General features: G+C 38.5%; 2 protein-coding genes and 1 non-coding gene across 3 annotated transcripts; 2 read left to right on the top strand and 1 right to left on the bottom strand.

Annotated features, from left to right (window-relative positions):
- The first annotated feature begins 27598 nt into the window (after nt 1-27598).
- On the top strand, nt 27599-27706 carry LOC130977342 (small nucleolar RNA R71). Its single transcript, XR_009085037.1, has one exon. It is a non-coding gene; the product is annotated as a small nucleolar RNA R71 (small nucleolar RNA).
- A 20290-nt stretch (nt 27707-47996) lies between these two features.
- LOC130975117 (uncharacterized) lies at nt 47997-50399 on the top strand. Its single transcript, XM_057899946.1, has 2 exons — nt 47997-48346; nt 50045-50399. The coding sequence occupies exons 1-2, from the start codon at nt 47997-47999 to the stop codon at nt 50397-50399; spliced, it is 705 nt and encodes a 234-aa protein (XP_057755929.1).
- Nucleotides 50400-66390: 15991 nt separating this feature from the next.
- On the bottom strand, nt 66391-67930 carry LOC130976741 (uncharacterized). The gene has a single exon (XM_057901668.1). The coding sequence runs from the start codon at nt 67794-67796 to the stop codon at nt 66522-66524; it is 1275 nt and encodes a 424-aa protein (XP_057757651.1). The 5' UTR covers nt 67797-67930; the 3' UTR covers nt 66391-66521.
- Between the last annotated feature and the right edge of the window lie 4159 nt (nt 67931-72089).

Raw genomic sequence — 72089 nt, 5'->3', positions numbered from 1 at the left:
AGGTGTAAGTGTATTTTCACCTAAAACTTGCCTTATTCACTAGGAAAATACATGAAACTACCCTAAAACAGTAAAGAAAAGGTCAGTGAAACTGGCCTAGATGCCCTGGCATGACAACACCAAACTTAAAGCTTGCTTGTCCCTAAGCAAGTACTGAAGCATAAGAAAAATGAAATGAAAGAACAAGAAGATAAAATGGAAGTAGCATTCCTGGTTCATGGAGTTTCATGCATAGCAACTTAGGTTCTTTCCTTTTAGGTTTCAAGCCTTTATCAAATCCCTAGTCACTCTCTTGATTGCATCCCTTGAGGCTTCTTTCTTATTGATCCTTCTCTTTTTTTTTTAAGTTTATTTTTCTTTTTGCTAGATGCTTTGTAATAGGGCGACTCTTTATGATAAGCTTTCAGCCAACACTCCCAAACCAGTTGGTTTTAGGGTGCTAGGTGTTAAGACACCCCTAAGGACTTACTCCCTCAACTCTCTTTCCCTCATACATACACACCACAGGCACATGGTTTGTTGTTCTTCTTTCTTGAGACCTTGGTGTCTAGCACCTCTTTGGGTTACTAAGTGCTCTGTAACAAGGTTACTCTTGATAGTGGACTTTCAGCTGATAATCCCGGATTAGTTAATCCAAGTTACCAAGTGATATGGCACCCCTAAGAGCTTATTCATCCAAGTATATCCCTTGTACATAAACACCATAGACACATGCCTCAATTTTGAAACCCTTGGTGCCTAGCATTGTTTCTTATTGTGTTCCCTTTCTTATTTTCACTTGTATTACTCTTTTTTCTTTTCTTGTTGGGATCTTATTGGTTAGCTAGCCTCAAAGAATGTGTCTCAAACATAGGACTTAGGATGGATAGTTGCTTTCTTTCCTTTCTTGGTGAACCAACTTAGCTTACTAATCATCCTACCACAAACATTCAGAATGCACTTCACAAAATGGCTCCACTCTTGTTCTTTCCATAACATTTTCTTTTAGATAAACTTAGAGAGATAAGCATACAAGTAAGGAAGATGAAAGTGAGCATTCAAGACATTAGGCTCAGTAACATAAACCTAAGCAATGAAACTTAAATGCATAATTGAAAATCCTATGCTACCATGGAAGCATGTTCTATTTCATACATGATTTTTCTTATTTAAAGCTTTAAAAAAGAAGGTAAACTAAGAAGGAACTTCACCACCTTTCACTTGTTGATGTGCTCATTTTTCTTCTGCTCCCTTGCCATTTTTAGATTCGCTTTGTCCACTTGTGCTTCCTGATATCAGGGCATCCTGGCTAGTTTTACTAGCCATTTTTTTGTATGCTTTAGGTTGGTTTCATGCATTTTCTTAGGCAATAAGCAAGTATTTGGATGAGAATTGTATGCATGCCTTGATTCAATCAAACATTGTTAAATATGTGCATTTTCATGAGATTTATGCAAGAATTGTTTGATGTTTTGAATGATGCAAAATCTTGTGATTTAGCAAGGCTTTGATGCATGTGTTTGGTTGATGATAGGTGAAGCAAAGAGCCCTTAGAGCAAGAAAGATTGGGGACATAGCAAGCTTGGCAAGGAGGAAGAGACTTGGGAGTTGCCAACGTGCATTATCACTTGAGTGTTTGGCAATAACGCCAAGTAGTCCTGGAAGGTGAATTTGAAGCCCCAAGCAAGTTACCAACTTGAATTTACAAAGGCTTGTTCCTTGGCAACGTAGCAAGTAACTTTGGCACCAAAGGGGAGCTCGAGCACGTTGTTGAGCTAGGAACCATTGGCGTGTTCTAAGGCAACGCCAGGAATGGTTGCTTGGCTAGGCACCAAGTCTTGGGTGCCAACCAAGTTGCCAACGCCAGGGAGGAGTGCCATTCACGTTGCCAACGCCAGGGAGGAGTGCCATTCACGTTGCCAACGCCAGGAAGGAGTGCCAACCAAGTTGCCAACGCCAGGAAGAGCTGCAACCACGTTGCCAACGCCAGCTTCTATAGGCGTGTTCAATGGCAACGTGGGAAGCAATATTTGGAGCCTTGAGGAAGGCTCGAGCACGTTGCCAACTTGGGATTCATTGGTGTGTGTAGTGGCAACGCCAGGAAGCTTTGGATGGTGAAGAATGGAGGTAGCACGTTGGCAACTTGGAAATACAAGGGAGTGTTTGTCAAAAACGCCGGCAACCTTGGCAGCCTGACCTTACCTCCTTCAATGGAGTATATCTTGAGCTACAAAACTCCAAATGAGGTGATTCCAACGGCATTTGAAAGTAGACATCCAGAGCTTTCCAACCATATATCATAGTAGGGGTTGTCATTCATTTTGAAGCTTCAAAAGCTGGCGTTACCAACGCTGGAAACAAGGGCGTTTTCACCAAAAACGTGTGCGATTTTGGCAGCCTGACCATGTCTCCTTCAAACAAGCATAACTTGATCTACAGAGATCCAAATTGAGTGCTTCCAGTTGCGTTGGAAAGCTAACATTCAGAGCTTTCCAACCATATATAATAGTCTAGGGTGGAGCACAAAATTGAAGCCAAATCAGAGTCATCTTTAGGCCCCAAAAAAACAAGAACATGAAGTTGAAATTCAAGAAGGCTAGAAGGCAGCCCATGAGGAAGCAACGAGCACGTTGCCAACGTGCCAACAAGGGGGCGTGTTCAGCAACAACGCCAGCCCCATGTCTCAGCCTTGGGAGGTTTGGCACGTTGCCAACTTGGAAGAGAGGGGCGTGTTCAGCAACAACTCCAACAAATCTGGCAGCCTGACCTTGCCCTCTTCCATGGAGTATATCTTGAGTTGTAGACCTTCAAATGATGCACTCTCAATGGCATTGGAAAGTAGACATCTGGAGCTTTCCAATGATATATAATAGTATGGGTTTGACATTCGTTTGAAGCTTCAAAAGCTGGCTTCATTTGGAACCTCTTAAACTAACCACGTTGGCAACTTGGAATCTAAGTTGGCAACGCCCTTGCTAAAATTTGGCTCCCTGGGAGGCATAACCCACGTTGCCAACTTGGAGAAGGTGAAGGCGTGTTTGTTAGCAACGCCTGCGAAGCTCAGAAGCAATAGAAGGTAACCCACGTTGCCAACTTGAGAATGTGAAGGCGTGTTTGTCAAAAACGCCCAACCAGGGCAGCCTGACCTTGCCCTCTTCAATGGAGCATAACTTGAGCTAGGAAAGTCCAAATGAGGTGATTTCAGTGGCATTGGAAAGTAGACATCAAGAGCTTTCCAATGATATATCATAGTTCATATTTAGGCAAAGGATTGATACTCAAATTCTGGGCAACATTAAGCATGAAAGTAAAGTCAAGAAGAAGAAAAGCAAGTTGTTAGCAACAACTTGGGCTAGTAACGCCCAAGCACCAAGCTACCAGCCCAGGAAGTGTATTGGCACGTTGCCAACGTCCTTTGAACTGGCGTGTTTGCCAGTAACGCCAGGCCATTGGGCCAGAAGCAATGTGAATGAGCTCTTCTTCCTCTGTTTGACAAGAATTCCTTCATGAAGCTAATCCAAATCAAGCAAGCAAAGCCCATAAATCTCAACCAATCAAGACCACAAGAATCATCTAGAATAGTTAATTTTCATTTTGTTTGTAATTTTCTTTTAATTTCATTTCAATTTGTAATTTAGAAAAGCCTATATAAAGGCCATAGTCTCATAGCATTGAGAGGTTGGATTGGGGGGGATACGGAGGAGACCAATTTGAAATTCTGTGAATTGGCACACTCCATTGAGAGTGGGTCTTCGGACCCCTCCCTTTCATACACTCTTCTTAACTTCCCCTTCTCTTCTTCCTTAGTAGTAGTGTAGTTTAATTTGTAGTTTTCATCTATGAATTTTTGAATTCTCAATTTCAGTTTTGAGTCTTTAAGCATTTCCTTTTTATTCTTCTTCCTTTACATTTAGTTTAATTTTGATTTATGGCGATTGTTGTTGAAATTGGAGCAATGACTCACTAAACCCCACTTTCATTAGGGGGAGGAGCTCTGTTTGTTGGAATGAATTGGTGAACCCATCTTCACCTCCTCAATTCTAGTGGTTGATCTAAAGAGGGAACTCTTGCTCTTCATAGATTCAACCACCATCGAGAGAGGGGTTAATCTACATGAATTATGAGGTGAATTTGAGGATTGAGCCACATAATTCAGTTTAGAGTTCATCCTTTCATGATTTCTTTAATCAATACCTTGGTTAGTATGTGAGATGTAACTCTCCTTGGTTGAGATTATAGGAATTGTGTGGCTGGATTAGATTTGAGCTTCATCTCTTCTCATGAACAATTAGATCACGAGAGTGGCAATTGGTTATGTTGAGAGAGATTGAATCACCAAGAGATTGGGATTCAATCACCCACTTGCCATGGATCTATACCCATGATTGAGGAAGATTTGACTAACATCAATTCATGAAAACTAGCATCTCTGATCCCTAATGATCCTCTCTATCATTAATTCTCATCTCTCTTGTTCTTAGTGTTTGAAAACCCATTGCCCAACTCCCTTCTACATTCTGTCAATTTACTATTCTTGTTATTACATTCTGTTCCTTTATTTCTTGCCATTTACTCTTATGTTCTTTAAATTTCTGCAACCTTTAATTCCTTGCAATTTACTTTTGATGTCATTTAAGTTTCTTGCACTTTAAGTTTCCGTCATTTACTTCCATTTTATTTCTCTATTCTAGTTCTTTACATTTTGTGTCATTTAAATTCTTGCAATTATGTTCAAAAATCAAAATGCTCATGAAATCAAAACTATGTTCGCTTGACTAAATCTACCATTTAACTAAAGTTGCTTAATCTACCAATCCTCGTGGGATCGACCTCACTCCTAGTGAGTCTTACTACTTGATACGACCCGGTATACTTGCCGGTTAGACGTGAAATCTCAAATTTTCACGTATCAAGTTTTTGGCGCCGTTGCCGGGGATTGGAAAAGATTGACAATGATTAAGTGAATGGTAGTTTAGATTAAGTTTTTACTTTGTTTTTGCTTTGTACAGTTCTTTTATTTTTTTTTTTTTTTGATTTTCTTTTTGACACTAAGGTGTTTGAGTTATTGCCTCACTAAGACATTCTTCTCTCTGACATGAATTTCAATTTTATTGGGTGTGGTGTTTTACAAAGTTCAAATGGAGTTCAACTCATCTTGTGATCAAACAAACTTTTTGGAATATCACCCATCACCACCAATCTCTAATGGTAGCTGGGAATATCACCAAGAAAATACAAATTCTGAGCACTCCAATCCATGGAGATATGCTTCAGAACCACAAGATGAGCAAGAGAATCATATGGTATATTTCTCACCACCATAAAATGATTCAAGTCATTATTCTAATGGTGGCTGGGAGTATCGCCAAGAAATTGCAAATTCTGAGCACTCCAATCCATGGAGATTTGCTCCAGAGCCACAAATTGATCAAGCTAATCACATGAGATATTGTTCAGAACCACAAAATGATTTATGTCATTACCCTCATGGTGCTTGGGCATATCAACAAGAGTGTAAACAATCAAGTGAAATGAATTTTCTCCCAGAGCCACAAAGTGAACCATGCTGTTATGACATTGACACAAACTATGGCTGGGAAGGAAATTTTAATTCTCCAAATGCTATTCATCAAGAGACATCATCTCTTGATTATGCTTGCAACAGATTCATGCAAGATTCCTCCCAAGGACTACAAGATTGTCCATACTATGATGATTTCAACAATTCTTCAAGTTGTGCCTGGGAGGAGCAAAACCAGAAAGCATTTGAGAGCCCATATTCTACTTATCAAGAGCCATCACCTCTTAATTATCCAACCTCACCTCCAAATTTTTCATATCAAAATTCTTCACCACTTGAGTTTGCCTCAACACAAAATTCCTTCCAAAATTCATACAATTCAATTCATCATCCACAAAATTCATTCCACCAACCACAAAACTTATTCCACAATTCACAGATTCATTTCATACCACTCAAAACAACCTCACCACAACACATCCATATCCACAAAACTTCTCTCAACCTTCACCTCTTAAGCTAGTAGCTGAGGACCTCCTTCAAACGTCCAGAGAACTCTTGGAAAGACAAGAACAATATTGGGAGGAACGAGAGAGCCTTTTTGAGAAAATAGATGGGCACTTAGAGCAAATAAAGAAACATTTAGGATTGCCAAGCATTGAGAATGAAGACCAATTTGTGAGTGAGGAAGTGGAAAAAGAAGAACAAAAGGTCCATTTGTCAAGTGAAATTGCAATGAAGGATGAGTTGGTGGAGGTATATGAGCACAGAATTCCAAGTCCACAGAGGGTAGTTGAAGTAACATGGAACATGAAAACTCACAACTCTCAAACTTCCTTGAAACAAAAGGCTCAACAATTGAATCCATGATTGAAAGATATGAAGAATGAAAAAATCTTGGGAAGAACAACAAACCTCTTCCATGATTGAGCTATTAAAGCAAATGTTGAGTGTAAAAGAGGAAGTGGAAGAGCAAGAACGTGAGGAAGACACTCAAGAGAAATCACACTCAACTGAAACAGAGAAGTACAAAAAGGAAGGGCTCATAAGACCACCAATTCAAGAGGCTTTTGATGAAAAGAAGACTCCAACAATCACACAACCACCAAGACTTGGATTCAAGGAAGTGAAGGCAATTAACAAAAGCACCAAGAAGAGGATTGTGACCAAGCTACCAAGGACAATATTCATGAAGAAAAAGGGGTCAACCACAAGCAATTCTCCCCCTGATCCAGCAAGCAAGCTCATCAAGCCATTAACAAAAGAAAGCTTGCTGAGGAGAGCCAAGACAGGGGACACTAGCTGAATTTTCTTCCCCCTTATGGTCATTCCTATTAACAAACTGGAAGAAGAGAAAAGTGAACAACATATCAACCATAGGTATAATTTCTCTTCTCTGCTTTGTTTTTGTTCTTTGTTTTATTTAAATTCAATAAATTGGCATATGGTTACATTTTAAGTTTGGTGTTGCCTTGCAACAAATTGTTTTCAATCTTCTTGGATGATTGCATCAAATCAAAAATGAAAGTGACACACCAAGATTCTAAGTTTGGTGTGCCATTTATTTTCTATGCAATTTATTCAAGCAACACTACTTGTCTGCATAATCATAATGCCTCTGCAGTTTTAGTTTTCTCTTTAATTTGACACTTTGCATTCTACTTGCTTTAGTTATTTTTCTATCTTTAAATGCTTTCATTTAGTTTGCTTATTAACTGTTTTTGTTAATACATTACCAAGATATCCTTATTCATGACAGATTCTTAGCTTGGTGATTGTATTTAACAATACAACAGTTTCATTTGCTTAGTTTTAATTCAAATAATTGACATATGATTGCATTCTAAGTTTGGTATTGCTATGCAACAAATTTGTTTCCAATCTTTACTGGATACTTGCATTAATTCCAAGTGAAAGTGTCACACTAAGTTTGGTGTGCCACTTATCTTTTATGCAATGTATTGTGCTCACCTTCTTAAGTTTGCAATCAAAATGTCTCTATATGATTGCATTCTAAGTTTGGTATTGCTAGCAACAAAATTTGTTTCCAATCTTTACTGGATACTTGCATTAATTCCAAGTGAAAGTGTCACACTAAGTTTGGTGTGCCACTTATCTTTTATGCAATGTATTGTGCTCACCTTCTTAAGTTTGCAATCAAAATGTCTCTGTCTCTTGTGCCTTAATTGTTATCTTTAATTTTGCTTACTTGAAACACATGTGCTACTAATGTTTCATTGTGTAAGACATTCATGATCTATCTTAGCCCCATAGCCATGGTTCTAATTGTTGCTTGAGGACAAGCAATCATTCTAAGTTTGGTGTGGGAAGGGAAAGAAAAGGAGGAAAAGGACAACAATAGAGAAGATAAATTACAAGGTTGTAAAGTTCTTTTTCCTCTCATTTGTTTCCAGCACTTTAAATTGCATGATTGTCTTATTACCTTCTTTATATGCATGTGTGGTATGAATAAGCATAGCTTGAATTTTGATTTGCAATATGTTGCTGTGGCATTATGACTACCAACTTGAGTTTTGTGAATTCAAAAGCAAAAAAAAGGCATCATGATCATAAACAAACAAGGAATTAAAGAAGAACTTGGCATGTGCATACAAGTATTGGAAAGCTAGTATGATTGATTGTTGCTCAAGTACATTAGATTTTATTTAATTGAAGTTTTCATCTAGGACATTTTATGAAATATTTTGAAAATCATGAAAACCTTGAAGAAGCAAATGCAATTAAGGCAAGAAAAGAAAAAGGGAAAGAATGAGAAAGCTGAAGGCTCTGAGTACCAATGACAATTTCATTGTTATGTACTTGTGGTGTTTATGTATCAAGTAAAATGCTTGAAAACAAAACACTTAGAAGTCAAGGCTAGGCTCAAGTGCAAAAGCACTCCCTCAAAGCTCAAGGCTCTGAGCATCAATGATTAGAGAGTCAAGAAAAGAAATAAATGTGCTTAATAAAGTCCTCTAATTAAATGCTTGTGGTGCTTATGTATCAAGTGGTAATACTTGAAAACAAAGCATTTAGAGTCGTAGTTTTGTTATCAACTCATGGGGCAAAGCACCCAAAAAGAGAAGCTAATAAGAAAAATCAAAAGCTTGTTTCAAGGAAGAAATATAAGAAAAAGATTTCATAAATTGAGCTAGATAAAAGCATCAATCATTTACATTTCTTTTGTGATTGTAGCATGCATAGAAAACTAGCTTGCCATGAACATTAACTTGCTATTCTTCTAACCTTGGATTGTTAATCTCTATTGCATGATAGGCAATAAGCAAGTATTTGGATGAGAATTGTATGCATGCCTTGATTCAATCAACATTGTTAAATATGTGCATTTTCATGAGTTTATGCAAGAATTGTTTGATGTTTTGAATGATGCAAATCTTGTGATTTAGCAAGGCTTGGATGCATTGTTTGGTTGATGATAGGTGAAGCAAGAGCCCTTAGAGCAAGAAAGATTGGGGACATAGCAAGCTTGGCAAGGAGGAAGAGACTTGGGAGTTGCCAACGTGCATTATCACTTGAGTGTTTGGCAATAACGCCAAGTAGTCCTGGAAGGTGAATTTGAAGCCCCAAGCAAGTTACCAACTTGAATTTACAAAGGCGTGTTCCTTGGCAACGTAGCAAGTAACTTTGGCACCAAAGGGGAGCTCGAGCACGTTGTTGAGCTAGGAACCATTGGCGTGTTCTAAGGCAACGCCAGGAATGTTGCTTGGCTAGGCACCAAGTCTTGGGTGCCAACCAAGTTGCCAACGCCAGGGAGGAGTGCCATTCACGTTGCCAACGCCAGGGAGGAGTGCCATTCACGTTGCCAACGCCAGGAAGGAGTGCCAACCAAGTTGCCAACGCCAGGAAGAGCTGCAACCACGTTGCCAACGCCAGCTTCTATAGGCGTGTTCAATGGCAACGTGGGAAGCAATATTTGGAGCCTTGAGGAAGGCTCGAGCACGTTGCCAACTTGGGATTCATTGGCGTGTGTAGTGGCAACGCCAGGAAGCTTTGGATGGTGAAGAATGGAGGTAGCACGTTGGCAACTTGGAAATACAAGGGAGTGTTTGTCAAAAACGCCGGCAACCTTGGCAGCCTGACCTTACCTCCTTCAATGGAGTATATCTTGAGCTACAAAACTCCAAATGAGGTGATTCCAACGGCATTTGAAAGTAGACATCCAGAGCCTTCCAACCATATATCATAGTATGGGGTTGTCATTCATTTTGAAGCTTCAAAAGCTGGCGTTACCAACGCTGGAAACAAGGGCGTTTTCACCAAAAACGTGTGCGATTTTGGCAGCCTGACCATGTCTCCTTCAAACAAGCATAACTTGATCTACAGAGATCCAAATTGAGTGCTTCCAGTTGCGTTGGAAAGCTAACATTCAGAGCTTTCCAACCATATATAATAGTCTAGGGTGGAGCACAAAATTGAAGCCAAATCAGAGTCATCTTTAGGCCCCAAAAAAACAAGAACATGAAGTTGAAATTCAAGAAGGCTAGAAGGCAGCCCATGAGGAAGCAACGAGCACGTTGCCAACGTGCCAACAAGGGGGCGTGTTCAGCAACAACGCCAGCCCCATGTCTCAGCCTTGGGAGGTTTGGCACGTTGCCAACTTGGAAGAGAGGGCGTTTCAGCAACAACTCCAACAAATCTGGCAGCCTGACCTTGCCCTCTTCCATGGAGTATATCTTGAGTTGTAGACCTTCAAATGATGCACTCTCAATGGCATTGGAAAGTAGACATCTGGAGCTTTCCAATGATATATAATAGTAGGGTTTGACATTCGTTTGAAGCTTCAAAAGCTGGCTTCATTTGGAACCTCTTAAACTAACCACGTTGGCAACTTGGAATCTAAGTTGGCAACGCCCTTGCTAAAATTTGGCTCCCTGGGAGGCATAACCCACGTTGCCAACTTGGAGAAGGTGAAGGCGTGTTTGTTAGCAACGCCTGCGAAGCTCAGAAGCAATAGAAGGTAACCCACGTTGCCAACTTGAGAATGTGAAGGCGTGTTTGTCAAAAACGCCCAACCAGGGCAGCCTGACCTTGCCCTCTTCAATGGAGCAACTTGAGCTAGGAAAGTCCAAATGAGGTGATTTCAGTGGCATTGGAAAGTAGACATCAAGAGCTTTCCAATGATATATCATAGTTCATATTTAGGCAAAGGATTGATACTCAAATTCTGGGCAACATTAAGCATGAAAGTAAGTCAAGAAGAAGAAAAGCAAGTTGTTAGCAACAACTTGGGCTAGTAACGCCCAAGCCCAAGCTACCAGCCCAGGAAGTGTATTGGCACGTTGCCAACGTCCTTTGAACTGGCGTGTTTGCCAGTAACGCCAGGCCATTGGGCCAGAAGCAATGTGAATGAGCTCTTCTTCCTCTGTTTGACAAGAATTCCTTCATGAAGCTAATCCAAATCAAGCAAGCAAAGCCCATAAATCTCAACCAATCAAGACCACAAGAATCATCTAGAATAGTTAATTTCATTTTGTTTGTAATTTTCTTTTAATTTCATTTCAATTTGTAATTTAGAAAAGCCTATATAAAGGCCATAGTCTCATAGCATTGAGAGGTTGGATTGGGGGGGATACGGAGGAGACCAATTTGAAATTCTGTGAATTGGCACACTCCATTGAGAGTGGGTCTTCGGACCCCTCCCTTTCATACACTCTTCTTAACTTCCCCTTCTCTTCTTCCTTAGTAGTAGTGTAGTTTAATTTGTAGTTTTCATCTATGAATTTTTGAATTCTCAATTTCAGTTTTGAGTCTTTAAGCATTTCCTTTTTATTCTTCTTCCTTTACATTTAGTTTAATTTTGATTTATGGCGATTGTTGTTGAAATTGGAGCAATGACTCACTAAACCCCACTTTCATTAGGGGGAGGAGCTCTGTTTGTTGGAATGAATTGGTGAACCCATCTTCACCTCCTCAATTCTAGTGGTTGATCTAAAGAGGGAACTCTTGCTCTTCATAGATTCAACCACCATCGAGAGAGGGGTTAATCTACATGAATTATGAGGTGAATTTGAGGATTGAGCCACATAATTCAGTTTAGAGTTCATCCTTTCATGATTTCTTTAATCAATATACCTTGGTTAGTATGTGAGATGTAACTCTCCTTGGTTGAGATTATAGGAATTGTGTGGCTGGATTAGATTTGAGCTTCATCTCTTCTCATGAACAATTAGATCACGAGAGTGGCAATTGGTTATGTTGAGAGAGATTGAATCACCAAGAGATTGGGATTCAATCACCCACTTGCCATGGATCTATACCCATGATTGAGGAAGATTTGACTAACATCAATTCATGAAAACTAGCATCTCTGATCCCTAATGATCCTCTCTATCATTAATTCTCATCTCTCTTGTTCTTAGTGTTTGAAAACCCATTGCCCAACTCCCTTCTACATTCTGTCAATTTACTATTCTTGTTATTACATTCTGTTCCTTTATTTCTTGCCATTTACTCTTATGTTCTTTAAATTTCTGCAACCTTTAATTCCTTGCAATTTACTTTTGATGTCATTTAAGTTTCTTGCACTTTAAGTTTCCGTCATTTACTTCCATTTTATTTCTCTATTCTAGTTCTTTACATTTTGTGTCATTTAAATTCTTGCAATTATGTTCAAAAATCAAAATGCTCATGAAATCAAAACTATGTTCGCTTGACTAAATCTACCATTTAACTAAAGTTGCTTAATCTACCAATCCTCGTGGGATCGACCTCACTCCTAGTGAGTCTTACTACTTGATACGACCCGGTATACTTGCCGGTTAGACGTGAAATCTCAAATTTTCACGTATCACTTCCTCTCATCCGATTTGCTCTAGCTAATTTCCAATCTTCTAGTGCCTTCCTTACTGATTCATGACTTTGTTCAGCCCTTTCGCGCTCCACTCGTGCTAATTCATCCTTTACATCCTCATATTTTATGATTCCTGGATGCAAAACAGGTAATTGTCTGACTAGATATCCAAGCCTGGCTTGGGTATTCACATGGTATCCAGTCTCACTCATGTAGACTCCTTCCGAGAATGTTCTATATTCATCGAAAAGATCTGCTTGTTCTCTTTCTTTCCTATGCATCTCATGAATGTGTACTCCTTGATGTGCTTGGATGTTGATTAGCCTTTGGATGGCTTCTTGTTGTTGATCATGTTTCTGATTCAGGTTGTGGAAGTATTCACTCCATTGTCTCCCTTGCTCCAATTGCTGATCCACCAGTTGTTTTTGCCACTCCGCTTGTTGATTCATCCATCTAGAAAGTGACTCTTCATGGCGATCCCTTGATTGTATTTGGAGCTCCTTTTGCGCCTCTTGATTTTCCATGCATTGCCTAGATAATGTGTCAATAGCCTCCTGCAGTTGGTGCATGCTTAGGGTGGCTGAAACTTGCTCTTGTGGATGTTGTTCTTCTTCAGCTTGATGAGCTGGCCTCTTCCGTACCCTTCGTAGAGGTAATGGAGTTGCAGCAGCGTGCATCCGGCAATAAGTAAGTGGAAGACCAACCTTTATCCACTCAGGGTTTTCATCTTCGAATATCACCCTGGCCAGTTTGCAAAGGAGGAAGATAGTGCTAGGATAACTCAACTTTCCTCCAGAGCCACTCTTCTCGGAAAGCTTCCTAATGCCTTGAGCTATGAGTTCATAAACCTTGATCTCTCCTCCCTTCATTATACATTGCACCATCATTGCTCTCTTGAGGTTCACTTCCGAGTTATTTCCAGCTGGGAGAATGGATCTCCTTACAATTTCGAACCATCCTTTAGCCTCAGGGAGGAGATCTCCTCTTTTTATAAATTTCGGCTTCCCCTTGGGACCTCTCTCCCAATCTGCTCCTTGCACACATATATCCTGTAGAATCTGGTCATAATTGGGGTTTTGGTCCATTCTCGAGTGATAGCTCTCCTCTTCAAAGGGTATGCTTCTCAATTTCAACACTCTCATGATAGTCATGGGGCTAAAGTCTACCACGACCCCTCTCACAAAACTTGTGTATGAGTCATCCTTCTTGTCTTGCCTAACTGCATTTGCATAGAACTCTCTTACTAGAGTGGCATTCACCCTTGTGACAGGGTCGGTGAGGAGCTCCCATCGGCGTTGTTCCACCTTCTCTATGATTTCTGGGCACTCGGCTTTTGTGACTTGAAAGCCTAGTTCATAAATGATTTCCTTCTCAGTCATCCACCCATACTAAAGTGCATGATAGAAGGTTCTAAATTGCACTTCATCAAAAGGAGGATGCTCTATGGGTCCCTTCCCTTTTTGCCTCTTGGAGCTTGATGATGCCATGAGTGAGGCTCAGTTTGCGAAGACGGTGAAGGCTATGAAGTTGAAGATGGAATTCGGTTGATGTGAGGCAGAATGTGTCTTAGAAAGAAGGGAGGAAAGGTGAGGATATAAAGTGTACGTGAAGGTTGTGTGAAGGGGTTTATATAGAGAGATGGCAATTGTTGAAGGGTGTGGATTGATGGTGTTGTTTGATAGTGGACAGTTGGGGTTTTGAGATTGAAGGAGCACAAGGATCACCTCTTTTATGAGGGTCTTGGTTCGGTTTCCAAAGCCATCCACTCCCAATGTTGCATGGAAACACTTCCAAGGACATTTCCCATGAGGACAAGTGTGAAATTCCCTTGGTGTAGTGGCCGAATCCTTCTTCCTCATTTGTCCTATCAAGTACCATCAATGTCCTTTTTGATTCCCTATACACAAAAAAGAGAGAATGTGAGAATTAATTGAAAAATTGATGGGAAAATTCAAGGGGTGAACTAACGAAACAAAAATCTCTTTTTTTTTTGGCTAATTTCTTCCCATGAATTCATGAATACACATCAATCAACCATTAAGCTGCCCATGCATGCAACGTTGGTACACCAAACTTGTTTGTAGTCATATGGTGCAACAAGTTTGGGGAATGAATTGCTTTTTTTTTCAAAAAGTGTGTTCAAACCCACTTGGTGTGCTTTGAACACCAAACTTATCATGTACTATACCTTGCATGTAAAGGAGTCTTATATTGGTTATAAAAATTGATCTGAAAATCCATGAACTTTGCATTATTACTATTATTAGAGATTTAAGAGAGAGAGCGTTATAGAACATAGGTTGCCTCCAATAAAGTGCTTCTTTAGTGTCACTAGCTTGACGTTTGGTTCTTGTCAAGGTGGCTGATAGTGCTTGAAGTCCTCCCCTCTTGCAGTGAACCTATGTCCATTAGCTTTGTTGATAAGCTCCATATGCTCTAAGGACATGATTTTATTGATGGTATATACTGGGGGAAGCTGAGATGGAATAGTGGAGAGGTGAGATGGTATAGATGGAAAGTATGTAGAAATCACTTCATCACCTGGTGAGAAATTTTTTGTAGGAATTTTCTTATTTCTCCATCCCCTTGGAACTTTTTTTTTTGTTTCCATTGATGTTGTCTTGTTTTCTATGGATTCTTTTTCTAGTGGATTCTTGTTATTGATCTTGCATGACTCTGGTGGTTTTAGTTCCCCTTGGGTCACCTTTGAACGTGGTTCTTCTTGACTATATGGCTTCCCAACCAATGGGGCTTCTGATGAGCGGATAATTTATACACTTTTTGGCATTGTTTTTAGGTAGTTTTTAGTAAGTTCAAGCTACTTTTAGGGATGTTTTCATTAGTTTTTATGTTAAATTCACATCTCTGGACTTTACTATGAATTTGTGTGTTTTTCTGTAATTTCAGGTAAATTCTGGCTGAAATTGAGGGACTTGAGCAAAACTCTGAAAAAGGCTGACAAAAGGATTGCTGATGCTGTTGGATTCTGACCTCCCTGCACTCGAAATAGATTTTCTGGAGCTACAGAACTCCAATTGGCGCGCTTTCAATGGCGTTGGAAAGTAGACATCCAGAGCTTTCCAGCAATATATAATAGTCCATACTTTATTCGGGAATTGATGATGTAAAGTGGCGCTCAACGCCAAGTACATGCTGCTGTCTGGAGTTAAACGCCAGAAACACGTCATAACTCGGAGTTGAACGCCAGAAACACGCTATAACTCGGCGTTCAACTCCAATAAAAGCCTCAGCTCGTGGATAGATCAAGCTCAGCCCAAGCATACACCAAGTGGGCCCCGGAAGTGGATTTATGCATCAATTACTTACTCATGTAAACCTTAGTAGCTAGTCTAGTATATATAGGACATTTCACTATTGTATTAGTCGTCTTTTGACCACGTTTCATCTTTGGTCTCAGTTTTGTTTTATTCTTCATCTTAAGAGGCTATTGATCACGTTTGAGGGGGCTGGCCATTCGGCCATGCCTGAACCTTTCACTTATGTATTTTCAACGGTGGAGTTTCTGCACACCATAGATTAAGGGTGTGGAGCTCTGCTGTACCTCAAGTTTCAATACAATTACCATTACTTTCTATTCAATTCTCTTTTATTCTTATTCCAAGACATACGTTGCACTTCAACTTGATGAATGTGATGATCCGTGACACTCATCATCATTCTCACCTATGAACGCGCGTGACTGACAACCACTTCCGTTCTACTCTAGGCTGGGCGCATATCTCTTAGATTCCCCAACAGAATCTTTGTGGTATAAGCTAGATAGATGGCGGCATTCATGGGGATCCAGAAAGTCTAACCTTGTCTATGGTATTCCGAGTAGGATCCCGGGAATCCAGAAAGTCTAACCTTGTCTGTGGTATTCCGAGTAGGATTCCGGTATTGAATGACTGTGACGAGCTTCAAACTCCTGAAGGCTCGGCGTTAGTGACAGACGCAAAAGAATCAAGGGATTCTATTCCAACCTGATTGAGAACCGACAGATGATTAGCCGTGCTGTGACAGAGCATTTGGACCGTTTTTACTGAGAGGATGGGATGTAGCCATCGGCAAGGGTGATGCCTTCAGACGATTAGCCATGCAATGACAGCGCATAGGACCATTTTTCCAAGAGGATGAAAAGTAGCCATTGACGACGGTGATGCCCTACATACAGCTTACCATGGAAAGGAGTAAGAAGGATTGGATGAATGTAATAAGAAAGTGGAAATACAAGAGGAGCACAGCATCTCCATACACCTATCTGAAATTTCCACTATTGATTTACATAAGTATTTCTATCCTATTTTATTTTCTGTTTATTATTAATTTTCGAACTCCTCATAAACCATTTAATCTGCCTAACTGAGATTTACAAGGTAACCATAGCTTGCTTCATACCAACAATCTCTGTGGGATCGACCCATACTCACGTAAGGTATTACTTGGATGACCCAGTACACTTGCTGGTTAAGTTGAACGGAGTTTTGATCACACCAGGGATTATTAAGATCCCAATTCATCATACCATGATCTCTTTGGGGTATTTTTGATTTCATACAAATACAAAGAGACCAACTTTGAGGATCACAATTTCGTCCACCAAGTTTTTGGCGCCGTTGCCGGGGATTGTTCGAGTATGGACAATTGACGGTTCATCTTGTTGCTCAGATTAGGTAATTTTCTTTTCAAAAATCTTTTTTCGAAATTTTTCTTTTCTTTTTCATTTTTTTTTTCAACCTTGTTTTCGAAAAAAATTTATAAAAATCCAAAAAAATTAATAAAATCATAAAAATCAAAAATATTTTGTGTTTCTTGTTTGAGTCTTGAGTCAATTTTTAAGTTTGGTGTCAATTGCATGTTTTTAAAATCTATGCATTATTTTTTCGAAAATTCCATGCATTCATAGTGTTCTTCATGATCTTCAAGTTGTTCTTGACAAGTCTTCTTGTTTGATCTTGATGTTTTCTTGCTTTGTGTTGTTTGTTGTTTTTCATATGCATTTTTTGTTAGAGTCCATGCATTAAAAATTTCTAAGTTTGGTGTCTTGCATGTTTTCTTTGCATCAAAAATTTTTCAAAAATATGTTCTTGATGTTCATCATGATCTTCAAAGTGTTCTTGGTGTTCATCTTGACATTCATAGTGTTCTTGCATGCATCATGTGTTTGATCCAAAATTTTCATGTTTTGGGTCATTTTTATGTTTTTCTCTCTCATCTTTAAAAATTCAAAAAAATAAAAAAATATATCTTTTCCTTATTTTTCTCATAATTTTCGAAAATTTGAGTTGACTTAGTCAAAAATTTTTAAAATTAGTTATTTCTTACAAGTCAAGTCAAATTTTCAAAATTTAAAAATCTTATCTTTTCAAATTATTTTTCAAAAATCATATCTTTTCAATTTTATCTTTGTTTTTCGAAAATTTTCAAAAAAATCTTTCTCAAATTATTTTCAAAATTTTTTTCTTATCTTTATATCAAATTTTCGAAAATTAGCTAACAATTAATGTGATTGATTAAAAAATTTGAAGTTTGTTACTTTCTTGTTAAGAAAGGTTCAATCTTTAAATTCTAGAATCATATCTTGTAGTTACTTGTTAGTTAAGTAATTAATTTTAATTTTAAAAATTAAATCTTTTTCAAACATATCTTTTTATCACATCTTCTTATCTTATCTTTTTATCATATCCTTTTCAAAATTTTATCTTTTTTAAAAATTTGATTTTAAAATATCTTATCTAACTTCTTATCTTCTTATCTTTTTAAATTTGATTTTAATATCTTTTTCAACTAACTATTTGACTTTGTGTTTGTTTCTTATCTTTTTCAAAGTCACCTAACTACTTCTCCCTCTCTAATTTTCGAAAATATCTCACCCTTTTTTTCAAAAATTCTTTTTAATTAATTAATTGTTTTAATTTTAATTCTATCTTATCTTTTAATTTTCGAAAATACTAACCCCTTTTTCAAAATTATTTTCGAAATTCTCCCTCTCTTTTCTTATTCTATTTAATTATTTATTTACTAACACTTCTCTTCACCTCTCTTCATCTAAAAATCCGAACCATTCTTCTTCACTCTTCCCCCCCTTTCTTTTTCTACTAACATAAAGGAATCTCTATACTGTGACATAGAGGATTCCTCTTTCTATTCTTGTTTTCTTCTCTTTCATATGAGTAGGAACAAGGAAAAAGGCACTCTTGTTGAAATTGATCCTGAACCTGAAAAAACTCTAAAGAGGAAACTAAGAGAAGCTAGATTACAACAATCTAAAGGTAACCTTTCGGAAACATTAGAACAAGAGAAGGAGATGGCAGCCGAACCCAACAACAATAATGCAAGGAGAATGCTTGGTGACTTCACAAATCCAACGTCCAAATTTGATGGAAGAAGCATCTCCATTCCTGCCATTGGAGCCAATAATTTTGAGCTTAAGCCTCAACTAGTTGCTTTAATGCAACAGAACTGCAAGTTTTATGGACTTCCATCTGAAGATCCTTACCAGTTTTTAACTGAGTTCTTGCAGATTTGTGAGACTGTTAAGACGAATGGAGTTGATCCTGAAGTCTACAGACTTATGCTTTTCCCTTTTGCTGTAAGAGACAGAGCTAGAATATGGTTGGATTCACAACCTAAAGATAGCCTGGACTCCTGGGATAAGTTGGTCACGGCTTTCTTGGATAAATTCTTTCCTCCTCAAAAGCTAAGCAAGCTTAGAGTGGATGTTCAAACCTTCAAGCAAAAAGATGGTGAATCCCTCTATGAAGCTTGGGAAAGATACAAGCAACTGACCAAAAGGTGTCCATCTGACATGTTTTCAGAATGGACCATATTAGATATATTCTATTATGGTCTATCTGAATTTTCGAAAATGTCATTGGACCATTTTGCAGGTGGATCTATTCACCTAAAGAAAACCCCTGCAGAAGCTCAAGAACTCATTGACATGGTTGCAAATAACCAATTCATGTACACTTCTGAGAGGAATTCCGTGAATAATGGGATACCTCAGAAGAAAGGAGTTCTTGAAATTGATGCTCTGAATGCCATATTGGCTCAGAACAAAGTGTTGACTCAGCAAGTCAACATGATTTCTCAAAGTCTGAATGGATGGCAAAATGCATCCAACAGTACTAAAGAGGCAGCTTCTGAAGAAGCTTATGATCCTGAGAACCCTGCAATTGCAGAGGTAAATTACATGGGTGAACCTTATGGAAACACCTATAATTCATCATGGAGAAATCATCCAAATTTCTCATGGAAGGATCAACAGAAGCCTCAACAAGGCTTTAACAATGGTGGACGCAATAGGCTGAGCAATAGCAAGCCTTTTCCATCATCTTCTCAGCAGCAGACAGAGAATTCTGAACAAAGCACTTCCAATTTAGCCAATCTAGTCTCTGATCTGTCAAAAGCCACTTTCAGTTTCATGAGTGAAACAAGATCCTCCATCAGAAATCTGGAGGCACAAGTGGGCCAGCTGAGTAAGAAAGTCATTGAAACTCCTCCCAGTATTCTCCCAAGCAATACAGAGGAGAATCCAAAAGGAGAGTGCAAGGCCATTGATGTGATCAATATGGCCGAATGCACAAGGGAGGAGGAGGACGTAAATCCTAGTGAGGAAGACCTCCTGGGACGTCTCTCAAGCAAGAAGGAGTTTCCTATTAAGGATCCAAAGGAATCTGAGGCTCATATAGAGACCATAGAGATTCCATTAAATCTTCTTCTGCCATTCATGAGCTCTGAAGTCTATTCTTCCTCTGAAGAGGATGAAGATGTGACTGGAGAGCAAGTTGCTCAATATTTAGGAGCTATCATGAAGCTGAATGAAAAGTTGTTTGGTAATGAGACTTGGGAAAGTGAACCTCCCTTGGTCATTAATGAACTAGATACCTGGATTCAGCAAATTTTACCTCAAAAGAGACAAGATCCTGGCAAGTTCTTAATACCTTGTACCATAGGCACCATGACCTTTGAAAAAGTTCTATGTGATCTAGGGTCAGGGATAAATCTTATGCCACTCTTTGTAATGGAGAAGCTGGGGATCATTGAGGTACAACCTGCCTTGTTCTCACTACAATTGACAGACAAGTCATTGAGACAAGCTTATGGAATAGTAGAGGACGTGTTAGTAAAGGTTGAAGGCCTTTACATCCCTGCTGATTTCATAATCTTAGACACTAGGAAGGAAGAGGATGAATGCATCATCCTTGGAAGACCTTTCTTAGCTACAGCAGGAGCTGTGATAGATGTCAACAGAGGTGAATTAGTCCTTCAATTGAATGGGGACTACCTTGTGTTTAAGGCACATGGCCATCCCTCTGTGACAAAAGAGAGTAAGCATAAAGAGCTTCTCTCAATTCAAAGTCAAGAAGAGCCCCCACAGTCAAACTCTAAGTTTGGTGTTGGGAGGCCACAACCAAACACTAAGTTTGGTGTTAAGACCCCATATCCAAACTCTAAGTTTGGTGTTGGGACTATACAATATTGACCTGATCACCTTGTGGCTCCATGAGAGCCCACTGTCAAGCTATTGACATTAAAGAAGCGCTTGTTGGGAGACAACCCAATTTTATTTATCTAATTTTTATTTTATTTTATTTTATTGTTATTTTCTGTTTTATTAGGTACATGATCATGTGGAGTCACGAAAAAAATATAAAAATTAAAAACAGGATAAAAAATAGCAGAAGAAAAATCACACCCTGGAGGAAGGACAGACTGGCGTTCAACGCCAGTAAGGAGCATCTGGCTGGCGTTCAACGCCAGAACAGAGCATGAATCTGGCACTGAACGCCAGAAACAAGCAACATTCTGGCGTTTGAACGCCAGGAATGTGCCTTGAGAAAAGCTGGCACTGAATGACAGTAACAAGCATGGAACTGGCGTTCAACGCCAGAAACATGCTACATATGGGCGTTGAACGCCCAGAACATGCTTTACATGGGCGTTGAACGCCCAGAACATGCATCTCCTCGGCGTTTAAACGCCAGAATGGTATGCAAAGGCATTTTACATGCCTATTTGGTGCAGGGATGGAATTCCTTGACACCTCAGGATCTGTGGACCCCACAGGATCACCTCAGGATCTGTGGACCCCACAGGATCCCCACCTAACATATTCCCACCTTACCTCCTAATCCTATAACACTCTTCCCCATGTCACACTTCCCAACAACTTCAATCTCTCTTCCCAATTACCCCCTTCACCACTCACATCCATCCACTCTTCCCCATAAACTCCACCTACCTTCAAAATTCAAAAACACTTTCCCACCTAAACCCACCTTAAAATGGCCGAACCCACCCTCTCCCCTTTTCCTATATAAACCCCTCCATTCCACTTCATTATCACACAACACAACCCCCTCTTCTATACCTTGGCCGAAACCCACTCTCCATCTTCTCCTCAATATTTTCTTCTTCTTCTTCTTCTCTTCTTTCTTCTCTTGCTCGAGGGCGAGCAATATTCTAAGTTTGGTGTGGTAAAAGCATAAGCTTTTTTTTTCCATTACCATCAATGGCACCTAAGGCCAGAGAATCCTCTAGAAAAGGAAAAGGGAAGACAAAAGCTTCCACCTCCGAGTCATGGGAGATGGAAAGATTCATCTCCAAAAGCCATCAAGACCACTTCTATGATGTTGTGGCAAAGAAGAAGGTGATCCCTGAGGTCCCTTTCAAGCTCAAGAAAAATGAGTATCCGGAAATCCGACATGAGATCCGAAGAAGAGGTTGGGAAGTCCTAACCAACCCCATGCAACAAGTCGGAATCTTAATGGTTCAAGAGTTCTATGCCAATGCATGGATCACTAGGAACCATGATCAAAGTATGAACCCGAGTACAAAGAATTATCTCACAATGGTTCGGGGGAAATACTTAGATTTTAGACCGGAGAATGTGAGATTGGCGTTCCACTTGCCCATGATGCAAGAAGATATACGCCCCTTCACTAGAAGAGTCAACTTTAATCAAAGGTTGGACCAAGTCCTTATGGACATATGTGTGGAAGGAGCTCAATGGAAAAGAGACTCCAAAGGCAAGCCAGTTCAACTAAGAAGACTGGACCTCAAGCCTGTGGCTAGAAGATGGTTGTAGTTCATTCGATGCTGCATCATTCCCACTAGCAACCGATCTGAAGTTACTGTGGATCAGGCCATCATGATTCATAGCATCATGATTGGAGAGGAAGTAGAAGTTCATGAAGTCATCTCCAATGAATTCTACAAAAAAGCCAAAAAGCCCTCCACCATGGCAAGGCTAGCTTTTCCTCACCTTATTTGCCATCTATGTTACTTAGCTGGAGTTATCATAGAAGGAGACATCTCCATTGAAGAGGATAAGCCCATCACCAAGAAGAGGATGGAGCAAGCAAGAGAGACCCTCCACGGTTCTCAAGAGATGCATGAGGAAGCTCATCATCAAGAAATCCTTTAGATGCCTCAAGGGATGCACTTTCCTCCCAATAACTATTGGGAACAACTCAACACTTCCTTAGAAGATTTAAGCCACAATGTGGAACAATTAAGGGTGGAACATCATGAGCACTCCATCATTCTCCATGAAATAAGAGAAGATCAAAGAGCAATGAGGGAGGAGCAACAAAGGCAAGGAAGGGACATAGAAGAGCTTAAGGACATTGTTGGTCCTTCAAGAAGAAGACGCCACTAAGGTGGATTCATTCCTTGTTCTTATTTCTTTCTGTTTTTCGGTTTCTATGTTATGTTTATCTATATTTTGTGTCTCTACTTCATGATCATTAGTATGTAGTAACCATGTCTTAAAGCTATGAATAAAATCCATTAATCCTTCACCTCTCTTAAATGAAATATGCTTTAATTCAAAAGAACAAGAAGTACATGAATTTCGAATTTATCCTTGAATTTAGTTTAATTATATTGATGTGGTGACAATACTTTTTGTTTTCTAAATGAATGCTTGAACAGTGCATATTTTTTATCTTGTTGTTTATGAATGTTAAAACTGTTGGCTCTTGAAAGAATGATGAACAAGGAGAAATGTTATTGACAATCTGAAAAATCATGGAATTGATTCTTGAAGCAAGAAAAAGCAGTGAAAAAGCAAAAGCTTGCGAAAAAAAATTGGCGAAAAAAAAATAGAAAGAAAAAGAAAAAGCCAATAGCCCTTAAAACCAAAAGGCAAGGGTAAAAAGGATCCAAGACTTTGAGCATCAATGGATAGGAGGGCCCAAGGAAATAAAATCCAGGCCTAAGCGGCTAAACCAAGCTGTCCCTAACCATGTGCTTGTGGCATGCAGGTCCAAGTGAAAAGCTTGAGACTGAGTGGTTAAAGTCGTGATCCAAAGCAAAAGAGTGTGCTTAAGAGCTCTGGACACCTCTAACTGGGGACTCTAGCAAAGCTGAGTCACAATCTGAAAAGGTTCACCCAGTCATGTGTCTGTGGCATTTATGTATCCGGTGGTAATACTGGAAAACAAAGTGCTTAGGGCCACGGCCAAGACTCATAAGTAGCTGTGTTCAAGAATCAACATGCTTAACTAGGAAAGTCAATAACACTATCCAAAATTCTAAGTTCCTAGAGAAGCCAATCATTCTAAACTTCAAAGGAAAAAGTGAGATGCCAAAACTGTTCAGAAGCAAAAAGCTATAAGTCCCACTCATCTAATTATAATTAATATTCTTTGATATTCTGGAATTTATAGTATATTCTCTTCTTTTTATCCTATTTGATTTTCAGTTGCTTGGGGACAAGCAACAATTTAAGTTTGGTGTTGTGATGAGCGGATAATTTATACGCTTTTTGGCATTGTTTTTAGGTAGTTTTTAGTAAGTTCAAGCTACTTTTAGGGATGTTTTCATTAGTTTTTATGTTAAATTCATATTTCTGGACTTTACTATGAGTTTGTGTGTTATTCTGTAATTTCAGGTAAATTCTGGCTGAAATTGAGGGACTTGAGCAAAACTCTGAAAAAGGCTGACAAAAGGACTATTGATGCTGTCGGATTCTGACCTCCCTGCACTCGAAATGGATTTTCTGGAGCTACAGAACTCCAATTGGCGCGCTCTCAACGCCGTTGGAAAGTAGACATCCAGAGATTTCCAGAAATATATAATAGTCCATACTTTATTTGGGAATTGACCACGTAAAGTGGCGCTCAACGCCAAGTACATGCTGCTGTTTGGAGTTAAACGCCAGAAACACGTCATAACCCGGAGTTGAACGCCAGAAACACGCTATAACTCGGCGTTCAACTCCAATAAAAGCCTCAGCTCATGAATAGATCAAGCTCAGCCCAAGCATACACCAAGTGGGCCCCGGAAGTGGATTTATGCATCAATTACTTACTCATGTAAACCCTAGTAGCTAGTCTAGTATATATAGGACATTTCACTATTGTATTAGTCGTCTTTTGACCACGTTTCATCTTTGGTCTCAGTTTTGTTTTATTCTTCATCTTAAGAGGCTATTGATCATGTTTGAGGGGGCTGGCCATTCGGCCATGCCTGAACCTTTCACTTATGTATTTTCAACGGTGTAGTTTCTGCACACCATAGATTAAGGGTGTGGAGCTCTGCTGTACCTCAAGTTTCAATACAATTACCATTAATTTCTATTCAATTCTCTTTTATTCTTATTCCAAGATATACGTTGCACTTCAACTTGATGAATGTGATGATCCGTGACACTCATCATCATTCTCACCTATGAACGCGCATGACTGACAACCACTTCTGTTCTACTCTAGACTGGGCGCATATCTCTTAGATTCCCCAACAGAATCTTCGTGGTATAAGCTAGATAGATGGCGGCATTCATTGGGATCCAGAAAGTCTAACCTTGTCTGTGGTATTCCGAGTAGGATCCCGGGAATCTGGAAAGTCTAACCTTGTCTGTGGTATTCCGAGTAGGATTCCGGTATTGAATGACTGTTACGAGCTTCAAACTCCTGAAGGCTGGGCGTTAGTGACAGATGCATAAGAATCAAGGGATTCTATTCTAACCTGATTGAGAACCGACAGATGATTAGCCATGCTGTGACAGAGCATTTGGACCGTTTTCACTGAGAGGATGGGATGTAGCCATCGGCAAGGGTGATGCCTCCAGACGATTAGCCATGCAGTGACAGCGCATAGGACCATTTTCCCGAGAGGATGAAAAATAGCCATTGACGACAGTGATGCCCTACATACAGCTTGCCATGGAAAGGAGTAAGAAGGATTGGATGAATGTAATAAGAAAGTAGAAATACAAGAGGAGCACAGCATCTCCATACGCCTATCTGAAATTCCCACTATTGATTTACATAAGTATTTCTATCCTATTTTATTTTCTGTTTATTATTAATTTTTGAACTCCTCATAAACCATTTAATCTGCCTAACTGAGATTTACAAGGTTACCATAGCTTGCTTCATACCAACAATCTCTGTGGGATCGACCCTTACTCACGTAAGGTATTACTTGGATGACCCAGTACACTTGCTGGTTAAGTTGAACAGAGTTTTGATCACACCAGGGATTATTAAGATCCCAATTCATCACACCATGATCTCTTTGGGGTATTTTTGATTTCATACAAATATAAAGAGACCAACTTTGAGGATCACAATTTCGTCCACCAGCTTCCAATTGTGTTGTTTGTGCTTCCTCGTTTGGTTCCTCCATCAACTTATTGTCTTCATGATCTGCTTCTTGTGAGAGGTTGAAAACATTGAAAGTGAGCTGCTCATCCTGTATTCTCAACACTAACTCTCCTCGTTCTACATTTATGAGTGCTCTAGCTGTGGCTAGGAAGGGTCTTCCCAGAATGATGGGGTAAATAGGATTCTCATCCATTTCCAGAACAACAAAATCTGTGGGAAGATAGTAGCTCCCAACCTTCACCAGCATATTTTCAACCACCCCTACTGCTTTTTTTTGAGTTTTGTCAGCCAATCTGATAATTACAACAGTAGGAGTTAGTTCATTGATTTGGAGCTTCTTCATGAGGGAGAGAGGCATTAGGTTGATGCTTGCTCCCAAGTCACAAGGCCCTTTGTCAATCATTATTTCTCCTATGGCACAAGGAATGTGGAAACTCCCTGGATCCTCCTTCTTTATGGGTGGCCCTGTTTGAATGAGAGCATTACAATCTCTGTTCATCTTGATTGTTTGTCCACCCTTCAATGGACTTTTTCTGGCTAGTAGCTCCTTTATATATTTGATGTAGAAAGGCATCTGTTGGAGGGCTTTAATGAATGGTATATTTACATCTAGAGATGCAAACATATCAAGAAACCTTGAGTACATTCTTCCTGCTACACCACCTTTAAGCCTGTGGGGAAAAGGTGCATATGGGTTCAATACCTCCTTCTTCTTTAGCTTTTCCTTAGATGTAAGCTAAGTTGCGCAGATTCCTTCCTCCTGGCTTTCCTTTTGGTTATTTTAGAGGTATTCTACTCCATTCATACTCCCCTCATCACTTGTAGTTATCATTTTGCATTCTTCCTATCTCACTTTCTTTGTTTCTCCTCTTGGATTCTTCTCTGTATCACTGGAGAATCCATTAGTGGGTTTGGGAATTTGTTGAAATAGGTACCCTACTTGGGACTCCAATCTCTTGATGTTTTCTCCTTGGTTCTTGATATTAGCTCGCACTTCTTCCTTAAACACTTTGTTGTCTTGGACTTCTCTACATATGTTTTCAAGTAGAGCCTCAATCTTTGAAAGCCTATCATCTGTTAATGATGGTGGGTTGAGATTAGGTAGTTGAGAAGGTTGGTTAGATGGATGTTGGTAATATTTCTGTGAGGTATTTTGATGAATAACATTGTTGTTGGAGTTGAAGTTGTGGCGTCTCTGATCTTGCCCTTGGTCTTGTTGATTTCCCCATCCAAAGTTGGGGTGATTCCTCCATCCAGAGTTGTAAGTTTTGGAGTATGGATCATGGACTTGTCTAGGTGAGTTTCCTACATAGTTGGCTTGCTCCCAGTCACCTTCTTCTCTTATGTTTACTCTTCTTGAGCTGGTGATGAGATGATGGCTGCTGCAACTTGGTTCTCTTCCACCTTCTTGATAAGATCTGCTAGCTGCTTGGTGAACATCTTATTTTGGGCTAACAGTGCATCCATGTGGTTCAGCTCCATTACTCCTCTAGTGTTACTTCTTTCGGAGGCATAGAAGTAGTCATTCTCAGCAACTGTTTCAATGACATCTATGGCTTCTTCAATGGTTTTCTTCTTATTTAAAGACCCTCCTGATGAATGATCCACAGCCTTCTTTGACTCATAGGAAAGACCTTCATAGAAGATGTGAAGTTGAACCCACTCATTAAACATCTTTGGTGGGCATCTCTTTGTCAAATCTTTGAATCTCTCCCATGCTTCATAAAGTGTCTCACCATCTTGTTGTCTAAAAGTCTGCACCTCAGTTCTTAGCCTATTGATCCTTTGAGGAGGATAAAATCTTGCTAGAAACTTGTTCACCACTTCTTCCCAATTAGTTAAGCTTTCCTTTGGGAAGGATTCAAGCTATTTGGATGCCTTGTCCCTTAGTGAAAAAGGGAACAAGAGCAGCCTATAGACATCCGGGTGGACTCCATTGGACTTCACTATGTCACAAATCCTCAAGAAGGTGGTCAAGTGTTGATTAAGATCTTCTTGAGCACCTCCTCCAAATGAACAATTATTCTGCACCAGGGTGATGACCTGAGGTTTTAGCTCGAAATTGTTGGCATGTATGGTGGTCTTCTGAATGCTGTTTCCACAATTTTCTGGATTAGGATTGATATAGGATCCTAAGACCCTCCTTTCTTGCCCAGCCCGGTTTGCATGGCCTTCTCTGACATGATTATGGGCTTCTTCTTCATGATTGTTCTCCAAATTCTCTTCCATGTTGGGTTCAAAGTACTTTTCCTCTTCCTCAGCACCAATAATCCTTTTTCCTCTTGCCTCCCTTCTTAGTCTCCAAAGGGTTCTTTCAGGTTCTAAATCAAAGGATGTTGAAACTCCTTCTCTTCTCCCTGTCATACAACAAACAGATTGCACACAGGAGGTATAGTGAAGATTATTCTTGTTAGAGTAATTGTTAGTGTGAGTGATGCAATTTATCAAACAGTTAGTGGGTTAGTGAGCTGAATTATGATCAACTAAGAAAAAGAGAACAAAAAATAGAGAGGGTATAGGGGGTGAGGAAGAAATTAAAAATAAACTAAAGTAAATTGACTGAATAAAAGAAACGAATAACGAAATAAAAAAATGCTCAATCTAGTGATCTTCTAACTTAATCATTGTTGATACAAAATCAATCCCCGGCAACGGCGCCATAAACTTGATGCATGAAAACTTGTCTCTCAACAAATTTTCCTTCGGCAAGCATACCGAATTGTCGTCAAGTAAAACTCACAATAGAGTGAGGTCGAATCCCACATGGATTTATTGGTCAAGCAACTCTAGTTAGAAGAATATGCTAGTTGAGCTAAACAGAATTGAGATTGAGATGCAGAAATTTAAATGACTAGAAAGTAAATAACAGAAATTAAAGTGCAGAATCTTAAATGGGGAGTTGGGGTAATGAGCAGGAAATTAAATGGCAAAAAGTAAATAGAATGAGTAAGATCAGAAATGGGGAGATCATTGGGTTTAGGAGATGTTGCATTCTCCAGATCAAGTTCATTCTCATCTCTTCCTCAATCAATGCATTCATTAATCTCCTTGGCAATCTTAAGTGATTGGATCCCACTTCCTTGGCAATCCAATCTCTCTAAGCTTGAACAATTACCCAATTCTTTGATTTAATTGCTCATGGGAAGAGATGAAAGTGTGGTCACTCATTATACCACATGTATTTCCAAATCAAAGTGTTGGGAGGATTAAATGTCACAATATCCATCCAAACCCCAAATTGGTCCAACATGAGAAAGCATTTCTAGCATGATTTCCTCATCCCTTTTCCAAGGTTCAAAGGAGATCCAATTATGGAGAGTTTCTTTTCTTAGACAACTAACCAATTGAATTAAGATCGAAAGCTTTCTAGTAAGATCAAGAGAAAAGAAAGAAGAAGAATGAAAACTATAATTGATCCATCAAATTACAACAGAGCTCCCTAACCCAATGATAGGGGTTTAGTTGTTCATAGCTCTAGAAATGAAAAATTGCAGAAAAGAAGAATCAATCCTAGAAGTACAGAAAAGTAAATATGCAGAGTGTAGTTCCCAAAAGTGCTAAGCTTCTCTCTAGTTCAAAACTACTCCTATATATACTACTCTTCATGATCTTCTAGTGAGTTCTTCAAGTCTTGGATATGGGCTCTGGACCTTGAGTTGAAGCAATTCTCATCTTTAGTGGGCCCAGCTTGCAGAGAAAGATGAATTAGGCTTGGGCATTTAGTGAGATTAATGTTGAGTAACATTTTGGGTGCGAGGACGTTAGTGGCATTCACTTTTTCCACTAACGTTCCACCCTTATATACCCACGTTAATTCCAACGTTAGTAATCTTAATGTGAATACTAACGTTTCTTACTCAATCCTTGGCCAACGTTAATGGGACTCACTTTTCCCATTAACGTTGGCTTGTGCCCCTTTTCGCAAACGTTAATGGGAATCACTTTTCCCATTAACGTTACTTGCCTCTTGCCCCTACGTTAGATCTCACGTTAGCTTGGCTAATGTAGCTCTTAACGTAGATATCTATCACCTTCGAGAGCGTTAGTGACACTCACATTTGTCACTAACGCTCCAATTGCCTTAAGTCCCTACGTTAGAACCCACGTTAACTAAGTTAACGTGGCTCTTAACGTAGTGATGAAGCCATCTCCCAACGTTAGTGACAAAGGTGAGTGTCACTAACGTTGGTTCTTTTGAATTCAACTCCACGTTTACTTTCACGTTAACAATCTTAACGTGAGAGTTAACGTAGGTAATGCTAATGATCCAACGTTAGTGACAAAAGTGAGTGTCACTAACGTTGGCGTTGTTGATCCTCTTCCACGTTAGTGTTCACGTTAACTAAGTTAACATGACTCTTAACGTGGGGCAATGCCTAGTTTCCCAACGTTAGTGGTGTTCACTTTTACCACTAACGTTGAGGAGAAACGTTATTGGAGTTCATGTTTCTCGTTAACGTGGAGTCCTCTTTTTCTTCTACGTTAAGTACCACGTTAACTTAGTTAACGTGGTACTTAACGTAAGCTATGAATGGCTTCACAGGCGTTATTGGTGATCGCTTTTCTCATTAACGTTGCAAGCTCTTTGCCATCCCACGTTAGTAGTCACATTAACTAACTTAACGTGAATGCTAACGTGGTTCTTCCATGCTTCATTTGTCCTGAAATCAAGCAATTAAAGTACATCAAAGCTCTAACCAAAGTCATGAGATTATGCATCATCAAGTTATCATGCAATTCTGGCAAAAATCTCTTGAAATCATTCAAAATTCACAATAGTTGCTTAAATGAAGGTGTAAGTGTATTTCCACCCAAAACTTGCCTTATTCACTAGGAAAATGCATGAAACTACCCTAAAACAGTAAAGAAAAGGTCAGTGAAACTGGCCTAGATGCCCTGGCATCAAATCTACATTGGAGCACCTTGGCTGCTGTTCTTTCTCCACTAAAGTGGCCTCCATATGCAGATCATTGACATTGCCAAAGCACCTCTTGTCCTTCTCCATGGGATATACACCTCCTCAAGATCCCATCAGCACACTTTTTGAACAAGTATGGCTCATCCCAGATATAGTATTTGGCATCTTTGATGAGCTTTCTCTTCATATGTTTGTTGATGTTGGTTGGTAGTTCCCCAATGGCCTTGAAATTGGCTATATCAGCAAACCAAGGGGTCTCTTGTATAATCATCAATTGCTCATCTGGGAAGCTTTCATTCACTGCAAGATGGTGCGCTCCTTTTTCCTCTTGTAGGATCCTTGAGAGGTGGTCAGCAACTTTGTTCTCTGCTCCACTCCTATTCTTAATTTCGATGTCAAACTCTTGTTGTAGCACGATCCATCTTATTAGCCTTGGCTTGGATTCTTATTTTGTAAGCAAGTATTTGAGTGCTGCATGATCAGTGAATACAATTACTTTAGAACCAATGAGATATGATCTAAATTTATCAAAAGCAAAGACAATGGCAAGTAATTCCTTCTCTGTAGTGGTGTAGTTCCTTTGATTTTCATTAAGGACCTTGCTAGCATAATAAATGACATGCACCAACTTATCCTTCCTCTGTCCTAAAACATCACCCACAGCAAAATCTGATGCATCACACATCAACTCAAAGGGTAGATACCAACATCGTGGTGCTATGATAGGTGCAGAGGAAAGTTTGTTCTTAAGCTCCTCAAAAGCTAACATGCATTCATTATCAAAAACAAAAGGTACATTAGAGACAAGTAGGTTGCTCAATGGCTTGGCAACCTCGGAGAAGTCTCTAATAAACCTCCTATAAAAACCAGCGTGTCCCAAAAAGTTTCTGATTGCTTTGACATTGTAAGGTGGAGATAACTTTTCAATCACCTCTACCTTTGCCCTGTCTACTTCTATGCCCTTCTTTGAGATTTTTTGACCAAGGACCACTCCTTCTGTAACCATGAAAGGGCATTTTTCCCAGTTTAAAATAAGGTTGGTCTCTTGGCATCTCTTTGGCACCAGGGCTAAGTGATGCAAGAAATCAGAATATGTGTTACCAAATACAGAGAAGTCATCCATAAACACCTCGATGAACCTCTCAATCATATCCGAAAATATGGAGAGCATGCACCTTTGGAATGTTGTAGGTGCATTGCACAGTCCAAAGGGCATCCTCCTATAAGCAAAAACACCATATGGACAAGTAAATGAAGTTTTCTCCTAGTCCTTTGGGTCCACAACTATTTGGTTGTAACCCGAATAACCGTCAAGGAAGCAGTAGTATTCATGTCCAGCCAGCCTCTCGAGCAGTTGGTCCATGAATGGTAGGGGGAAGTGGTCCTTCCTGGTGGCTTCATTGAGCTTCCTGTAGTTGATGCACATGCGCCAACCGGTCACTGTTCTTGTTAGTATCAGCTCATTCTTCTCATTTGGTACAACAATGATTCCTTTTTTCTTTGGAACTACTTGTACCGGGCTTACCCAAGGGCTGTCTGAGATGGGGTAGATCACCCTAGCTTGCCACAACTTCAACACTTCCTTCTGTACTACCTCATTCATGGTTGGATTCAACCTTCTTTGTTGTTGTCTTGAGGGCTTGGCACCCTCCTCAAGTAGAATCTTGTGCATACATATTGAAGGGCTGATCCCTTTTAGGTTTGTGAGTGTCCAGCCTATAGCATCCTTGTGTTGTTTTAGCACTTGGATGAGCTCCTCTTCATGCTTCTTGCTCAAGCTTGAGTTGATGATCCTTGGGTAGGTGCTGTTGTCACCTAGATAGGATTATTTCAAGCTTGGAGGTAGGGTTTTTAGCTCTAGTTTCGGTGCCTCTTCTTCATTGTTGTCTTTGTGGTTTGCCATGATTAAACTTTCCATGGTTCCTTGTGGTGGTTCCTCACGTGGTGCTTGTTGCTCCAATTCCATACTTCCTTCCTATTGCTTCCTTGGGATAACTCATTGCCTTGAAGACATTGAAGACCATCTTTTCCTCATGTAATCTCAAGACTAGTTCTCTTTTTTGCACATCAATGATGGCTCCAGCAGTAGCTAGGAATGGCCTTCCTAGGATAATTGAAGTGTTTTCCTCTTCTTCCATATCCAGCATAACAAAGTCAGCTAGGAAGATGAATTCTCCCATCTTCACCAACAAATCTTCCACCACTTCATGTGGAAACTTGAATGTTCTGTCAGCTAGTTGGAGTGCCATTCTTGTTGGTTTGGCTTCTTTGATTCTCATTTTTCTCATCATGTTCAAGGACATGAGATTGATACTAGCTCCCAAGTCACACAAGGCCTTTTCAATAGTGATATCCCTTATGATGCAGGGATTTGGAAACTCCCTGGGTCCTTCATTTTCTGGGGGAGTTTCTTTTGTATGATGGCACTACATTCCTCAGTTAGGACTACAGTCTTCTTTTCACCCCAGTTTCTTTTTCTAGTCATGAGCTCCTTCAAGAACTTTGCGTAGAGGGGCATTTGCTCCAATGCTTCAGCAAATGGTATGTTGATTTGGAGCTTTTTGAAGATTTCCAAAAATCTAGAGAACTGGCTGTCCTTCCCATCCTTCCTTAGCCTTTGTGGGTATGGTGCCTTTGGTACATAAGGCTTCAAGATTGGCTTTGGTGAAGATGGGCTAGGGGCCTCTTCTTTCTTCCTATTTTCAGGCTTTTCTGCAGCTTCTTCTTCTTTGTTTTCCTGGTTTTGGGTGGCTTCTTCTATCACTTTTCCACTTCTAAGTGTGATGGCCTTGCATTCCCCTCTTGGGTTGGCCATGGTGTCACTTGGAAATGTGTGTGTAGGTATTGGGATTTGCTTGGATAAGAAATCCACTTGTGCTTCCAGTTTTGAGATTGCTGCACCTTGGTTCTTCAAATTCGACCCGTATTCTTCTTGGTTGGCATCTATCTTCTTTTCAGCTTGTGCTTACCTTTCCAAGAGGGTGTAAATGGCTCCTGTGAGCTGTGATGATAGCTATGCTATTGCGGCCTTGATAAACCACTATTTCATGGTTTATCTTGTGCTCAATTGAGTGGTTTTTATCAAACCTTTGCACACTTATTCATACTATTTGCATGGTTTTACAATTCTTTCCCAGAATTTGTTCTATGATTGAAAACTTGCTTCTTTGGTCTTAATTTTGCTATGTTTAATCCTTTCTTATTACCATTCGATGCCATGATATGTGTTTTAAGTGATTTCAGAGATTACAGGGCAGGAATGGCTTAGAAGATGGAAAGGAAGTATGCAAAAGTAGAAGGAATACAAGAAACTGAAGAAACTGCTAAACCTGTCCAGCCTGACCTCCTGGTACTAAATCGATCATAACTTGAGCTACAGAGGTCCAAATGATGCGGTTCTAGTTGTGTTAGAAAGCTAACGTTCGGGGCTTAGTAACAATATATAATTTGCCATAGTTGACCTGGCATTTAAGGACGCGCACGCAGAAAGCACGGGCATGCGCACATTGGCGAAAAGCCCATCGGCACCCACGCGCACCTGGGGTGTACGCGTGCATGAGCCGCGACTTGTACGTGGCAGATTTCATCCCCAGCGATTTCTGGGCTGTTTTTGACCTAGTTTTCGGCCCAGAAAACACAAATTAGAGGCTGGGAGTGGAGCAGAATCAGATCTTTCATTCATAATTCACAATTTTAGTTTTTAGATGTAGTTTTTAGAGAGAGAGGTTATCTCCTCTCTCTTAGGATTTAGGATTAGGATTCCTCTTAAAGGAATTAAGATTTCATCTTCTTCAATCACAGGTTCAATGTTCCTTTTATTTATTTTTCTAATTTAAATTATGAACTTTTCCATGTTAGATTTGAATATTCTATTTATTATAATTTGAGGTATTTTCAGATCTATGATTTGTTTCTTTTATTTATGATATAAATAATTTAGAATTTTCCCTTTTGGCTTTGGTTAAGTAATTGGTGATGCTTGAGTTATCAAACTCGAGGTGTTGACTGAAAATTGAAATTCTTTGCTGATTAATTTGGATTCCACTAACTCTAGTCTTTCCAAGGGAAAGACTAGGACTTAAGGATTCATATTGATTTATCCACCTGACTTACCTTCGTAGTTAGAGTGGGAGAAAAATCCAATTATCATCACAATTGATAAGAATAACTAGGATAGGACTTCCAGTTCTCATACCTTGCCAAGAGCTTTTCTAGTTATTAGTTTATTCCTTTTGCCATTTACTATTCTTGCTTTTTATCTTATACATTAAAAAACCCCAAAACATATCTTTTTCCATAACCAATAATAAATCATACCTCCCTGCAATTCCTTGGGAAGACGACCCGATGTTTAAATACTTTGGTTATCAATTTCAAAGGGGTTTGTTACTTGTGACAACCAAAAATTTTGTAAGAAAGGAATTCTTGTCGGTCTAGAAGCTATAATTTCAACGAGAATTTATTTGCGAAAATTCTAGATCGCGCGAGAGTTTCGTTCTTCAAAATTGCACCGTGAAATAAGAAATTGCATTTATCCCTTTTTGCATTCTGCATACTGCATCAAAAAAAACCCCACGCGAGTGTGCAGCCCACGCGTGGGCGTGGAATGGAAATCGGCATAAAGATCCAACGCCCAGAAAGTTGGGCTGGAATCATGTGGCTGTTGTGCGTTTAGCACAAACTGGCCCACGCGTTTGCATCCCTGATGCGAATGTGTCACTTGCACAAACTCATCCCATGCGAAAGCGTGAGCGACGCATCCGCGTCGCGTAGATATTATGGCCTCCTACATGGAAACAGAGAGTTGCACTAAAACGACGCTGGAACTGTGCGTCTAGCACAATTCACAATGACGTGTTCACGTGCATCACGGGTCCGCGTCACTCATCTTTTACCCAACTTACGCGATCGTGCCAATCACGCGACCGCGTCAACCCCTTTCACCCTAATTACGCGATCGCGTGTTCCACGCGTTCACGTGGTTTTGAATCCACTAAACCCAGAATCACGCGAAACCCTACCTATCGCGCTTCCCCTTCCCCCCTTCTCCTTCCTTCTCTGCAACCCCATACCTCCTCTGCAACCACCACCACTGCCGCGCCCAACACCCCAACCACCAGACAACCCCGCGACACTCCCCCTCCTTTCCTTCCTCCCTTCTTTCCTTCCCTCTCATCTCCCTTCCCTCTCACCAAATGCCCACCTCCGCCACTGCCCCTCACCGAAGCAGACCACCACTGCGCCGCCAACCATCCCCGCAGACCACCACAGCCCCACAACCTTCGCCCCCTCTTCCATCCCCCCTCAACCTAGCCTAGTACTCCATACCCATCCCTGCCCCCATCCGGACCGCCGCCGTGCCACCACCATGCCACCGCCGTGCAGCCACCAGCACCACTACCCCCCTCTCTATCTCATATTCTGATCCTACCCTCACAGGTTCCGCCGAACACCGTTTCCTTTACTAGTTCATTAGTTAGTCAATTGCATATTTTTTCAGATTCTGTTCAAATTAGGATAGTTAGAGATGTATGATTGTAGTGGACTCTAGGAGGTTAGGTAGCTAGGATATGGTTAGTGGGATTTAGGCCTGATAATTGCGCCGTTCGTGCTACATGTTTTGTCTATTTTGCGATTCTGATTTTGCTGTGACGACCATCTTATTCATGTGCTATTACATGTTTCGTGCTGCTGTTACACTGTTCTTTCATGTTCGTGTTATTTGTCTCTCTTTGCAGCACTATTTAAATTTTATATGAACTAATTTATCCTGCTATGTATTTCTCAGGAACATCCAATTTTAGCCGGAATGCTGCCCAATTTTCTGCAAATTATTTCATTTTTTTTCCATTCACGTATTGGTTTTGGAAATCTTAAATTTTGCACTACTCGGCTACACCCAAACAAGTTCATGAATGCATGGGCTAGCATTCTTATTCCATTTTATTCCCTGGTTAATACTTTTCATTATTGATGATTTCATTCTCCTTTTCCACTTCCCTAATCTATATGCATTATCATCAATTAACTGCAAACCTTGCTTGAATATGAGTTGATTATTATTTCAATTTGTGGATTTCTTGTTAACTAGGAAACCCATCATCATGCCACTTACTTTAACTATCTTTTTACTAACTCACTATTTTCACTTTCTAACTTCCTTTTTCACCTTTTAACCATCTTAACTTCTGACTTCTCTTTTTACCTAACTACTTTAACTCTTAACTCAGGGCATGATCACTGTTTTTCCAAATTAACATAACTTCCACTTATCATATATTTTGGATTGTGATTTCTATTTTCAGACTTTTCCACTTGAACACAATCCAAAATGCACATATATTTTACTCAATTCATGCTTCTCTTGCTCTTTTGCCACTATGTGCTTCTTTTGCTATTTGCCTACTTATTTTCCTGGTTTTATTCTTTAATTATATCCTGGAATTTCTGCTTTTCAAGATGTCTGCCCCTCAAAGCAAAGGAAAAGGCAAAGCAACCACTGGCATAAGGAAAAGAGGTGAATCCTCTATGTCCATCCTTGGCATCTTACATGATGATTCCTGGCGGGAGAAGAACTTTACCCCGCAGGAAAAAGCTGATCAGTAGGTACCTGCGGCTAACCCGGTTAAATTTGCAAACAAATACTGTGAGCTGAAATATCCAGTTTTTGCCAAATCCAAGAACTTATACCTAGAAAGGACACTCAAAATTCTAGAAAAACTCAAGCAGTACACTTCAGACCAAATTAAACAGAGAGGTTGGTTCTTTCTGGAGAGAAACTTGACTGAGATCAACTCCTCCTGGGATAGAGAATTCTACTGTAACTACTTTAAGACATCCCTGGATGCAGTACAGCTCAAAGGCAAGCAAATTCAGGTTACTGAGGAGGCAGTTGAAGACATCCTCCAGCTCCCACCTAAATCTGATCAGCCAAACGATTACCAAAGGGCTAAGGAGGATATGAGATTCATGAGATTTGACTGGGATGCAGTGAAACGGGCTATAACTCTTGATCCTTCTGTTCCATGGGTCATGGGAAAGAGCACAGTGGTACCCAAGGGAATCAGGCTAATATATCTGAATGATGAGGCTCGACTATAGCAGCAGATTCTGAGTAACTACGTAATGCCAAGCACTCATGAGACGGAGGTGCCAGCTACTATGATTATCCTCATCTGGTGTATGATGATGGGTAAGGACTTATATCTGCCCCGCTTCATCCGGCATTACATGATCAGAGTCCATGTCAGAGGCACCCTCCCAGTTTCATTCCTGATTACTCAGTTAGGTCACTGAGCTGAGGTACCTTGGGAAGTTGCTGATGAAAAGCCATCCGCCGTGGACTGCAAGAAGATCATCCCTCACAGTCGGAAGTTTTAGGCTTTAGGCTACAGACCTCCTTTTCTAACTGACTCTACTGAGGCAGCTACGTCTTCAGCTGCCCCTTCAGCATCCACTGCCCCAGCTCCATACTCTGCACCCCACCTGCTCCTGAGCCCATCTATCTTTTGGTGCACCGACTCTTTGACCGCTTAGACCAGATGGAGCGCCACCACCACCAGCACTTTGAGAGGTCCGAATGTCACAACAGGCGATGTTATGAGAGGTCTGAGCGTCGCCACAAGCGGCGCTATGAGCACCTCAAGCTGTTGATCCAATCTGGTGGCGACATCCCCTCCGAGCCCGACACACCATCCGACACATCTGAGGAGGAGGCGAGCGATCATGAGGAGGAGACACGTACCCAGGCTAAGCAGGGAGGACCTGAGCACACTACACCACATCATGAGGAGCACCAACAGCTACAGGCCACTGATCCGAAACTTCCTCTACAGACAGAGCCTCTGCTTCAGCAGACCACTCCTCCTACACTCACAGAGACTGTAGATCTTCATACTCCCACTGAGACACCGGCAGCCCATCCTTTCAGAGATGACACTTTTTCACACCCAGTTTGAGTGAGCATCGAGGACGATGCTATTATTTAAGTGTGGTGAGGTTGCCATCTCTGGCATATCTTTTGGTGAACCACTATAAGACTCTTTTATCTTATTTTGTTCATTTTCTGTATTTTATTTTATTTTATCTTTTAGTACTTATACATTTTTCTTTTGCTTTTGCTACATTTTTATGTTATTTTTTTTGCATTTTGCACTTTGGGCTGTATATATCTTAGATATTTTAGCTTAATTTGCACTTTTAGTTTACTAGTTATATATTAAGTGGATTAATTAGTATAGTTTACACTTTTAGCATATGATAAGTTGGTTTAATTGAAAATAAAAGAGTAAACTAGAAACTTTAGTAAATTAAAACAATCCACACACCTTGTATATATAGCATTACATGTTAGTTAGTTAACAACATTTCTTCAAGGAGAAACACTAAGATTTTAAGGGGCACCTTAAGATTTACATTGAGTTGAATGGAAACTCTTAATTTCTACTTGCATGACATACATAACTGATATATGATTTATGAGCTTGAAGAACACACAGCCTGTGAGTTTTGAGCTTAATTGTGTGGTTACATCAAACCATAAATTTCATTCTTGTGTGTTTCGCACTTCTTTTCTATGTTTGCAATCTTTATTTTGTTTTAATCTATATGTCCAATTATAGAATTTAGATGCATACCAAGAGATGATTGAGGCCATTATTTGTATTTATGCCCACTTGTCCCAAATAGACCTACCTTTTATGCCATCTTTGTTATCCCCTTTGAGCTTTTTAATCCTCTTCTATTTTATAATCATATTACTAGCCTTAAACAGAAAAACAAAATAAAAAAAAATCCCAAGTTGAATCCTTGGTTAGCTTAAGATAGATATTATGTAAAATTTAAGAATGGGAAATTTTATGGGAATATGGGATGACAGAAATAAGGTAGGGATTTGTATTAAATAAGATGTTTCAAAAATTTGGGAAGCATGCTCATATGAAATCAAAACAATTAAATTACCATGTGCATCGAAAAAAAAATATTTAGTATTTAAATAAGGGGATACAAAAATTACCCCGAATGCAATTATAAAGAATCAATGCACATGGGACAAAAGTCAAAAATAAAATGCATGAGCTTGTAACACAAAAGTGGAAAGGTCTGGATAGCTAGGTGAAGAATTATGAAGTTATATAAAATATGTATATGTTAGGTGAGATCTTAGACTAGTCAAGGATTCACTTTGTTAGCTCACTTAGCCTTATATATACATCCTTACCCTTTCCTCAGCCCCATTACAACCTAGGAAAAGACCTCATAATTTTTGTATGTCTATATTCAATAATTGTTGATTGATTAGAGGAAAAACAGTTTTAGAAAGCATGACTAGAAAAGAAGAGAGTGCTTAACCCCAAACACTGAGTGACTAGAGAGTAAACACACAATCCAGTGAAGGTTCAATAGCTCATTCTCATATGTCCATGTTTAATTATTAATTGTCTTGCAAGCTGTGAACTATCTTAACTCAACTCAATTGTAATTGTGCTTTAATATGATTTGGCACTAATTGTACATATATGATTCCTTGAAGATATGAATTAATTTAACTACATGTAAGCCTTATATATAGGTGAATAATAACTAGAATTGCATGACTCATTTAGGTAGTTGCATTTAGAATAGATTGCATTAAATATGATTCCACCATTTTACCTTTACTCTTTTCTCTTGGATTTAGCATGAGGACATGCTATTGTTTAAGTGTGGGAAGGTTGATAAACCACTATTTTATGATATATCTTGTGCTTAAATTGAATGATTTTATCAACTCTTCACCTACTTATTCATATAAATTTGCATGGTTTTACAATTCCTTTCTTATGATATGACATATGAGAAAACATGTTTCCTATGATTTAAAAATATTAAATTTAATTATCCTTTATTACCATTCGATGCCGTGATTTGTGTGTTGAGTACTTTCAGGTTTTATAGGACAGGAATGACTTAAAGGATGGAAAGAAAACATACAAAAATGGAAAGAAAGCACAAAATGGAGTTTTTGAAGAAACTGGAAGTGACGCGAACGCATGACCCACGCGGACGCGTGCTTAGCGCAAAGAGCATCGACGCGAGCGCATGGATGACGCAAACACGTGACTCGTGCGAAACACAACTGACGTGGACGCATGACTGACGCGACCGCGTAGAATAGCAAAACTCCAGATGACGCAACCGCGTGACCCACGCAGACGCGTGACTTGCGCAATCTGCAGAAATTGCAGAATGCACTGAAGATGATTTTGGGCCGTATTTTGGTCCAGATCCAAGCCCAGAGAACACAGATTAAAGGTTATAAATTGGGAAATTCATCCATTCATCGAGATACGTCATACATCATACATTCATACATAATTTTAGGATTAGATGTAGTGTTTAGATAGAGGTTCTCTCCTCTCTCTTAGAAATTAGGATTAGGATTTAGGATTTTTATTATGCTCAGACTACTTCTCTTCATTTACAGGTTCAATATTTCTTTTATTTATTTTCTCAATTTGGTTTATTAACTCTTCATGTTTAGATTGATTTCCTATATAATACAATATCAGGTATTCCAGACTTATGATTGTTTTTTCTAATTTATGTTATTGATGCTTGGGCTCTTTCTAAATTATTTTCATTCGAGTAGATTTTCTTCCCTTTTGGCTTTAGTTAAGTAATTGGTGATACTTGAGTTATCAAACTCAGCAATGGTTGAAATTGGCAATTGCTAATTAATTTGGATCACTCTAAAAGTTGACTGAAACTCGAGGATCAATTTAATTAGTCCACTTGACTTTCCTTTATTTAATAAGGGATAATTAAGTGGGATTAAAACCTAATTCTCATCACACCTGATAAGGATAACTAGGATAGAAATTCCAATTCTCATACCTTGCCAAGAGTTTTCTTAGTTATTGATTTACTTATTCCTGCAATTTATTTCTCTTGTTCAAAACCCAAAAACACTGTTTTTCATAACCAAAAATAAACACACCTCCCTGCAATTCCTTGAGAAGACGACCCGAGGTTTGAATACTTCGGTTTATAAATTTTATTGGGTTTGTTACTTGTGACAACCAAAACTTTTGTAAGAAAGGAATTCTTGTCGGTCTAGAAGCTATACTTACAACGGGAATTTATTTGTAAAATTCTAGATCGCGCGAGAGTTTCATTCATCAAAGCCTCAAGAAGAGACTTTATTCATGATCTAGCCCCTGAAGGTCGTAACTTTAAGGCCAATGGTCAGTTCAATGCCAAAATGGAAATCAACGGAATCGTAACTTTCTCGCTCATAACAATGGCAACCACAACAACTATAATTTGGGAGAGGAAGAAAGAGGTCAACCTCAGCAAACTCAGGATATTTCAGTTTGCTCAAGGTGTGGGAAGGATCATGGTAACAGAGCTTGTAGATATGGGACACACACTTGTTTTTCTTGTGGAGATTATGGACATATATCGAGGAATTTCCCAAAAAGGTTTGTTCGAGATCCTGCTAGGCCACAACGACTAGCAAGGGTTTTTTACCGTAACTGCTGGCAACACTAATGCATTTAGTTCTTCCACTCGAGGTGAGTACCACACTATGATTTTGTTTGTGATAGATAATACTATAACTTCTTATGCGCATGTTAAATTTTGAGGACAAAATTTTCTTTTAGGAGGGTAGAATGTAACAACCCCGATTTTCATGTACGTGAGATCTTTTTTGGAAATACGGATTTTTCCGGAAGATCAGTAAGGGGAGAACTTCTGCTATATCATCAAGTATCTCAATCCTCATTGTCATTATGTCATCTTTAAGATAGAACCTTTTCTGAGGCAAGCTCGATAACGTAGTCACGAAGAACCCAGTTTTTGAACCGTATCGGTTAAGAGTTTTGATTATGTTTTTCGTAAATAGTCTCAGTTTGACGAATCGGACTCGATTCATGAGAGAAGAGATATAATAAGATAATATTATTATTATATTAGTATTAGAATCTTCTTGAATGATATTATAAGGATACCTGGTCAGTTTTAGTTAAAAATAGAAAATCGGTTTAATCGGGTTCACAGTTTACTGGTGCAGCTTAACACCAGCACTCTCTGATGATTTTAGCAATGATAAGGCCTCATCATACATGATCTATTCTCATATTAAATATGTTGCTAGTGTCTTTTATGCTAGTAGCTCAGAGAAGAATTTTTAGAGATATTTTTACGTGTGTTCCGATACACCTAGTTTTAGTAGTTATACACCTGAGATATTTTAATATTATTTTAATCCACCTTTAAGCCAACCAATCAAAACTCACCCTACACCCCCAAGACACTCCAAGTGTGTCTCATTTCATCATTTTGACCGAAAATAACAAGAGAGAAAAGAGAAAAACTTTCATGAACACTTAATCTTCAAAGCTTGATTTCTTCTGAACTAAAACTCAAATTAAAATTTCGATTTCACCAAAATGATCCTCTTTTCTTCCTCTACATAACCATATAACATATCAAGTCTGAAAATAAGGTGAGATGGCTGTCTCCCTCCCTCTTCAATTCGGTTTTCAAGGAAAACCAAGCAAAACATGTGTTTTCTTGATGTTTTTCCTTTGGAATCATGCTTTACTTGACTTGAGGGCCAAGAAATGTGAATTTACAGCAAGTATAAGGTTAGAAATCACTTCCTAACATGCTGAGTGAGATTTGATTAGTTGAGAGTTTTTGGATTTAAAGTTGTTCTTGATGTGATTTAGAAGGAAAAAGTGCTTAAGGACCACCTGAAAGTCTAACCGAATTAGGAGCAGCAAAACCAGGTAGGGTGTGACGAATTTAATCTTGATTGATTGTGTTTGAGATGTGTGATTATGATATGGTTTGGTTATGCTTGAAATTGATTGCTTATATGAGTTATTCTTGGTGAAAGTATGTTGAAATTTTGATGAAATTTAATGATATTCAAGCTATGAATGTTGTTCTTGAGGGCTACTGGAAAAATGAATCCTAGGCATTAAATTGGGGTTAAATTTGTGTTAAAATCATGTAGAAAATATGGGATTTTAGTGGCTGAGAATTTATTATGAATTTTGGTAAAAATCGGTTTCTGAAAAGACTGAAAAAACAGGTAAAAACAGAGAAAAAATCTGAAAAATTTATGAAGAATATGAAGAACACCTTTTAGATCTTAAAAAGGGCAAGGTTGTAATTATTTTAGTGTTTGAGGGGTTATTTTGTAATTTCTGAAAGTTATGGTGGTTAAATTAGAAATATTAAAAGTTACGGGTGGTAAAAAGTAAATTCTAAAGGTTAAAGGTTAAAGTAAGGTAATTTTCGAAAATTTAATGATAAAATAATAAATAATAATAAAATATTAAATAATAATATTTAATTAAAAATATTATTTTAATAAAAATAATAAATAATGCGAAAAAGGCAGTTTTTTGTAAAAGTTTTAGAAAGACAACTTTAAGTGCAGAATTCTCCTAATTACTTTCATAAAACACTAAGGGAGTGGTAATAAAATGATAGTGAGACAAAGATAAATGAAAGATAAAAAGTTAAATAAAAGATAAATGTAAGATCCCAAATTTTTTTTTAAAAAAAAATTAAATAATGAGTTATTTGTGATTTATTATCTTATTTAAAGAAAATTATTATTATTATTATTATTATTATTATTATTATTATTATTATTATTATTATTATTACTATTATCTTTACTATATTATCATATTTATATATTTATAATATTTATATATTTATTTCCCTTTGGCCGAAGCCTTAAGGGAATTAAGATAAAGAAAGCCAAAACGTGGCTTGCATGCTTAACTATGTATATATATATAATTCTTACTAATGTTTCTTTTATACATATATCTTTTGTATGCATTGCATATATATATATAATTCTTACTAATGTTTCTTTTATACATTTATCTTTTGTATGCATTGCATATATATATATATATATATATATATATATATGGAATGAAAGGCAAAGAAAAGGGGAAATGTGGCTTTAATATAGGAATGTAAGATAAGAACTTGACAACTCATTAAGCCTTAATCATCACCAATTACTTTTCTTGCTTAACTTTCGTTTTCATTCACAAGCATAAGGAAAAAGAAAGAACAGAGAGGGAGACCGAAGCTTTATGAGAGAGAACCGTAAAACCCTCTAACCTTCCGATCTCGATTTCTTGCGATCCGTAACTCCAATAAAAAATCTAATCTGATAAAAGTGTTCGTATCTTCCTCTTCTACGTGTTGGCGTTACCTTTGTCCGGTGGAAATCGACAGTGACGTAGCTCCCCTACCCCTTGAGCTTGGCCAACTGGAGTTCTAGGAGCTACGGAGGATTCCGGACGTTTTTCCCTTCAGCAGCACGGTCAGAAAGTTTCTCTAGAGTTTCGAGTATTTCAATTACGTACGAAGGTAGGGTTTTGGTAAATTTTCATCGGTTAAATTGATATTTGATAAGTGAATTAATGTCGTGATTACTTGTCGGTTGAATTTATATTGATATTTATGATAAGTTTGAGGTTTGGAAGGTTTAAGTGCAGCCAGGAACTGAGTTATTCTGATGATTGTGATTTCTGGATTACGGTAGGGTAATTTAAAAATGTTAAAAGTTGCCGGTTTGATTTATTGAAAATGATTTGAAAAGAGTGCGGAAAATGGTTTGGATGGAACCCGAGAAGGGTGGCAGAGTCCGGATTTTAGGGAAGGTGCCGCCGAAATTTTGCTATAAATCTTAAGAATTGATTTGAAATTTATTTAGAAGAAAAAGATTGGATTTGAGAAATGGTATTATTTGATTTTTGATTTATTTTTAAAAAGTACTTGTTTAAGTTTGATTTGAAAATAAAAAGGGGGATTAGTTTTGGTTTTAAAAGAAAGAGAGAAGACAAACCGGCACGTGTGATTATGAAATAATTAAAAGGTCACATGAGGGTGACGGAGAGTAAATAGTTATAGTGTCGTTGTGAAAAAGTTAAGCCGTGGGCTTGATGTGTGAGTAATTGTACGGAAATCCCGTGTATATGGAATGGCTTCCAGGAGAAAGTGGTACATGCTTCAGCTGGAGAATCAGCGCCTGCAAGTACTTGCAGAGGTCATGTTCGGCATACTTCAGCTGGAGAATCAGCGCCTGCAAGGAGTAGGAACTTGCAGAGGTTATGCCGCTGGAATGCCTTATCTGACTTGCGAGTCGGATCGTGTCGGGCGCGGGTCGAAACCGACAAATGAGCTCATTACCTGCGATAGGACCAGACATGCATCATCCTTGTTGTGCATTTGCATTTTATTTGATGTGGTGAAATTATCTGTGATTGCCTTCCTGTGTTTATGCATCCCTCACTGTTACTCTGAATTGTGGTAATTAGATGCTTCTCTGTAATTCTTGTATAATTCATTGTGAATTACTTGAATTGTGGTAACCCTGACTAAACTAACTACCCTCGACCCTACTAAGAACCCCCAGTTCTTACCCCTTTTCTTCCTCCCCTTCAGATGGAGACTGGAGTTATATTTTACGAGATGGACCCTCCCTATATATACGAGGATATTGTACAGCATATGTTTTATGTAGTAGCTGCGGAGATTAGGACTCGTATGTACATTCTGCGTGATCATCCTTTCCATCACCCGATTGACACTCCACAGTTTAACCCCAACATGCCCTATGAGTTCCCATTGCAGTGGCTCCACCCGGATGCTCCATTTCACCTGTTTCATGATGGGTCGGTGCCTCACCAGCATCCCGATCAGCCTGTGAATCAGGCGGACCCTGAGCCTGAGCCCATGGAGGAGCATTTTCCAGAGCATGTACCAGAGGAGGACATCCTAGTGGAGCAGATCTCAGTATCTTCATCCGAGCCATCTTCTGAGGAGCCGCTTACCGCCTCTATTAGTGGACCGGTGAGTGCTGGTCAGACCAGTAGCACGAGTGCCAGCGCCCCTCCTGAGATTATAGAGATTTCCGATGATGAGGACGAGGACCCTGAGGAGTGTTCTGATGTAGTTGTGATATCCTTTGACGATGATACCTGAGGCCTGGGAGCTGCGGTTGTGCCTTTTGATAGTTTTTTTGTATTAGCCTAGCTTTTGTGTTAATCTCTCACTTTTGGTTAGACTCACTGAGAGAGTAGGGTGTACATAGTTGACTAGGCTAGTTCGGGCGCCAGCTTAGAGGTTTTCTGTATGAACCAGGGCCCGGAGTGTTGATTTGTACATAGTAATATTTCTAAAGGGTGGTATGCTAACTTATGATATATATATATATATATATATATATATATATATATATATATATATACGACAGTACCTGTATGCTTATGCTTGTGTATGTTTAATTAGTTGTCCTTGCAAGTTTTCTTATAAAAGTTTATCCAAAACTCGATAGTACGCTAACCCGATTACAGGCTTAATAACACATAGTAAAGGTTTCATGTGAACAAGTTGGTGACACTTGATTTCTGGTATGATCATGACTTACTGGGAATTGGGTCGTTACAATTTGGTATCAGAGCAGTTCGTTCCTATTAAAGCCTGGGAATATGGACTGAACCATGCTTTGTTGCATTCTCTGAGTTGTGTCTCATGCATATAGGATATCGTTGTGATATGAATTGCATGACTGTCGCTGTGTTTCTATTTTAGAGACTATTCACACTTTGCCTGAAATGTTAAGACTGATCACCTTAATATTGCACGTTGGGTGTGAACAGGATCTTGATGGCTGCACAGGGACGAGGATGTGGTAGGCGTGGTGTAAATCCTGTAGAGGAACCGACGAGGGGTGCGGATGCTTTTATAGCTGCGATGAACACCATGGCTGAGGCTATTCGTGAAACAGCAACTGCTACTACGCGAGCAATTGACCGTTTAGGGGAGAGGAACGGAGATCGTAACAGAGGACGCAATGGTGAGCGTGGTGGAGATGGTAATGATAATGAAGGTTCCGAAAACCACGATAACCCTATGACACTGGCAACCTTTCTGAAGGTAAATCCGCCCAAGTTTAAGGGGACGCTTGTTGCAACTGAAGCTGACAATAGGTTCCGTGGTATCGAGAAGTCATTGCGAGCGCAACATGTACCAGAAAGACAGTACGTGGAATTTGCGACCTATATGCTGGAGGGAGAAGCTGAACACTGATGGCATGGAGTGCAATGCTTGTTAAGGCAGATGGTGGAAGAGATTGACTGGAATACTTTTAAGGAGGAATTTTACAAAAAGTACTTCCCTAGAACTGTTCGTGATGCTAAAGAAATGGAACTGATGCAGTTGACGCAGGGGAATATGTCAGTAGCAGAATATACTCGGAAATTTGAGGATTTGTGCCGATTCTCTAAGATCTGTCAAGGAAATCCAGATGATTTTGAAGAATGGAAGTGTTTAAAGTATGAAGGAGGACTTCGCGACGAGCTGATGCATTCATTAGTCCCGCTGGAGATACGAAATTTCGCAGAGCTTGTCAATAAGAGTCAGCTGATGGAAGATTGTGAACATAAGATGGCAGCATCAAGGATGGGATGGTGCACGAAATTGTGATCATCAATGGCGCCATCAACATGGTACGCTCAATTGCAATCTCAACTCTTTATCACAACTTCGCACAACTAACCAGCAAGTGCACTGGGTCGTCCAAGTAATAAACCTTACGTGAGTAAGGGTCGATCCCACGGAGATTGTTGGTATGAAGCAAGCTATGGTCACCTTGTAAATCTCAGTCAGGCAGATTCAAATGGTTATGGATGATATATGAATAAAGCATAAGATAAAGATAGGGATACTTATGTAATTCATTGGTGAGAGTTTCAGATAAGCGAATGGAGATGCTTTGTCCCTTCCGTCTCTCTGCTTTCTTACTGTCTTCATCCAATCCTTCTTACTCCTTTCCATGGCAAGCTGTATGTTGGGCATCACCGTTGTCAGTGGCTACAATCCCGTCTTCTCAGTGAAAATGTTCAACGCACCCTGTCACGGCACGGCTAATCATCTGTCGGTTCTCAATCAGGTTGGAGTAGAATCCATTGATTCTTTTGCGTCTGTCACTAACGCCCAGCCTTCAGGAGTTTGAAGCTCGTCACAGTTATTTAATCATTGAATCCTACTCAGAATACCACAGACAAGGTTTAGACCTTCCGGATTCTCTTGAATGCCGCCATCAATTCTAGCTTATACCACGAAGATTCCGATTAAGGAATCCAAGAGATAAACATTCAAGCCTTGTTTGCTTGTAGAACGGGAGTGGTTATCAGGCACGCGTTCATAAGTGAGAATGATGATGAGCGTCACATAATCATCACATTCATCAAGTTTTTGAGTGCGAATGAATATCTTGGAATAAGAACAAGCTGAATTGAATAGAAGAACAATAGTAATTGCATTAATACTCGAGGTACAGTAGAGCTCCACACCTTAATCTATGGTGTGTAGAAACTCCACCGTTGAAAATACATAAGAACAAGGTCTAGGCATGGCCGAATGGCCAGCCTCCCAATGATCTAAGAACTAGGCGTCCAAAGATGATCCTAAGATCGAAAATGATCCAAAGATGAAAATACAATAGTAAAAGGTCCTATTTGTAGAAAACTAGTAGCCTAGGGTTTACAGAAATGAGTAAATGACAGAAAAATCCACTTCCGGGCCCACTTGGTGTGTGCTTGGGCTGAGCATTGAAGCATTTTCGTGTAGAGACTTCTCTTGGAGTTAAACGCCAGCTTTTGTGCCAGTTTGGGCGTTTAACTCCCATTCTTGTGCCAGTTCCGGCGTTTAACGCTGGGCAGTTTTGAGCTGATTTGGAACGCCAGTTTGGGCCATCAAATCTCGGGCAAAGTATGGACTATTATACATTTCTGGAAAGCCCAGGATGTCTACTTTCCAACGCCGTTGACAGCGCCCCAATTGGGCTTCTGTAACTCCAGAAAATCTACTTTGAGTGCAGGGAGGTCAGAATCCAACAGCATCTGCAGTCCTTTTCAGTCTCTGAATCAGATTTTTGCTCAGGTCACTCAATTTCAGCCAGAAAATACCTGAAATCACAGAAAAATACACAAACTCATAGTAAAGTCTAGAAAAGTGAATTTTAACTAAAAACTAATAAAAATATAATAAAAACTAACTAAAACATACTAAAAACATACTAAAAACAATGCCAAAAAGCGTATAAATTATCCGCTCATCATGGGACATCCAAGCTTACCGCCAAGAAACTTTAATAATTTTCATAGGCATGCGGTACAGCGGAAAGTTGATTTTAAGGTACCAGGAGTACCTATGCGAGGGAACCAACAAGTTAGAAACTTCCCTACGCACTCTACAACTGGGAATGGAAATAGGCCAAGACAGGATACCGGTAAGCAACCTCAGCAGCAGAGTCAGGAGGGCCCAACGTGTAGGCAATGTGGAAAGAATCACCCTGGTAGGCCTTGTTATCTTGGACTGAGAGTCTGCTACAACTGTGGTGAACTGGGGCATATAGCAAGCAATTGTCCAGAAAAATTGGTACAAGGAATAGCTAAATCGCAACAGCCAGGGAGGGTATTTGCAGTAACTGCTGAAGATGCTCGTACTCAGACTCCCTGACCCAAGGTCAGTATTGTGTTAAGACTCGCTCCTTAACTGCACTTTATGTTTCTGGTGCGTCACATTCTTGTATTTCTTTAACTGCTATACGTAAGTTGAGACGAGATGAGGACACACAACATACCTGAGGACTAGAAAATAAGATAAGAACCGTTTACTCACACCTGCTTACAGGTAAAGGAAATTTTGAGGGCAAAATTTTTTTTAGGATGAAAATTTTCGTTTATAGCAATTTTCGAGGACGAAAATTTTTATAAGTGGGGTAGGATGTAAGACCCCAAATTTTTTTTAAAAAAAATTAAATAATGAGTTATTTGTGATTTATTATCTTATTTAAAGAAAATTATTATTATTATTATTATTATTATTATTATTATTATTATTATTATTATTATTATTATTATTATTATTATTATTACTATTATCTTTACTATATTATCATATTTATATATTTATAATATTTATATATTTATTTCCCTTTGGCCGAAGCCTTAAGGGAATTAAGATAAAGAAAGCCAAAACGTGGCTGCATGCTTAACTATGTATGTATATATAATTCTTACTAATGTTTCTTTTATACATATATCTTTTGTATGCATTGCATATATATGTACATGGAATGAAAGGCAAAGAAAAGGGAAACGTGGCTTTAATATAGGAATGTAAGATAAGAACTTGACAACTCATTAAGCCTTAATCATCACCAATTACTTTCCTTGCTTAACTTTCATTTTCATTCACAAGCCTAAGTAAAAAGAAAGAACAGAGAGGGAGACCGAAGCTTTATGAGAGAGAACCGTAAAACCCTCTAACCTTCCGGTCTCGATTTCTTGCGATCCGTAACTCCAATAAAAAATCTAATCCGGTAAAAGTGTCCGTATCTTCCTCCTCTACGTGTTGGCGTTACCTTTGTCCGATGGAAATCGATGGTGACGTAGCTCCCCTACTCCTTGAGCTTGGCCAACTGGAGTTCTAGGAGGTACGGAGGATTCCGGACGTTTTTCCCTTCAGCAGCACGGTCAAAAAATTTCTCTAGAGTTTTGAGTATTTCGATTACGTACGAAGGTAGGGTTTTGGTAAATTTTCATCGGTTAAATTGATATTTGATAAGTGAATTAATGTCGTGATTACTTGTCGGTTGAATTTATATTGATATTTGTGATAAGTTTGAGGTTTGGAGGGTTTAAGTGCAGCCAGGAACTGAGTTATTCTGATGATTGTGATTTCTGGATTACGGTAGGGTAATTTGAAAATGTTAAAAGTTGCCGGTTTGATTTATTGAAAATGATTTGAAAAGAGTGTGAAAAATGGTTTGGATGGAACCCGAGAAGGGTGGCAGAGTCCGGATTTTAGGGGAGGTGCCGCCGAAATTTTGCTATAAATCTTAAGAATTGATTTGAAATTTATTTAGAAGAAAAAGATTGGATTTGAGAAATGGTATTATTTGATTTTTGATTTATTTTGAAAAAGTACTATGTTTAAGTTTGATTTGAAAATAAAAAGGGGGATTAGTTTTGGTTTTAAAAGAAAGAGAGAAGACAAACCGGCACGTGTGATTATGAAATAATTAAAAGGTCACAAGAGGGTGACAGAGAGTAAATAGTTATAGTGTCGTTGTGAAAAAGTTAAGCCGTGGGCTTGATGTGTGAGTAATTGTACGGAAATTCCGTGTATATGGAATGGCTTCCAGGAGAAAGTGGTACATGCTTCAGTTGGAGAATCAGCGCCTGCAAGTACTTGCAGAGGTCATGTTCGGCATACTTCAGCTGGAGAATCAGCGCCTGCAAGGAGTAGGAACTTGCAGAGGTTATGCCACTGGAATGCCTTATCTGACTTGCGGATCGGATTGCGTCGGGCGCGGGTCGAAACCGACAAATGAGCTCATTACCTGCGATAGGACCAGACATGCATCATCCTTGTTGTGTTTTTGCATTTTATTTGATATGGTGAAATTATCTGTGATTGCCTTCCTGTGTTTATGCATCCCTCACTGTTACTTTGAATTGTGGTAATTAGATGCTTCTCTGTAATTCTTGTATAGTTCATTGTGAATTACTTGAATTGTGGTAACCCTGACTAAACTAACTACCCTCGACCCTACTAAGAACCCCCCAGTTCTTAACCCTTTTCTTCCTCCCCTTCAGATGGAGACCGGAGTTATATTTTACGAGATGGACCCTCCCTATTGGTGGACGAAATTGTGATTCCTTTGTTATTGTATTTTGTAAAATTCATTGCTTTTTCAACTATGTGTGGACACAACTCCGTTCAACTTAACCAGCAAGTGTACTGGGTCATCCAAGTAATACCTTACGTGAGTAAGGGTCGATCCCACAGAGATTATTGGTATGAAGCAAGCTATGGTCACCTTGTAAATCTCAGTTAGGCAGATTAAATTGGTTTATGATGAGTTCGAAAACTAATAATAAAAAGAAAATAAAAGGGATAGAAATACTTATGTAAATCAATAGTGGGAATTTCAGATAGGTGTGTGGAGATGCTGTGCTCCTCTCGGATCTCTACTTTCTTATTGCTTTCATCCAATCCTTCTTACTCCTTTCCATGGCAAGCTTTATGTAGGGCATCACCGTTGTGAATGGCTACATCCCATCCTCTCAGTGAAAATAGTCCTATACTCTGTCACAGCACGGCTAATCATCTGTCGGTTCTCAATCAGGTAGGAATAGAATCCCTTGATTCTTTTGCGTTTGTCTTCACGCCCAGCCTTCAGGAGTTTGAAGCTCGTCACAGTCATTCAATCCCAGAATCCTACTCGGAATACCATAGACAAGGTTTAGACTTTCCGGATCCTCATGAATGCCGCCATCTATCTAACTTATACCACGAAGATTTTGTTGGGGAATCTAAGAGATATGCGCCCGGCCTAAAGTAGAACAGAAGTGGTTGTCAATCACGCGCGTTCATAGGTGAGAATGATGATGAGTGTCATGGATCATCACATTCATCAAGGTGTTGTACAATGTATATCTTGGAATAAGAATAAAAGAGAATTGAATAGAAAGTAATAATAATTGTATTGAAACTTGAGGTACAACAGAGCTCCACACCCTTAATCTATGGTGTGCAGAAACTTCACTGTTGAAAATACATAAGAGAAAGGTTCAGGCATGGCCGAATGGCCAGCCCCCTTGAATGATCAAGAGACCGAATAATCAAAGGCTAAACAGTCAAAAGATTAAACTGTCAAAAGATGTCTAATACAATAGTTAAATATCCTATTTATACTAGACTAGCAACTAGGGTTTACATGAGTAAGTAATTGATGCATAAATCCACTTCCGGGGCCCACTTGGTGTATGCTTGGGCTGAGCTTGATCTATCCACGAGCTGAGGCTTTTCTTGGAGTTGAACTCCAAGTTATAACATGTTTTGGGCGTTCAACTCCGGATCATGACGTTTTTCTGGCGTTTAACTCCAGACAACAGCATGTACTTGGCGTTCAGCGCCAAGTTACGTCGTCAATTTCCAAATAAAGTATAGACTATTATATATTTCTGGAAAGCTCTAGATGTCTACTTTCCAACGTCGTTGAGAGCGCGCCATTTGGAGTTCTGTAGCTCCAGAAAATCCATTTTGAGTGCAAGGAGGTCAGATTCCAACAGCATCAGCAGTCCTTTTGTCAGTCTTTTTCAGAGTTTTGCTCAAGTCCCTCAATTTCAGCCAGAAATTACCTGAAATTACAGAAAAACACACAAACTCATAGTAAAGTCGAGAAATGTGAATTTAACATAAAAACTAATGAAAACATCCCTAAAAGTAGCTTGAACTTACTAAAAACTACCTAAAAACAATGCCAAAAAGCGTATAAATTATCCGCTCATCACAACACCAAACTTAAATTGTTGCTTGTCCCCAAGCAACTGAAAATCAATTAGGATAGAAAGAAGAGAATATACTATGAATTTCAAAATATCAATTAATATTAATTATAATTAGATGAGCGGGACTTGTATCTTTTTGCTTCTGAACAGTTTTGGCATCTCACTTTTTCCTTTGAAGTTCAGAATGATTGGCTTCTCTAGGAACTTAGAATTTTGGATAGTGTTATTGACTTTCCTAGTTAAGCATGTTGATTCTTGAACACAGCTACTAATGAGTCTTGGCCGTGGCCCTAAGCATTTTGTTTTCCAGTATTACCACCGGATACATAAATGCCACAGACACATAACTGGGTGAACCTTTTCAGATTGTGACTTAGCTTTGCTAAAGTCCCCAGTTAGTGGTGTCCAGAGCTCTTAAGCACACTCTTTTGCTTTGGATCACGACTTTAACCACTCAGTCTCAAGCTTTTCACTTGGACCTTCATGACACAAGCACATGGTTAGGGACAGCTTGATTTAGCCGCTTAGGCCTGGATTTTATTTCCTTGGGCCCTCCTATCCATTGATGCTCAAAGCCTTGGATCCTTTTTACCCTTGCCTTTTGGTTTTAAGGGCTATTGGCTTTTTCTTTCTAATTTTTTCGCCACTTTTTTTTTTCGCAAGCTTTTTACTTTTCACTGCTTTTTCTTGCTTCAAGAATCAATTTTTATGATTTTTTTTAGATCATCAATAACATTTCTCTTTGTTCATCATTCTTTCAAGAGCCAACAATTTTAACATTCATAAACAACAAGATCAAAAGACATATGCACTGTTCAAGCATTCATTCAGAAAACAAAAGTATTGTCACCACATCAATATAATTAAATTAAATTCAAGGATAAATTCGAAATTCATGTACTTCTTGTTCTTTTGAATTAAAACATATTTCATTTAAGAGAGGTGAAGGATTAATGGAATTTATTCATAGCTTTAAGACATGGTTACATACTAATGATCATGAAGTAAAGACACAAAACATAGATAAACACAACATTAAAAACCGAAAACAGAAAGAAATAAAGAACAAGGAATGAATCCACCTTTAGTGGCGTTTTCTTCTTGAAGGACCAATGATGTTCTTAAGCTCTTCTATGTCCCTTCCTTGCCTTTGTTGCTCCTCCCTCATTGCTCTTTGATCTTCTCTTATTTCATGGAGAATGATGGAGTGCTCATGATGTTCCACCCTTAATTGTTCAACATTGTGGCTCAAATCTTCTAAGGAAGTGTTGAGTTGTTCCCAATAGTTGTTGGAAGGAAAGTGCATCCCTTGAGGCATCTCAGGGATTTCTTGATGATGAGCTTCCTCATGCATCTCTTGAGAACCGTGAAGGGTCTCTCTTGCTTGCTCCATCCTTCTCTTGGTGATGGGCTTATCCTCTTCAATGAGGATGTCTCCTTCTATGATAACTCCAGCTGAGTAACACAGATGGCAAATAAGGTGAGGGAAAGCTAGTCGTGCCATGGGTGAGGGCTTGTCGGCTATTTTGTAGATTTCATTGGAGATGACCTCATAAACTTCTACTTCCTCTCCAATCATGATGCCATGAATCATGATGGCCCGATCCACAGTAACTTCAGATCGGTTGCTAGTGGGAATGATGGAGCGTTGAATGAACTCCAACCATCCTCCAGCCACAGGCTTGAGGTCCAGTCTTCTTAGTTGGATTGGCTTACCTTTGGAGTCTCTTTTCCATTGGACTTCTTCCACACATATGTCCATTAGGACTTGGTCCAACCTTTGATTAAAGTTGACCCTTCTAGTGCAGGGGCGTACATTTTCTTGCATCATGGGCAAGTGGAACGCCAATCTCACATTCTCCGGGCTAAAATCTAAGTATTTCCCCCGAACCATTGTGAGATAATTCTTTGGACTCGGGTTCATACTTTGATCATGGTTCCTAGTGATCCATGCATTGGCATAGAACTCTTGAACCATTAAGATTCCGACTTGTTGCATGGGGTTGGTTAGGACTTCCCAACCTCTTCTTCGGATCTCATGTTGGATCTCCGGATACTCATTTTTCTTGAGCTTGAAAGGGACCTCAAGGATCACCTTCTTCCTTGCCACAACATCATAGAAGTGGTCTTGATGGCTTTTGGAGATGAATCTTTCCATCTCCCATGACTCGGAGGTGGAAGCTTTTGTCTTCCCTTTTCCTATTCTAGAGGATTCTCTGGCCTTAGGTGCCATTGATGGTAATGGAAAAACAAAAAGCTTATGCTTTTACCACACCAAACTTAAAATATTGCTCGTCCTCGAGCAAGAGAAGAAAGAAGAGAAGAAGAAGAAGAAGAGAATATGGTAGAGAGGGAGAGATGTAAGTTCGGCCAAGGTGAAGAAGAGGGGGTTGTGTTGTGTGAAAATGAAGTAGAATTGAAGGGTATATATAGGGAGAGGGGGGAGTGAATGTTCGGCCATTTAGGGTGGGAATGGGTGGGAAAATGTTTTTGAATTTTTGAAGGTAGGTGGGGTTTATAGGGAAGAGTGGATGGATGTGAGTGGTGAAGGGGGTGATTGGGAAGAGGAATTGAGGTGATTGGTGAAGGGTGTTGGGAAGTGTGACATGGGGAAGAGTAATCACAAAAAATAGGATTAGGAGGTAAGGTGGGAATATAGTAGGTGGGGATCCTGTGGGGTCCACAGATCCTGAGGTGATCCTGTGGGGTCCACAGATCCTGAGGTGTCAAGAAATTCCATCCCTGCACCAAATAGGCATGTGAATTGCCTTTGCACACCATTCTGGCGTTTAAACGCCGTGTGGTGCACATTCTGGGCCTTCAACGCCCATGTAAAGCATGTTTCTGGCGTTGAACGCCAGTTTTATGCTTGTTACTGGCGTTCAGCGCCAGCTTTTCTTCTCTAGGCACATTCTTGGCGTTCAGCGCCAGAATGTTGCTTGTTTCTGGCGTTTAGTGCCAAAATGATGCTCTGTTCTGGCGTTGAACGCCAGCCAGATGCATCTCACTGGCGTTGAGCGCCAGCCTGTGCTTCCTCCAGGGTGCGAATTTTTTTCTGCTGTTTTTGATTCTGTTTTTAATTTTTCTGATTTTTTTTCGTGACTCCTCATGATCATGTACCTAATAAAACACAAAATAACAAGAAAATAAAAAATAAATAAATAAAATTGGGTTGCCTCCCAACAAGCGCTTTTTTAATGTCAATAGCTTGACAGTGGCTCTCATGGAGCCACAAAGTGATCAGGTCAATGTTGTATAGTCCCAAAACCAAACTTAGAGTTTGGATATGGGGTCTTAACACCAAACTTAGAGTTTGGTTATGGCCTCCTAACACCAAACTTAGAGTTTGACTGTGGGGGCTCTTCTTGACTCTGAACTGAGAGAAGCTCTTCATGCTTACTCTCTTTTGTCACAGAGGGATGGCCGTGTGCCTTTAACACAAGGTAGTCCCCATTCAATTGAAGGACTAATTCACCTCTGTTGACATCTATCACAGCTCCTGCTGTGGCTAGGAAAGGTCTTCCAAGGATGATGCAATCATCCTCTTCCCTCCTAGTGTCTAAGATTATGAAATCAGCAGGGATGTAAAGGGCTTCAACCTTTACTAACACGTCCTCTACTATTCCATAAGCTTGTCTCAATGACTTATCTGCCAGTTGTAATGAGAACAAGGCAGGTTGTACCTCAATGATCCCCAGCTTCTCCATTACAGAGAGTGGCATAAGATTTATCCCTGACCCCAGATCACACAGAGCTTTTGCAAAGGTCATGGTGCCTATGGTACAAGGTATCAAAAACTTGCCAGGATCTTGTTTCTTTTGAGGTAAAATTTGCTGAATCCAGGTATCCAGTTCACTAATGAGTAAGGGAGGTTCACTTTCCCCAGTCTCATTACCAAACAACTTGGCATTCAGCTTCATGATAGCTCCTAAATATTGAGCAACTTGCTCTCCAGTTACATCTTCATCCTCTTCTGAGGAAGAATAGTCTTCAGAGCTCATGAATGGCAGAAGGAGATTTAATGGAATCTCTATGGTCTCTATATGAGCCTCAGATTCCTTTGGATCCTTAATAGGAAACTCCTTCTTGCTTGAGGGACGTCCCAGGAGGTCTTCCTTACTAGGATTTTTGTTCTCCTCCTCCCTTGTGCATTCGGCCACATTGATTATATCAATGGCCTTGCACTCTCCTTTTGGATTCTCTTCTGTATTGCTTGGGAGAATACTGGGAGGAGTTTCAATGACTTTCTTACTCAGCTGGCCCACTTGTGCCTCCAGATTTCTGATGGAGGATCTTGTTTCATTCATGAAACTGAAAGTGGCCTTTGACAGATCAGAGACTAGATTGGCTAAATTAGAGGTATTTTGTTCAGAATTCTCGGTCTGTTGCTGAGAAGATGATGGATATGGCTTGCTATTGCTCAGCCTATTGCGCCCACCATTGTTAAAGCCTTGTTGAGGCTTTTGTTGATCCTTCCATGAGAAATTTGGATGATTTCTCCATGATGAGTTATAGGTGTTTCCATAAGGTTCACCCATGTAATTAACCTCTGCCATGGCAGGGTTCTCAAGATCATAAGCTTCTTCAGAAGCTGCCTCTCTAGTACTGTTGGATGCATGTTGCCATCCATTCAGATTTTGAGAGATCATGTTGACCTGTTGAGTCAACACTTTGTTCTGAGCCACTATGGCATTCAGAGTATCAATTTCAAGAACTCCTTTCTTCTGAGGTATCCCATTATTCACGGAATTCCTCTCAGAAGTGTACATGAATTGGTTGTTTGCAACCATATCAATGAGTTCTTGAGCTTCTTCAGGCGTTTTCTTTAGGTGAATAGATCCACCTGCAGAATGGTCCAATGACATTTTCGAAAATTCAGATAGACCATAATAGAATATATCTAATATGGTCCATTCTGAAAACATGTCAGATGGACATCTTTTGGTCAGCTGCTTGTATCTTTCCCAAGCTTCATAGAGGAATTCACCATCTTTTTGTTTGAAGGTTTGAACATCCACTCTCAGCTTGCTCAACTTTTGAGGAGGAAAAAATTTATCCAAGAAGGCTGTGACCAGCTTATCCCAGGAGTCCAGGATATCCTTAGGTTGTGAATCCAACCATATTCTAGCTCTGTCTCTTACAGCAAAAGGAAAAAGCATGAGTCTGTAGACTTCAGGATCAACTCCATTCGTCTTTACAGTCTCACAGATTTGCAAGAACTCAGTTAAAAACTGATAAGGATCTTCAGATGGAAGTCCATAAAACTTGCAGTTTTGTTGCATTAAAGCAACTAGTTGAGGCTTAAGCTCAAAATTATTGGCTCCAATGGCAGGAATGGAGATGCTCCTTCCATCAAATTTGGACGTTGGCTTTGTGAAGTCACCAAGCATTCTCCTTGCATTATTATTAATTTCGGCTGCCATCTCCTTCTCTTGTTCGAAAATTTCTGAAAGGTTGTTTCTGGATTGTTGTAATTTAGTTTCTCTTAGTTTCCTTTTCAGAGTCCTTTCAGGTTCAGGATCAATTTCAACAAGAGTGCCTTTTTCCCTGTTCCTGCTCATATGAAAGAGAAGAAAACAAGAAAAGAAGAGGAATCCTCTATGTCACAGTATAGAGATTCCTTTATGTTAGTAGAAGAAGAAAGGGGAGAAGAATGTAGAAGAGTGGATTCGGATATTTGGATGGAGAGAGGTGAAAAGAAGTGTTAGTAATTAAATAATTAAATAGAATAAGAAAAGAGAGGGAGAATTTCGAAAATAATTTTGAAAAAGGTGTTAGTAATTTTCGAAAATTAAAGATAAGATAAGATTAAAATTAAAATTTAGAACAAAAAGAATTTTTGAAAAAAAGGTGAGATATTTTCGAAAATTAGAGAGGGAAAAGTAGTTAGGTGGTTTTGAAAAAAGATAAGAAACAAACAAAAAGTTAATTAGTTAGTTGAAAAAGATATTAAAATCAAATTTGAAAAAGATAAGAAGATAAGAAGTTAGATAAGATATTTTAAAATCAAATTTTGAAAAAGATAAAATTTTGAGAAGGATAAGATAAAAAGATAAAATAAAAATTTTAAGAAAAAGATATTTTGAAAAAGATTTAATTTTTAAAAACACTTAACTAACAAGAAACTACAAGATAAGATTCTAGAATTTAAAGATTGAACCTTTCTTAACAAGAAAGTAACAAAATTCAAATTTTTGAATCAATCACATTAATTGTTAGCATATTTTTGAAAATATGATATAAAGATAAGAAAAAAGATTTTGAAAAAAATAATTTTTAAATTTTCGAAAATAGGAAAAAATGGAAAAGATATGATTTTTGAAAAAGATTTTGAAAAGATAAGATTTTTAAAATTGAAATTTTGACTTGACTTGTAAGAAACAACTAATTTTGAAAATTTTTGACCAAGTCAACCCAAAATTTCGAAAATTATGAGAAAAATAAGGAAAAAATATTTTTTTGATTTTTAAATTTTTAATTATGAGAGAGAAAAACACAAACATGACCCAAAACTTGAAAATTTTGGATCAAAACACATGATGCATGCAAGAACACTATGAATGTCAAGATGAACACCAAGAACACTTTGAAGATCATGATGAACATCAAGAACACAATTTTGAAAAATTTTTGATGCAAAGAAAACATGCAAGACACCAAACTTAGAAATCTTTAATGCATGGACTCTAACAAATGAAAAATGCACATGAAAAGCAACAAACAACACAAAACAAGAAAACATCAAGATCAAACAAGAGGACTTATCAAGAACAACTTGAAGATCATGAAGAACACTATGAATGCATGGAATTTTTGAAAAATGCAAGAAAAAATTTTTAAAGCATGCAATTGACACCAAACTTAAAAATTGACTCAAGACTCAAACAAGAAACACAAAATATTTTTGATTTTTATGATTTTCTAATTTTTTTGGATTTTTATTAATTTTTTCAAAAATAAGGTTTGGAAAAACGAAAAATAAAAGAAAAATTTTGAAAAAGATTTTTGAAAAGAAAATTACCTAATCTGAGCAACAAGATGAACCGTCAGTTGTCCATACTCGAACAATCCCCGGCAACGGCGCCAAAAACTTGGTGGACGAAATTGTGATTCCTTTGTTATTGTATTTTGTAAAATTCATTGCTTTTTCAACTATGTGTGGACACACTCCGTTCAACTTAACCAGCAAGTGTACTGGGTCATCCAAGTAATACTTTACGTGAGTAAGGGTCGATCCCACAGAGATTGTTGGTATGAAGCAAGCTATGGTCACCTTGTAAATCTCAGCTAGGCAGATTAAATTGGTTTATGATGAGTTCAAAAACTAATAATAAAAAGAAAATAAAAGGGATAGAAATACTTATGTAAATCAATAGTGGGAATTTCAGATAGGTGTGTGGAGATGCTGTGCTCCTCTCGGATCTCTACTTTCTTATTGCTTTCATCCAATCCTTCTTACTCCTTTCCATGGCAAGCTTTATGTAGGGCATCATCGTTGTCAATGGCTACATCCCATCCTCTCAGTGAAAATGGTCCTATGCTTTGTCACAGCACGGCTAATCATCTGTCGGTTCTCAATCAGGTTGGAATAGAATCCCTTGATTCTTTTGCGTTTGTCATCACGCCCAGCCTTCAGGAGTTTGAAGCTCATCACAGTCATTCAATCCCAGAATCCTACTCGGAATACCATAGACAAGATTTAGACTTTCCGGATCCTCATGAATGCCGCCATCTATCTAACTTATACCACGAAGATTCTGTTGGGGAATCTAAGAGATATGCGCCCGGCCTAAAGTAGAACGGAAGTGGTTGTCAATCACGCGCGTTCATAGGTGAGAATGATGATGGGTGTCACGGATCATCACATTCATCAAAGTGTTGTGCAATGTATATCTTGGAATAAGAATAAAAGAGAATTGAATAGAAAGTAATAATAATTGTATTGAAACTTGAGGTACAGCAGAGCTCCACACCCTTAATCTATGGTGTGCAGAAACTCCACTGTTGAAAATACATAAGAGAAAGGTTCAGGCAAGGCCGAATGGCCAGCCCCCTTGAATGATCAAGAGACCAAATAATCAAAGGCTAAACAGTCAAAAGATTAAACTGTCAAAAGATGTCTAATACAATAGTTAAATATCCTATTTATACTAGACTAGCTACTAGGGTTTACATGAGTAAGTAATTGATGCATAAATCCACTTCCGGGGCCCACTTGGTGTATGCTTGGGCTGAGCTTGATCTATCCACGAGCTGAGGCTTTTCTTGGAGTTGAACTCCAAGTTATAACGTATTTTGGGCGTTCAACTCCGGATCATGACGTTTTTCTGGCGTTTAACTCCAGACAGCAGCATGTACTTGGGGTTCAACGCCAAGTCACGTCGTCAATTTCCGAATAAAGTCTGGACTATTATATATTGCTGGAAAGCTCTGGATGTCTACTTTCCAACGCCGTTGAGAGCGCGCCATTTGGAGTTCTGTAGCGCTAGAAAATCCATTTTGAGTGCAGGGAGGTCAGATTCCAACAGCATCAGCAGTCCTTTTGTCAGCCTTTTTCAGAGTTTTGCTCAAGTCCCTCAATTTCAGCCAGAAATTACCTGAAATCACAGAAAAACACACAAACTCATAGTAAAGTCCAAAAATGTGAATTTAACATAAAAACTAATGAAAACATCCCTAAAAGTTGCTTGAACTTACTAAAAACTACCTAAAAACAATGCCAAAAAGCGTATAAATTATCCGCTCATCAGCTATATATACGAAGATATTGTACAGCATAGGTTTTATGTAGTAGCTGCGGAGATTAGGACTCGTATGTACATTCTGCGTGATCATCCTTTCCATCACCCGATTGACACTCCACAGTTTAACCCCGACATGCCCTATGAGTTCCCACTGCAGTGGCTCCACCCGAATGCTCCATTTCACCTGTTTCATGATGGGCCGGTGCCTCACCAGCATCCCGATCAGCCTGCGGATCAGGTGGACCCTGAGCCTGAGCCCATGGAGGAGCATTTTCCAGAGCATGTACCGGAGGAGGACATCTTAGTGGAGCAGATCTCAGTATCTTCATCCGAGCCATCTTCTGAGGAGCTGCTTACCACCTCTATTAGTGGACCGGCGAGTGCTGGTCAGACTAGTAGCACGAGTGCCAGCGCCCCTCCTGAGATTATAGAGATTTCCGATGATGAGGACGAGGACCCTGAGGAGTGTTCTGATGTGGTTGTGATCTCCTCTGACGATGATACCTGAGGCCTGGGAGCTGCGGTTGTGCGTTTTGATAGTTTTTTTGTATTAGCCTAGCTTTTGTGTTAATCTCTCACTTTTGGTTAGACTCACTGAGAGAGTAGGGTGTACATAGTTGACTAGGCTAGTTCGGGCGCCAGCTTAGGGGTTTTCTGTATGAACCAGGGCCCGGAGTGTTGATTTGTACATAGTAATATTTCTAAAGGGTGGTATGTTAACTTATGATATATATATATGTATATATATATATGTATATATATGTATATATATACATATATATATATATATATATACGACAGTACCTGTATGCTTATGCTTGTGTATGTTTAATTAGTTGTCCTTGCAAGTTTTCTTATAAAAGTTTATCCAAAACTCGATAGTACGCTAACCCGATTACAGGCTTAATAATACATAGTAAAGGTTTCATGTGAACAAGTTGGTGACACTTGATTTCTGGTATGATCATGACTTACTGGGAATTGGGTCGTTACAATAAAAACCAAAGAAAAGTCTGTAAAGTTTTAATAACAGAAACATACAGAGATTAGTGAACGAACTAGGGCAATATAGTTAGTCCTTGAGTTGCGGCTAGGGTTAGGTATTATATGAAAAGTTAAATTGTTTCAGTATAGACTTAATGAACCTATACTTGGGACAGACTAACTATTCAAACCAAAATTTACATAAGCTTTAAATACATATGTTAAGTAGAGAAATCAGAGCAGAGTAAAGAAACACAGGGAATAGAGTAACCAGAGAAGAATAAAGGGATACAGAGAAAAGAGTAATCAGAGCAAAGTAAAAAGACAAAGAGAAAAGAGTAATGTGATAAAGAAAAATGGTTTGAGTTAAGATGGTGTAAAAGTAAAAGCTGTAAAGTTTGTATTGTATGATTGAACAGAGAAAGAAAGAGGCACTGCATGAGAATGTGAAAGTGATGATGAATAATGAGAATGTTAATGAATGATGATAATGAGAATGATTATGTAAGAATCTGCTGCAGAGAGGCAGTCAGATGGATGGTAGTACGACCACTGAGAATGTTTTCCTAGGATACCTTGCTATAATGCTTTGCTGTAAGGCAGAGGTTGCTTATAGAGGTATCGAGATTAGTGTGCTCCTGTAAGACAGAGGTTGCTTACAGTGAGTGTATTGTGCTCCTGTAAGACAGAGGTTGCTTATAGTGAGTGTGTTGGGCGTATATCGGCTAATAAGTGCCGCCCTGCAAGACAAAGGTTGCTTGCAGTGGATACCCTGCAATACAAAGGTTGCTTGTAGTGGATATTGCCAACAGGAAAGCCTTATCCAGACAGAGGTTGCTGGGTAACATCGGGAGCATGTATGTAACCGATAGATGAGCTCATTACCTACACTAGGACTAGACATGCATCATACTTGGTTGTGCATTTCCTCTGTTATGATTGTTGTTTGAATGTATGCTTTCTTTGTTTGTATTCTATTCACTGTGTCTGGTTTTTGTTTTCTTGTATTCTTTTGTTTGTGTTTTGCTTTTTGTTTTCTCTATTTTCTCTATTTATCTGTTTCTTCTGTCTACTGCTTCTCGGTATTCTTCTATTTATCTACTAAACAACACAGAATTAAAGAACGTAACTAATAACCTTGGCCCTATTAAGAACTCCCCAGTTCTTACCCCTTTTCTCTCACTTTCCCCTTCAGATGGAAGCATGAGTACCCTTCCATAGTTTGCTGATGACTGTTCTGCAAAGAGGATTCCGCTTTAGGTAGTCTTCTGAATCTAGAGTGAACTCTGTTACCTGTTTATATGTATATACTGTGAGGCCAGCCAACGTCTGCACCCTGCTTATCTACAAACTTTAACCTAAATCCTGTGTACGAGACTCTTATTTTGTGGCTACTTGATGAGTTACCAGAGAGACGTCACATGGAAACGTCTGATCGTGCAGAGGAGTAACAGATGATGTTCTACTTTTTGATGACGTTCCACCTGACTTGAGTTTTGAAAACCTAGAACGTACTTTCCCTCGTTTTAGTAGTTTAGAGAGACTATGTGAGTATTGAGTCTAGGCTAGCCTGGGTGCCAACTTAGGTATTATTAACTAAGTATTTTTTTTATCAATTTTAGTTAATATTTTGAGTGAACATTTTATCTTTATACTATTAACTAAGTATTTAAAATTAGTTAAGTATTAATTAAAAATAATAAATTTTATTATGAATAATTCTAAAATATTATTTTTACACTAAAATTAGTTATCACAATTATTTATTATATATTTATGTATAAATATATATAATTTTTTATTTATTTTTATTATATATTTTATTTTTTAACATGTATTTTATGTTAATAATTGATTTTAGTATACACCGGTGAAAAATTACGATAAAAGAAACTTGGTGGAGTTGATGTTACGAGCTTGCATCCGTCTCTTGACCAAAGAACGTACTTAATCCTCAGTTTTCAATTAAACCATAATAATGTTGGATGCAACCATACTATCCACGACACAAGTAGGCAACCATAGTCCATAGCAGTGCGAAAAAATAAATGAGATAGTATACTACATGCAGAGTCCTCAACATCATCATTATTATTTGTATCAGCATGCATAATATAATTATATCTTTCTTTGTACCGTGGTTGCTTGAAACATAATCTTAACTACCGGCTCAGCCAAACCCTTGGGTGATGAATGAGTGCTGATATCCTCAAGCCAGACAGAGAAGAAGCTTCCTTAATCAATCACCATTGAAAGGAAGATGACTAATTATAACATCTGTAGTGTATATAAAAAATTGGCTACTATCATAAAATATATATTAAAATATAAAATATATATTTTTAATGAATTAAACAATATATATATATATTTAATCATAAACGCATGATGCTATTTTATTGAAAATCTAAAGCTGCGATATATATCGAAATATAAAATATTTACTTCTTGTCTTCAAGGAAGTACACAAGTTTTTAAGTATTCTCAAAGTTACAAGAAAAAAAAAAAAGGGTAAAAACATAACAAAAAAGAAAGCGGGCAAAGAATCTAATTCAGTGGTTACCCTTTCTGCCATGCTTGCCTACATGGTGGAACCATCCAATGCCTTTGAGGGCCTTGGAGAATTTAACAAAGTTAGGCCTTCCCATTCCCAAATTCATCTTCCCGGCTGAGAATTTCAAAGCCTGCAAGCAGCAGAGTTTACCCTCCATTTCATCTTCGTGTTCGTCGTCATCCTCCTCCACCCTGCACTCAATATCTGCCTTCTTTGTCTTCTTTGTGTTGCTTTTCTGCAGAACCACCTTGTTGGACTCTGTCTCGTATGTTTCCCAAAGCATATCCATCCCATCGCTTCCGTTAGCATTGTGCCTTTCCTCAAAGAGTTTGCAAGCAAGAGTTCTCCGCCACTCCTTCTCCACTCTCATTGATCCAAAACTGCCAAGATTGTTAAAATTATTGATATTGTTTCCGATGACCCTCTCACTGTAACCCCAATTGCTTTCAGGACTCCCTGGATTTGCTTCTAGTTGTTGCGATTTCTTCACTTTCAACAACGCTGCACCATGGTCACTGTCAACACTATCACTCACTTTGGATCCATTCCGAAGTGACCATCTTCTTTCACTTTCTTCAACTTTATTGGTTTCAGTATCCACTTCTTTTTCTTCTTTCTTTTCCTTTTGACAAGACGCATCTTCTACTAACTCAGAATTTTGCTGGAACAAGATTTCTAGTGTCTTGATTTCGGCAACAAGCAGAGTAGCTTCCACTGTATCAGTCTTCTCAACTTTGTTTCCTTCTGTGTTAACAACTCGCTGTTCCATTATTGAACCGAAAACTTGTCTTTCTTCACATGAACACACATCATGTGGTGCTTCAGAGACTTCTTCTGAACCATCTTCCACCGGCTTCGGATCAAAAACTTCGAAGATTGATGCCTGGAACATAACAAGATATGCTTCAAACTCAGCAAGGTACCCGATTTCCTCATCCTTGTTGTCATCAGCTTTAGACAGCAGCCATGCTACGTGTGTTTGGAACACAGAATGCAGAAAGTTCCATCTGGACTCGGAAATCTCGGAACCACCAACTTTCTCTTGAACAAGAAGGTTGGGAGTGAAGGTGAGAAGTGCAACAAGGAGAAGAAGGGTTGTGGTGATGAACAAAGGGGAGAGAAAAGACAAGAGCCTGAAGAGGTAAGGGGAGAAAAACAGGAAGTAGGAAAAGTAAAGAGGGTGAGAAAAAACGGAGAAACAGAGATTGAACATGTTAGAGAAGAGCTCATTGTTCTTCTTGTTGGAGGTGTGTGAGAAAGATAACTCAGTCATGTTTATGCTTTTTGTTATTTTTGGTTGAAATGTGTTGGGAGCTTAGCAGAGAGAAAGAAGAGAAAGGAATGGTTTAGTTTAGCAGGAAACTGAAACTAGCAACGGTGTTTTGTGGATCCTGTTAGGAAGTGATGATCAACTAGAACGGCGTGAATGTAGGGAAAGAGATTGGAAAGAGAGTGTAACTGATCTATAATGAGTGAACACTTCGGTTTGCGAAAGAAAAAGCAGCTTTCGAAACTTTCTTTTTTACCTTTCCTGTCTATAACCAACAACCGCGTCTCCAATCACCACAGTTGATGTGCAGTCCCCAAAATAAGTCGGACTATTTCATGCGGCTTGTTATAAATATATTTATTGTGAACGTTTGGCTTTTAGCGAAGAGTTGGGTCTTGGCTTAAGGGGGTGTTTGCGGTGCGGTTTGATTCAGTTTTTAAGAGAAAAGTCATCTAATTCAATCGTTTAATTTAATTACGATTCGGTTTGGTTCGGTTTTTTATCAAAACCATCCGAACCAAACCAAACCAATTAAAATCAGTTTGGTTTGATTCGGTTTGTTCGGTTTTTTAATCAATTAAAAAAAAATATTACCATACTATTTCACAAAGTCATAACATTGAAATCAACAAACACAAATACTCAATAGCTAACAAAGTCTTGGTCTAATGAAATTTAATGACAAAAAGAATTCAAATACAATAATTAAAAAAGTTTAAAAGTTCAATAGTCAACACAACTGAAAATAAAAATAAATTTTTCATTAAAAGATAGCCAAGTTATGGTGTGTTCTCCAACAAAACAGCTAAACTTCTCAACACAAACCAACCTAAAATAAAAAAGCAGTTACACAACAACAACAACAACAACAACAACAACAACAACAACAACAATAATAATAATAATAATATAACACTCACTACAAGAAAATGGAACATTTGTAACAAAAAATTTGTATCAAATTTAAAATTGTTACAAAAAAATAGTATTTTGTAATAACAATTTTTTATTGTTACAAAAGAATAATATTTTGTAACAACATTACAAGTTGTTACAAAATATGATAATATTTTGTAACAATCTGTTTTATTTTGTTACAAATTATGTTAGTTTTTGTAACGATATAATGTTTTGTTACAAAATATTGTAATAATTTGTAACAAAAAAAAAATAAGTTGCAAAAATTCAAAACATTTTGTAACAATTTTTATTTTTGTTTCAAAAACTCTAATTGTTTTGTAACAAAACAACTTTTTGTTTCAAAAACTCTAATTGTTTTGTAACAAAAAATTAATTTGTTACAAATTCAATATTATTTGTAACAAGTTAATTATTTATTATAAATATAAGTATTTTATAACAAATTCTTTTTTCAAAATGTTAAATACCTTAAAAATAAAAAATGTGTATATATTTTTTAAAAATAATTTTATTTTGTTTCAAAAATTAAAATTTTTTACATAATATGTATTCATTAATTTTTAAAAGTTATAAATATTATTTTATATTCTTTTAAATAATTAATATATAATTTTTATTAATAATCAGATTTTTAAAATTAACTAGAAATTAATTTATGTCACTTAAAGAAATTTTATTAAATTATAAATATAAATAAAAGTAACTAAATATAAAAGAAAAAAAACAAAATACTAAAAGCTATAAAAAGGGATACATTGTAGTAATAAAGTTTAGCAAATATAAAATAATAAGAATTTTATACGATCTAATTTAAATAATTGAGATTTTAGAATTTAATACTTTAATTTTTATAAACAGAAAATAAATTATATTATTTCTAATTTTAACTTAGAATACTTGATTAAAAGCTGATTAATAAATTGATAATTGAGTAATATTTTTAAAGTAATTTTAAGAGATTAAATTAGATTTTAAATTTATACAATATACTTTAATTTTATTAAAAATTTACCAACCCCAATATACCCAAAATTTATTAATTTTGCTTTTGTCCCAAATTAAACCCTAATTCCCAAATTAAACCCTATAAACCCTAACCCTAATTAACCTATAATTTTTCCCTTTTACCCAGGAACTCTAGTGTAAGCCCCCAGATTTTTAAAAAATAAATAATGAATTATTTATAATTATATATATTTTCTTTTGAGAAAGATGATGAAATTTCATGTTTTAAATTAATTTGATTTTATATAAATTTTAATTATAATTAGATATTTATGATTTACTAAAATTAATGGTTTTTGCTTAATTAAAATTCAAAATTTTAGTAATTGAAGATGAAAGAAAGTTTTGTATATAATTTAAATTGAAATAATTTAAAGTTTTGATTAATATTATAAATTAAAAGAAAATTTATTTATTTACTTATAATTTTAAATTAAAGTATTTAATTATAAATAATTTGTAATTTGAAAAATAAAATAGTGTTCTTAAAATTAATTATATTTATTAAATTAGATTTTAAATCAAAACTCTACTCAAATCCTAAATTCCCAATTCTAAACCCTAATTCCTAATTCACTAACCCTAACCTCTTTCTACCCAACCCCCACACACACACGTATACCCTTCCACCACCTGTTCACTCTGCAATAAGCCATTCTTAGCTTTCTTCACCGCCACACCACTTCTCTTTTCTTCCAAAATGCTAACATACAGCAACAAAAATCAAAAGGAGAAAAGAAATAAAAAAAGAAAGGAAATAGGAGACTTGAGGGGGAAACAGAGAACAGAGGAAGAGAGTGACGGAACAGAGAAAGAAGAGAGGAAGGAGAATCGCTGCGCTGTGCCGCTCCTTGCGTCGGTTGCCGTCGCTACCGCCAGACCCAGAGGAGAGAAACAAAGATCGAGAGAGAAGGCCGCGATCGAGGAGAAGAGGAAAGGGCGTTGTCTCGCGCCGTCGTCACCGCGCCTTGCCTCCGTCGCCGTTGAAGCTTCAACCATCGCTGTTCGCTATTCCAAACTGCTGTTGCTGCCGCTATCATGGTCGTCACCATTGCAAAGAAGATGAGGAGAGAAAGGGTAGCACGCGAGAGAGCGAAGACGCAAGAGGGAAGGAGAACGTGATAGCCAAAGAGGGAGGTAGCGTCGCCGCTGTCGCACAGCACCACCGCCTTCGCTGTCGCTAGGGTTACCGCCACTGCCAAACCCTAGCCACCACTGTTGCCACTGCCAGGGTTTAGCTTTGTCAGGTCCTGCCGCCGCCAAGGGTTCCATTCCGGTCAGATCTTCCGTCGTCACCATTGCATCTGTGTTGTTGCTCTACCGCCATTACCGCAGGTGGAGTCTACCGTTGAGCTGTGCGTCATTGATGGTGGTGAACCAAACTGTCGTCCTTGTTGATGAAACTTTTGAGGTAGCCACTGTAACTCCCTTGCTTAGCCATGACCTGCCATTTTCCTCACCAAAGAACACTACTAGAACCACCGATGGCACTAACTCGCACTATTTCTTGTTGTTTTCATTCAATTTGAATCCAATATTTTCTCCAGGTGCTGTGGTCATTGATGTTGCAATAAGAAATGAATGCTGTTGTTGTTGCCGCTGACGGGTTATCGCTGCTGGTGTAACTCGTGTGGCTGAGTCGATTTATGATAGGAGATTTGTTTTAAAAATAAATGATTTAAGTTATGAATGCTAATAAATATAAATGAGTAACTGCAAATGGTTTATGGTTGCTTTGTGTGAATAATTGTTGGAATTGAGTTGAATCATGGCTGTAGTTGGTGATTAGTTTAATGATTTAATGTAGTAATTATTGACGATGTTGTGTATTTTGAAGTTATACTTGCTGCTAGTACTTGTTGATGTTGATTTTGTGTATGGAATGTTGCTATGGTTACGTTGCACCGATGATATGAAATTGTGATGTATTGAATTAAGAGTTCTTGGGCAACTTTGGTTAGTCAATTGAAAGTTAGAAATGTGGTTTTAGATGAATCCTAGGCTTGAATATAGGGTCTTGAATCTTGATAATGTAAACTTCATTTTTAATTAATCCAATGTTGAGTACTGTTGTTGTGTGCTTGTTAATACCACCAATACTTACTGATTTTAATTGTTCATTGCATTGCTTAGTCATGGTGATTCTTTTAATTATTGAATGCCAATGATATTTTTTCTTATAAATGATAATGAGTACTGGTTTGGGGTTTGGCTTGAAGCCTGAAACTTAATTGAACTGATTGTATTTGCCCACTTATCTGCAGTGGCTGAAGATGATGCTTCCTTGGTCAAGCAAATTGGCCAGAGTTTCCAGTATTCTAAAATAGAGGTATATTCCTCTTCTTATATTCATGAATAGTCAGTTTTGTT

This window comes from Arachis stenosperma, chromosome 4 (assembly GCF_014773155.1).
Source record: "Arachis stenosperma cultivar V10309 chromosome 4, arast.V10309.gnm1.PFL2, whole genome shotgun sequence".
Lineage (NCBI taxonomy): Eukaryota > Viridiplantae > Streptophyta > Magnoliopsida > Fabales > Fabaceae > Arachis > Arachis stenosperma.
This window is presented reverse-complemented; position numbering and strand designations above follow the sequence as displayed.

Coding starts and splice junctions, on each gene's coding strand:
- LOC130975117 (XM_057899946.1), top strand. CDS start 47,997: ATGGTGGAAGAGATTGACTGGAATACTTTTAAGGAGGAATTTTACAAA. Junction 48,347..50,044: donor GCAGCATCAAGGATGGGATG/GTGCACGAAATT, acceptor TAATTTTCATAG/GCATGCGGTACAGCGGAAAG.
- LOC130976741 (XM_057901668.1), bottom strand. CDS start 67,796: ATGACTGAGTTATCTTTCTCACACACCTCCAACAAGAAGAACAATGAG.